This window comes from Culex quinquefasciatus, chromosome 3, assembly GCF_015732765.1.
Source record: "Culex quinquefasciatus strain JHB chromosome 3, VPISU_Cqui_1.0_pri_paternal, whole genome shotgun sequence".
Lineage (NCBI taxonomy): Eukaryota > Metazoa > Arthropoda > Insecta > Diptera > Culicidae > Culex > Culex quinquefasciatus.
In genome coordinates, this window is record NC_051863.1 from 109,589,431 (window position 1) to 109,652,267 (window position 62,837).

Consider the following 62,837-nt stretch of genomic DNA (forward strand, 5'->3'; position numbering starts at 1 on the left):
AATTACAATACTTCCCATCGATTGAACACCAACTGAAATTTCTTCTGTTCGATTGGTACCTCCGTTTGACAGTTCTCGTGCTTCGATTGGTACTTTTGTTTTGAAATGGCCGTTCTCTCATAAGCTCCAGGCTCTCTGGTTCTGACTCCCAGATCCTGATTCTCGATTGTCGCTATTTTATCGATGAATTTGCTATTGAAACTTTTTTTTTTAAATTGACCCATCGTTGGTTAGGTAATCAAAAAACCTTTACACTGAGTCCAGAAGATTGAAGATCTTGCAACCCTGTCTCAAGTTATGACCAGATAAGTGATATTTATGTACTTTTGTTAAGCCGGATCTCACTTATTTATATCTAAATAATGTTGATTAGGTTATCGGAAGACCTTTCCAATGAGTTCAGAACATTGAAGATCTGGCAACCCTGTCTCAAGTTATGACCACTTAAGTAATATTTATGTACTTTTTTAGTGTCGGATCTCACTTATCTGAATGAAAACAATGTCCGAATCAGTCATCCGACCTATCGTTGGGTAGGTTATCAAAAGGCCTTTGAGCAACTCTCTACGAAATCGGCCGATTTCGACCATTTTTATTTTTTGTGTTTTTTCATTTGACTCAAACTTTGTGGGGGCTTTCCCTGTGACCAAATAAGCTTTTTTGCGTCATTGGTTCACCCATACAAGTCTCCATAGAATTTTGGCAGCTGTCCATACAAAAATGGTATGTAAATATTCAAACAGCTGTAACTTTTGAGTGAATTTTCTGATCAATTTGGTGTCTTCGGCAAAGTTGTAGGTATTGTTGAGGACTTTTGAGAAAAAAATAGGTACACGGAGAAAAAAAATTTGCAGATTTTTTAATCAACTTTTTTTTCACTAAAACTCAATTTCCCAAAATACGTATTTTTTTGATTTTTGATATGTTTTAGGGGACAAAAATCCGCAACTTTTGAGCTATAGAGAAACATGGTCAAAAAATCTGCCGCCGAGTTATGAATTTTTGAAAAAATAGTGATTTTTGGAAAAAATCGAAATTTCATGCAAAAACAAGTTTGACATTATTTTTTAATGCAAAATTGAATTTGCAATCGAAAAGTACTTTACAGATTTTTTGATAAAGGGCTCCGTTTTCAAGATATAGCCACCGAAAGTTTGATTTTAGCGAAATATTTGCAGTTTTTCGATTTTTAAAAATAGTGACCATGAGTGACCATTTCCAAAAATATTTTTTTTGAAAAGTTCAGAAAATTTGCTATAAAATAGTCTAAGAGACATCGAAGATTGGACATCGGGTTGCTGAGATATAGCCGCTTTAAGAAAAAGAAACACGAAAATTGAAGTTTTCTGAATCTCACCTAAACAACCCACCATTTTCTAATGACGATATCTCAGCAACTAATGATCCGATTTTAAATGTTAAAATATGAAACATTCGTGAAATTTTTCGATCTTTTCGAAAAAAAATATTTTGTAAATTTTTAAATCAAGACTAACATGTTAAAAGGGCCAAACATTAACATTATAAAATACAAATAAAATCCATTTCCGGTTTAGGTAGAGAATTGCTCCTTTGCAAACAAGCCCAAAAAATTGAGGATCTGCCATCTTTGTCTCAAGTTACCAAAAATCATGTTTGATGCTAGATGTAATTTTTTCATGATATTTTGTGTGACACATTATTGTTAAAGAGTGAGGAAGGCAACAACCACATAAATGGCCACCATGGATTAAGTAAGTTTTTTAAACAATATATATATCAGCAGTTCCATATGAAAGTTAAAGAAAAAAATAAAAGTGCTTCGATTTGGCTCAAAATTTGTCTGGGGTTCCTTGGCCAAAATAATTAGACCCGTATTTTTTTGTTTGGACATTAGGGTGGCCTACGTCGTGTTAGGGTGGTCCGAAAAATGGCCATTTTCGTCGATTTTCACAAAAACCACTTTTTTCAAAAAATCATAACTTCGCTCCATTCCAACCGATTTTAGCTGTCTAGGGCGCAAATGAAAGATGATAAGTTGGACTTCCAAGAAAAAATAATGTGGAGTTTCAAAAATCTAGCCTAACATTTGAAAAAGTCTAATGAAAACATCAAATGCCGCTTTGACGGTGTCTGGACCAAAGAGCCTATATCTGAAAATATTTTTAACGGATTCCTCGGACAATTTTACATAACATATCAAAAATTGGGCGAGGTTCATTAACAGGATTCAGAGATATGATTTTTTGAAAATAAAATCCGGGTTTTTCGACGCGCCGCGCGCGAAAACGGGAGATTGACGAAATCGGCAAAAAATCAACTTTTTTCACTAAAACTGCGATAACTCGAAAATTTCAGCGATGACCTATAAATGTTAGGGTACCAAAAGTTGCGTATTTCAATTACGAAAATTTTGGTACCCTAAATCGGTTGAAATGGAGCGAAGTTATGATTTTTGAAAAAGTGGTTTTGTGAAAATCGACGAAAATGGCCATTTTTCGGACCACCCTAACACGGCGTAGGCCACCCTAATGGCCACACAAAAAAATACGGGTCTAATTATTTTGGCCAAGGAACCCCCAAAAAAATTTTGAGCCAAATCGAAGCACTTTTATTTTTTTTCTTTAACTTTCATATGGAACTGCTGTATTACAGTTTTTGTCATGCTTCTCTTCTTTGAGTGCACTCTTCTCCGCTTCAAGTTTCTGCTCATAGCTCGCTCATTCTCTCAAACAAAAACATCGCATGCTGCGATGATTTTCCCCTCCTTTGGTAAAATTTTACGTAGGAGTGGTAAAATTTTACGTACAACAACCAATCAAAACTGCTCGAATAAAACGTGACAAATTCGAGCACCCTTTTTTCACGCTTTTCGCTTTGGCGATTGAAACAGGTCTCCTGCGATACGATACGGGAAGAATGCATGCGCAACGCGTGGCCAAAACCATGTGGTGTTCGTCTCTTGTTCTTCTGTGCAGCATCTGCTGTCGCTCTCCCCTGTCGGTCCTTCAGTTTCCCTTCCATGGAGCTTGAGGGGGGTCAAATTTTGCTGAATTTCCCCTTTCTTTCACTCTGGACAACGTTAGTTAAGGACTTGGCCTTTCTTGGAACGCTCCAGTATTCATGGCTGGAGAGTAAAGTCAAACGATGAAGAAGAAGTAGCGGGAAAAAAAACTACGCCCAGCTCTTCCCGTGCCGTGCCAAAATCTGTCATCTTTCATCGGTGGTCCAGGACGGAGTGTGTCCTCGCTGGCGGAAATGGTATCTCGGTAGCCGTCGCCGTCTGGTCGTCGTCCGTTGAGTCGTTCCGTCGTTTTGTTGAATGGCCTTGCTAATGGTGAGCCATCTTCGGTCCGCATTTGGAGATTTATTGGTGTTATCTGTCCGGAAACCGTAACGCGCGTCGCAGATCGTCATCCGTAGACGTGTGGACGGACCCCCCGTGGCAAGTGTGGTGAAGTGTGAGTTCAAGGCCTGATACGGATTAGCGGAAGGCCATACGTGAGTGGTGGCCGCGATTTGAGTCAAGACGTGAAACGATGAATGCTTGATAATAAATTTTGTCGGAGTTTGATCAATTTGAAGAGAGGACCAAACTTGAATAAAAGCTCGACGGTAAATAATTGTCCATTCGAACGACATGATTGATCAACAGCAGCAGCAGCATGGATTCTGTGAGTAGAGTTTCAGCGCCATTTTTTTAGATTAAATTTCCATTTATATGTATGCTCCAGATTACAATACGGTGATATGCATTAGTGGCTTCAGCAGATTATAACGATCTTCATGAAAATGGCACCATGTTTTGATTATGTATATGATTTTGAGAATCATTTTAAAACAAAGTCTTTTTGTCCAAAGTGAATTGAAATCAACTTAAATACCATATAAATCAGTATTGATTCTGACGTGCCGTCGGGACTTGCGGATGATTACTTTGAAATCTTAAAAAAATATATAAGAATACAACATGTCAAATCGCATGCTTTGGTGATATACTTTAATTTAAATTCTTTCTAGCATGATGTTGCCTTGCCTCGGAGCTCCCTTGGATTTTTCTTGAATTCAGGTCCATATAGGCCAATACATTTTATTTATTTGAATACATTTTAAAACGTTTATTTATCAGTTTTTTTAAATTTTTCATATTAAAAAAATGGGACCACTGATCGTAAAGTTACATAAAACTTAAGCATGGATAATCGAGTGTGAGGAAAGCCATACAGTTCAGACCCGATTATCCGAAGTCTCGATTATCCGAATTTACGATTATCCGAAGTTTGATTATCCGAAGGTTTCTATAGGACTTCGGATAATCGAATCACGAACAAAACATTTTTTTCGATTTTTTCTTGTTTTGAACATCAAATTCGAGTTCTGCGATCTTATTTTAGTCAAATTTGAAAAGTTGATTGCCTAATAAATAATAAAAAGCATTTTTTCAATATTTTGACACCGCCATATTGGCCGCCATCTTGGTTTTGAAATTTTTAAATCACTTCAGCGTAGTTTAGGGGTCATACTTAAGTTCGACAATCAAAAATAAGATAATGATTTTTTTTTCGTGATTCGATTTTCCGAAGTTTCGATTATCCGATGTGAAATTTTTCCGAGGCCTTCGGATAATCGAGTCTAAAATGTACATTTAGAGGAAACATTTGCATTGTACTACTTAACTGAAACAAATTTACTTGTTATCAATTTTTCTTTAAGGTAAAATTTCAACTGTCCTTTGTGCACCTGCCAAAATCTCTCTGATTATAGAATTTTCAAAACATGCATATTCATGGGATTATTTTTCCCAAGAATACGCATGTTTTGAAAATTCTATTGTCAGTATTGTTTACAAATTTTACTTTCTTTGTTGAAAAATCCGACATCGTTTTGCATAGAACGGTTTCCAATCGACTTTGAACACACAGTTTTCAATTTGTTCAATATTTTCTTGGCTGATTGTTTGCCTGTATAAGCAACTTAATCGGGACAAACATTTAAGGGGTTACTTTCATGTAGAAAACAATATTTCATAATACAGAAATTTATAAAATCCACTAAAAAGATGATTTTCAACCACCCCTGAAAGTTTTATGAAGACACTTCATGATTAAACTGAGTAAGAAACGGTTTAAGCCTCGATTTAAGCTCAAAATTTTGCCATGCGCAAAGCGAACTGTCAAACTTTCTGTTCGTTTTTCTTTAAAAGCCGATTTGATTTACGGGTGCCACGATATCTCAAGATGGGATGGACCAAGACTCTCAAGACATATCCCGTGTCAAGCATGCCAGATTTGCAGATTTTTAGCACAGGCTCAATGCTCACACGTATTGTTTAACTATGTTAATCGTTGATTTCTTATGAAATGATTGGCTCACAAAAAAGATAAACGTTGTACAGTTCTTCTGCTAAAAAAAGTTTTTTGAAATATTGATTTTTAATCAAGTTAAATTCATTTGCATGCCTGTCCCGTGTACATGACGAAACCCAATTTTTAAATTTTGCTTTTTGAAAAAATACAAAAATCTAAAACCTAGTCTAAAACTTACGATTTTGTATATGAAAAACAAAAATATTTTTATTTTTTTGCCTTTCTTACAAAAGAAAGGTTTAAGGTTTGCTTTTGAAAAAACGCATTTCTCAGAAATATTTTTAAAAAATTGTGCACGCCGGGGAATCACCCCAGAAAAAAAACTGTGTTACTAATTTGAAGGTTTTGATGCGCTCTCTCGATTGAATTTTGGCCCGAAACCCGGCAATCAAAGCCTAATTTTTGAGAGCTCTTTTTCTGAAATACTTGTGCGGATTTCTGTATCCACACTTAAAAATTTGTGTCTTCCATCATTGTAAAACCGGTCGTAAAACCCACTCGGAGACGAGCATTCTATTTTTCGATTCACAATTTTGGACCAGTAAATGTGGTCAAAGCCATTTTTAGTGGTATTTTCTGGACTTTTTTACAGATACCACTATCAAATTAAAAGAATTAAATTTCAAACAAAAAGTCATTCGAAAGCATGCGCTGTTTGTGCAAAAATTTGAAGCTTTTCCAAAATGTATGTACTTCTAGAGATATAGCCATATTAGTGTTTTACGTCTTATTTTTACCCTATTTTTTCCTATAATAACATCAAATTCATGTCATTTAAATTCAGTTCCGGCTCATTTTCACTCGACAAGTCGTCAAGTCGAAGCATAAAACGCCAGCACATTTTCGCTTGCGCGTGAAAGTGTTCTTTCTGGCTTCTCATAGTAGATCAATAAAGTGCAATATCGATACATATTTTTTTAAGTTAATCATAGACTAACATTGATGACTACGTACCCTTTTTTCTAATAATGAGAATCCAATATGTTTTTCTTAATTGAATATAATTATCTTGCGACCCATAATGTACCCCTGAAATTTTGAAAAATGGCATTTGAAATTTAGCCTAAAGAGATTCGAAGCTTTAGGTCAAATTCTCACTTGGAGCTAAAATTAATTGCACAAATATTTTTGTCGGAGTTACATCATTTTGTAAGAGAGGCTCTATTTCACCTCTTGGTGATATTAAATCGTTTTTAAATAAACTTTTGAAAATCCTTGGTCATGCATACAGGAATGGTTTGACGAGTCTTCACAACAATTTTGAGCTGATTTCGTCAAGAAAGTTTTGAGATATCGTGGCACCCGTTTTTTTAAACTGATTACTTCAATTAGCTATATCTCGGCAATGATACAACCAAATGACTCCAAATTTGTTTTGTTAATAGATGAAAATGTAAATTTCAATGCCCTGAAAACAGATTTTAAATAAAATTAAGTGTGTGCTCATACCAACCTTTGACTTTTTTCCGATTTACATGTATGTAACCCCTTAAAAACCTAATTTCAAAGCTTAGGGATCGTGCATAAACCACGTGGCCTTTTTTTGGAGAATTTTTGACCCCCCCTCCCCCCTCATGGTTTTTCGTGGTTTCACGCCAACCCCCACCCCCCCCCTATATGACCACGTGGCATTTTCCTCCCAGGTGAAAAATCTTTGAAAAAAAAAAAACAAAATAAGTATAGATTTCAAAAAAGTTTATCCACAAATGATGTACTGTCAGTGGTGGTGACTTTTGGTCAAAAAACGATATTACTGTTGTTATTTTAACACAATAAAAACATTTCAAATTATATCGAAATAAATATTGTTGGGGAATGCTCCTGGATTTACCAACATTTTCCCAGAATATGGCTAGTATAATCACACCTTTCATAAATGCCAATCGTTTTAAAATTAACTCAAACTCACCCTTTAGAGGAGGTGACATTGGGTCAAACAGAAAACATTTTAATTTGTGTAGGTGCTGTAACACCATTAAAACCAATATAATAATGTATAAAAAAACAGAAATTCACTTAAAAGTGTAAAAAAGTATGATATCACACAGTTTAAGGTAAATAATAACAGTACAACAATTTATTGAAATGGTGCAGAAAGTAAAAAATACTCTCAACAAAACAAGCAACTTAGTAAAACATATGTATTCAAAATTATGGAATTGCAGTGCAATTAATTGCATCCAGAATAAATATGCTTTAAGAATTAAAGCTACCTTGATATATAGACTGCATTCATGATTTAATTTAAATTCGCTTTAAAATATTTTCTTAAAATCGAAATTAATTAAATGGAAAATTTTTGTTTCAGGAAAAAAAATTTTCATTTTATTTTAAGGAAAATATCTAGTTATGAAAGCTCCTAGTTAATATTTATTTTATTCCAAACATTCATAAAAATCCAAACTAAAGCAACTTTTCTTTTTAATTAAGCGTGAATCATTGGAATCGATTCAGTGTGTCCAAAAAAGTCGAGCTGTTTAATTTTTTTCTCCATACAAGAATCAGAGACAGGGACAAACATTCAATATTACGACCTTTTGAAATGTTAGTCTTAATTTTTGTGAAAATATTGATTTCAAAAGATTGACAAATTTCACGAATGTTTTATTTACAAACATTGAAAATCGCACCATTAGTTGCTGAGATATCGACATACGAAAATTATGGGTTGTTTGGGTAGTAAACATCAATTTTTCTGTTTTAAAATCTTTGCATGGCAATATCTTAGAAACAAAGCAACAAAGAATTTTCTCAGCATTTCAAAAATATTTTTTTTCAGAATTAGGCAAACTTGGGCACTAATTTTTTTAAATTAATAACTGCAACTAATTAAAAAAAAAAATTACCTAAAAATAGCAACTTTATGAAAATTTCACTAATGTACTTTTAGATTGCAAATTTGATTTTACATCGATAAATAAAATTGAAACTAAGTTGCGGTCAATATTTCGATTTTTTTAATCAGTATTGATTCAAAAATTCATAACTCAAACAACGATTATTTGCCCGTTCTGAAAATTTCTGAAAAGTTGGCAAAATTGAAAAAAACTCTAAATTGATTTTGCTATCGACTACGTGTTTTGATAAATTTAAAAAAGATTGAGCTAAAATTTGGAATTTATTTTACATTTTTTTTTCAATTGTTTAAATAGGCAATTATCTACGATTTAAGATTTTTGATCCAACTTTTGGTTGGAGATATTACCTCAAAATAAATACAAAAAAAAATTAAATAAGTTAATTTTTCAATCTTTTCAATATCTTTGAAATTATTAACACTGGGACGCCCAACGCATGTCCAATAAACACGGATGCCAAAGCCTCCCTAAAACGTTGGAACGGTAACTTCAACTCACAGGTTTTCGGGCTTGTCTCCGCGGATTTTCGGGCGATTTTTACCAGAGCAAACAAAAGTTGGAATGACGTTTTTGATCGCATAAATTACAGATTTGATCATATCGAGTTCTGCAAAGTTTAAGGATCATCTAGACATCCTTATAATTCACTCAAAAAAATGTCCCGGTTGGTTGAGTTATGCCCGAGAACCAGCGAGTTGAATGTACCGTTCCATCTTTTTTAATGAATTTTATTTATGTTGATCTTGACGGCATTGAATTGAAATTTATTTCACAAATTGATATCGCCATTTGAAAATTAAGTGACTCTTTAAAACATAAAATATTTTAATGTGTCTATATATTTGAGTGGTTTTATCTCAAATATGAAGTATATTTTCTCAAATTAAAGAAAAACTAATATTTTCAGGAAAGGGCACCTTTGGCCCCTATTTTTTAATCTTCAAATTAATTGAGAAACAAAAACAATGTTTGCTTGAAGCTCGTTTTTTTTCTCTAAAAATCTAAAATGTTTGCCCATGTTTCTCTTTGGCTCAAGAGATGGTCCCTATTAACATAAAAAAAACTAAAAAATATACCTACAACTTAGACGATGGATGGTAATCGTGTATTTTATGAAATGTTATGTTATATAACAATCCGAATTGTGTAACCCATGAAATAAAGAATATATTTTAGACCAAAATGTTCATCAAATTTTTTGGTGAATCTTAAAGTATGTATCGTTCGTTTTTTCGTTACTGGTTATTTTTTAATGTTAGACGTTTCACTTGCAAATGAGGTAGTGAAACTGAAATTTTGCGCGATAATCCTAAATTGGGGTTTTTAGTTTCTTTGTACTTAAAAGAATATTGCATGAGAGAGGAGATACAAGATATCTTGAGTTTGTTTTAAGTGTCAAAAGGAAATCTTTCGATTAAGATTCTTCGATCACTTATAGGACCAGCTACGGTAATTAGCTAAGATCTGAGAAAATTGTCAGCAATATTTATTTTTAAGTTGTTCCAAAATAGAACTATCGAAGACTACATCTACTTTCAATGCAAATTTGCAAGCACATTTTTAGCTACTTGATACCATCAACAAAAAAATTAATTTGTGTTTGCATTTTGGTACGCATTTTTAGGGTATATTAACTTTGGATACTGTCACTTTATTTTTTAACAGCTTTTAAACTTTTGCAAAACGTAGTTACATGAGTATTAAAAGTGTACATTCAATTACAGGTTCAAAGTATTGATATGAATCTGCCGAAATATATAATTCAATATTGAATTGGAAAATATTATGACATTGAAATATAAGTAATAATTTTAAACACAATAATTATATGGTTTTGAAGTGTAACAAAAAATGTATGCATATAAGTAAATTTAAAGCGCGTATTATTTTGTTTTTTTAAGAAAAGATTTTTTAAAAGGCCACGTGGTCAGCCGTCGACCCCCTCCCCCATGACTTTTCATGGTTTTTTTTCGGTCGGATCTCGGACCCCCTCCCCCCCTAAGGAGACCACGTGGTTTATGCACGACCCCTTATCCTTAGCTCAATGGAGCTCTTCCATTCGAGCAGTTTTTGCTTTTTTCTACAATGTATTTCTACGTGCGTATGTATTGCGTGTAAGTACACGAAAAAAGTGAGGTTAAATTTTGTCCGACCAGCAAAATCAAATGGTGCGCTAGTGTGCGTACGCGAAACGTCATAAAGCTCTATGGAGCGAACTGTCAAAAACTGCTCGACTTCGGGTGCTCCATTTTGAAACACAAAATTCTTCATACACTGCTACTATAGTTATGCTGCTGTAAAAAAAATGCAAAATGGTAGTGAATTTATGAAAACATTTATTATTATTGTGGTTAACCCTCTACAACCCGACCCCGCCTCTAGACGGACTTCGATCTAAAAAAATCGCCAAAATCAAATTTTCAACCAATTTTTGAAAAGCACTGGAAAGAAGAACTCTCAAATTTTTAAGGATGGAAGTTTGACTTCCGGTGTTTTGCCTTCCTCACCTTACTGAGGAAAGGCTATAAAATCACTCGAAAAATGAACTAATTAATTTGACTTCGTAGACCCACCTTCACGTATACATATCGACTCAGAATCATGTTCTGAGCAAATGTCTGTGTGGATGTGTGTAGGTGGGTGGACAAAGAAAATGTCACTCGATTACCTCCGGACTGGTCTCATTCGATCCGTCTTGGGGTCCCATAGGTCTCTATTTAAAATCAGCAAGTTTAGTTAAGTACTTCAAAAGTTATGCAAAAAAAAAGATTTTGGCGTAAGTCCGGAAGATTGTAAAAAGGGTGGTTTTTGCAGAAAAACCTATCATATTATACATTTTCAGAAAGGTATTAAAAAGACCTTTCCAATGAGCTCATAACATCGAAGATCCGACAACCCTATCAAAAGTTATTAGCACTTAAGTGTTTTTTATACACTTTTTGGAGGCTGGATCTCAGATATTTCAATGAAAATGATGTCCGGGTCCATCATGCGACCTGTCGTTAGTTAGATAATCGAAAGACCTTCTTAATGAGCCTAGAACATCAATGATCTGACAACCCTATCAAAAGTTATTAGTACTTTACTGCCCATGATCGCATAAATGTCCCATATGCATTTTCATCACTTTTGAGTTATTAATGCAGTTTGGTTCAAAATCGTGTACTTTTTCTAAAGAGCCTATAACATCCAGTACTTTGTTCTAGAAATCAGGAGGAAATCCAGTTTTTTCGTCAAAACTTAACACGTAGCCTTATGTGTGAGACAAACTTACCTTGCGTTTTCTCAGGTTTCTGTTTTTGCATATGGGACATTTATGCGATCATGGGCAGTTTAGTAATATTAATACACTTTTTGGAGCCCGGATCTCAGATATTTCAATGAAAATAGTGTCCGGGTCCCTCATGCAACCCATCGTTAGTTAGATAATTGAAATACCTTTCAAATGAGTTTAAAACATCGAAGATTTGACAACCCTATCAAAAGTTATTAGCACTTTAGTGTTATTTATACACTTTTTGGACACCGGATCTCAGATATTTCAATGAAAATGATGTCCGGGTCTCTGATGCTACCCATCGTTAGTTAGATAATTGAAATACCTTTCAAATGAGTTTAAAACATCGAAGATCTGACCACCCTATCAAAAGTTATCAGCACTTAAGTGTGATTCATACACTTTTCGGAGGCTGGATCTCAGATATTTCAATAAAAATGATTTCCGGGTTCATCATACGACCCATCGTTTGTTAGAAAATAAAAAGAGCTTTCAAATGAGCCAAAAACATCGAAGTTCTGACTACCTTATCAAAAGTTATTAACACTTAAGTGTTATTTTTATGCGTTTTGGAGGCCGGATTTCAGATATTGTGATAGAAATATTGTCTGAATATTCCATGCGAACTATCGTTGAATAGGTTTTTTATCAGACCTTGCGATGAGTCAGAAATATTGAAGGTCTGCGAACCCTATCAAAAGAAATGAGTAATAAAGTTGATTTGTTAAACATGTTAAGGGGGAATGTTGCTATTTTTACTGAATGTATTGACTTTATGAATGTGAGGAAGGCACCAACCACATAAGGGTGGATTAAGTAACGTTTTTTTTTGAAAAGGTCCAATAAACCAAATTGTCAGTTTTTGCTTTTTGGGTGTTTTTGAAACCGCCTTGAGTCAGGGCTATTAAAAACACCCAAAAAGCAAAAACTGACAATTTGGTTTATTGGACCTTTTCAAAAAAAAAGAAACTCTATACTTGTTTTAGGGTATTTTAACCATTAGTGGACCCCCTAGTAGAGCCGAAGCACATTTTTTACAAATTTTCAATATTTTAAGCACTTTTTCATAACCCTTTGAAGAAAATAATGGAATCTGGAGTGTATTGAACAATTTTGCGTATTTGTTTCATCAGTTTTTTGTTTATGAGCAGAAAAATAGCCATTTGAAAAAAAGTTTTGTTTTGCCTGTTATGGACCCCCTTTTCCTATAGTGGACCCGGGTCCATAATCCGATTGTGGACCCGGGTCCACTATAGGCAAACTGTTATTTTTATACCTAATTTAACCGATATTTGATGTTTTGATGCATTGTGTAGGTCTAATGATAGATATAATGAATAAAAGATGGATTTTGCTCACTTTTAATCATGAACAAATATGTTTTGTTAACAAATTTGGCTTTAAACAACAAAAAACCTAACAGACATTTAAACACATTTATTTCCGAAAAAGATCAGAGAAAACGTTTCAAAAACCACTGTAAACATACAAATAATTTAAAAAAGTGATTTTGATGCATTTTTTTTTCCATATTAATTACATAAATGATTGACCAAAACTAACAATAGATTTGTTTACAGTTGCTGATAAAACTACGCATGTTTATTTAAAAAAAATGTTTTGTGATTGATTTATTATTATAAAATATCATTTCAAACTGCAACTATGATGCTTCAGTTAAGTACCATTAACTAATGTTTTGATTAATTATAAATTCTTTCGGCTTCAGCATATTTGGTACTTTTAACATTAAAACAGCTATATTTATACTCATAATTGAAAAAAATATGCGTTTAGGTTGATTACAACAAGCATTTAATGTATATTTAAGAGAAACTTTTGCTTAAATACACAGTTTTCTTTATTTTTGTAAGTTAAATCAACAGGGGTCCACTTTTGGAAAAGTTTAGATTTTCGTTGTCCTATATTGGACCCCCATAATTTTTGCTCGAAAATGAGCAGTTTTTCGCTTTATTTCAGTAAAGTTTCTTAAACTTACATTATTTCGACCTGCTGAAGTTAAATAATCAGTCAAAAAATGATTGGATAGTTAATTCAATCATTAAATATAAATGCAGTTTTGTTGTGAAAATACTAGTGGCCATGGCTGATTTCAGATGTCGAACTCAAAACACTTCTTTTGGCTGAAAGGACACGTCAATGTCAGCCAACATTGTTTTAAATTATGCTGAACATACCAAATAAAAGATTTGTAGACAAAAACACGCTTGAAATTGTGATTTTATTGATTTTTTCATCAAAAACACTTCAGAGGGTCCACTATAGGAAAGGGGTCCACTATAGGAAAGGGGTCCACTAATGGATAACGTACCCTATGTGACTTTGCCAATGTTTTTAATAATGACATTTTTCCATTTTCTATATTTTAAGTAAAAGAAGTATGCAGTAATTTTTGTAGTGTACCAGACTATGCCGCTAGGCATTTTTTGACAATTAAAATAATAATAAGGTCATTCTATAGCAGAAGATGTGAAAAACAAGCAAAAAATTTAAAAAGTGGCTATGAAAACATGAAAAAAAAATAGAAAAGCAAAATGTAGAGGTGGTAGAATAGGCCAAACACTAAAAAAACTAAGATAAATTAAAATAAAATAAATGCAAATTAAAATACTAAAAATAAAACAAGAAAAACATAAAACAAGATAAGTAAAGTTTTTCGTAGAACAAAAGTTAAATACCCGAAGAAAAATTGGTCAGTACAGAGTTAAATCAACGTTTTACATAATAAAATGTTTTACACTTCTAAACATCTGTTCGACAAACTGTTAATGCTGCCATGAATGATCTATGTCTGTGCGTAACATTTCCTTCGCTCTTTAATCTATTCCATTCACCGGTGCTGGAAAAGTTTCTCGCAACTCTTTCGCCTTTCGATACAAACCCCAGCAGACGATTCTTCGTCACGCGAGTCCGTAAAGTGACGACAGACTTAAAAGTGTTACACAATGTCTCAGACACGACAGGGCTCGGGAATGGTTATTTAAGTATTTATACATAAGACAACATCATTTCCCGACTTTCAACATCTCCGCCGACACTTCCGAAACAATGACTGGAATTAGGATTAAATTTCATGCGTTTCTAAACGACGACAAAGAGTTGAAGGCGACTTCGTGCCACGTGGAGAAAGGGAGAACACGAGCCAACCCAGACGCCTCAGAAGTTTTCCTTGGAGTGCAAAAAGGCCAGAAAGGGTTTAACAAGGGCGAGGCTGAGGAGCCGATATTTATGTTTATGTTACCTAATTATTTCAGGGCCGCCGAAAACGAAAACAAAACAAAAGGCGATAAATTACGCCGGTGAAGAAATGAACGAAGACGACGCGCGTCGACGCATGTGGCACCATGCTGAAGGATGGGCTACTGATTGACAAAGGCAGCAGAGACCGACCGACGGCGCACAATCCAACTGGCCAACTTGTTCCGGTGCTACCGGCTGGCTGGGAAAGTTTTCTTCCGTCGTCGTTGGTGTGGGTTGTGTGATAGGCATTGGAAGTAATTTTACACCCGATGACTGCTAAATGATCTGTGAATGGGTTTTGGTTGTCGGTGAATGGGTTAAAAACAAGATTGTTTTGGTGGAAGTTGGCATTCCTATTTAGGGTCTCTAATTCATTCCGCTAAAACGCTCAACCGAACCACAAGTGTAACTATGTGTAAAATAAAAATATATTATTTAAAATTTTATTCTTTTTCAGCCTCGGATAAAAACTTGAAAAACAAATAACATTTTTAAACACTTTAGAGCCCATAAAAATGTTTTTTTTCCTCATTTTTCAAATTACAGTTCCAGGTTCCATCAAGTTCATGCTTAGAATTAAAGCAGAAAAAAACCCAACAGCACAAATTGTGTGCCACCTGTTCAATTTCACTTGATGTCTGTTTACAAACAGTAGCAAATTAATCCTTTCTGATCAACACTTTTCACGCGCCCAAATCTGTTACAGTCAAACTGTATCCGATTACTGTCTCAGTCATTTTTTTCACCGACACTTTACCACCTCTCACTCACTGGTGAGGCCTAACTAATCAATCATAATCTGGCTTTCCTCTTTCGCTGGTATAGTTCATTCTTTGATCACCCACTGGTTAAGCTACAAAGGACTCCCTCAATTTTCATTCACTGGCGGAAAACTGTGAGGAGAGAAGGGAAAACGCACGATTATGCATGCACATATTGATTAAATCGTGTTATTTTTACGGTAATCGCATTACCTCTCGTGACAAAAAGGGCGCGAACCACGTGGTACCTATGGCATTGTCGTCAAATGCTATGAGTTTTAGATAAAAAAAAAAGGAATTCTAATTCCAAATGTTCAGGTATCTAGTCCTACAACGTGACAAATGTTAAATTTTTAATGAATTTTTTTATCTCTCCCAATTCTCTTAGTTCCCATGGATATGAAGTGCTCGTTGGTGACCGGTCCGCCGTCGTCGGTTCATGGTGACGGTGGTGGCCACCCGGGGATGCCGCCAGCAAATGAAAATAACAACAATTTAAACAACGTCATCAATAACAATGCCGGCACCAATAACAATAGTTGTAGTGGCGCTAGTAAAACATCCTCTCTACAACAGGCATCAACAACAACCTGTTCACCGGTGCAATCAACCACAGCCGGAACGACCAACCCGGAAGCGTCCACGCCGGGCACGGGTGCGGCGTCAAATACGATGTCCATGGCCACCACCCTCTGCGGTCAGTGCTGCAGCCCCATCTGCGATCGATACATAATGAAAGTGGTGGACATCTCTTACCACGAGAACTGTTTGCAGTGCACATCCTGCGCCATCCGGCTGATGCATTCCTGTTTCATGCGGGACGGCAAGCTGTACTGCCGGTTCGACTATGAGAGGTGAGTCCGGTGGTTGTTGGTCAGGGCCTACTAGCATGCAGTTTGCTTTGTAGTGTGGTTCAATTGAACTTGTCATTGTCAGCCGGGAATGGGGTGTGAGCGTTACATTGTTCCACGGATATCATCAGGGGGGGTTCCGAGCAGAATAGTGCTTTTCCGGTCTGGTCTATACTCCATGAAAACAAAAGTCACTAGCATAACAGTTTAAAATCCGTAATACATCCGTAATGTACCAATTTCAGCCACCATGCGTCTCCACAATGTTAAATTCCAAGTTAATTTTTTTTGCGAAACCTAATGAAGCTGTCTAATTTTGTTCATCAAGTTTTGCAAATTAAAATAAATATGTCCTGTTACATTTTAGTTCGTACAATATGGGTAAATAATTAAAAAAACAAATTTCGGAATCCTGTAAGTGGACATTAAGCATTTTTAGATAGGCGACGTTAAAAATCATGCTTATCACCTTTCTTATGCAACGCGGCAAAAATGTAGTTTAAGAGAAAATCGTCGAAACCGCAATTTTTCGACCACCCTTGCTAGGCTAGGACCACCTTTATCGCAAAAAAAAAACAAAAAACAGAAAAGAAAAGATCTGATTAAAACAACCTAATTATGTTGACTAAAAGACTCTCAAGCCAAAATTTGAGCCAAGCACACTGACCTTGAATTTTGAAGGTTTGCAAATCATTTTTTTTATCTTACCAATAAATTTCGTGCATAGGTATTGATGTGAATTGGTTGCATCCTCACATTTCATATTTGAATTTAGTTTTACATGGATATTTGTATGAGATGCCTCCCTTTTTGATTTTTATTTTTAAAAATCCCCTTAATTTTGCAAACCAACACAGAACTGTTGAACTAAAACAAATCTCTGAAGTTTATTGAAGAAAGTAGTTGAAAATGAGACCGTAATAATCTGCCGTTCTACGCATAATTGTCCCATGTTCAAAAAAGGGCAACTGAGAAAAACGCGAATGAAATTTTTCAAATGTTTTCTGTGTTTCTACGCATAATTGTCCTGTGGGTCTCTATCCGCCCTATATGTCCCTAATCACCCTGGTTAACATTTTATCATCCTTATTTGTAATTCTCTTGAAGGTAAACAGGTAAACAAAATAAAATGCTTCGTAAAACTTGATAGAAAATACTTGGTGGGACAATTATGCGTAGAAGTTCAACGATGGGACAAACAGACTTGGTGTTGTTTTCAATGATTTTCTGAACAAAGTACTAGATTTTAAGTGTTTTTCTGAAAGTATACGTAAAACTAAACTTAAAAATGATAAATAGTCAGAATCGTCCAAAAATGACATGGGACAATTATGCGTAGAACGGCAGTAAACCTCGAAGACAGTATCAACGTTCTCGTGATCCTGCACTGAAGCGAATTCAAAAAGATTTGCAAAAGGTTATTGACCACAGATTCACTCTCCTGCGAAATGAAAAGTTCGCAAGAGATGTCGAACAAATTAAACCTTATTCCAAACCTTTTTGGAAACTTTCAAAGGTTCTTAAGAAACTTCAAAAACCCATCCCTTCTTTAAAAGATGGTGATAATATTCTATTAACTAATGGGGAAAAAGCTCAAAAACTTGCTCAGCAGTTTGAGAGTGCTCATAATTTCAACTTGAATGTTTTGAGTCCTATTGAAAATCAAATTTCAATAGAATTTCAGAATATTGTTGAACAAGAATTTTCATCAGATGAAGTTTTTAATACGGATCTGAATGAAATAAAATCTATTATCAAAAAATTTAAAAATATGAAAGCCCCTGGTGAGGATGGCATTTTTACATTTTAATTAAAAATTACCAGAAGCAACTTTAAGTTGCTTGGTCAAAATTTTCAACAAATGTTTTGATTTGGCATATTTTCCCAGTAGTTGGAAAAATGCCAAAGTAATTCCGATTTTGAAACCGGATAAAAATCCTGCTGAAGCCTCAAGCTATCGGCCCATTAGTTTGCTTTCATCTATTAGTAAATTATTCGAAAGAATAATTCGTTTTAAAAGCAACGATATTAAAGTATTACAACAACTGCTAATAATGTTTCAGAGATGGCGAAAAGATTCCACTTGGTGCAGGTGGGATTTGAACCCACAACTGATCAACTGATTGTGCTGTACACCAATAGACAACAAATTTGTCACCGGTCGCAGTAGCATAATTGGTAACGCGGATCAGTACCGTTGATCAGTTGTGGGTTCAAATCCCACCTGCACCAAGTGGAATCTTTTTCGCCATCTCTGAAACATTATTAGCAGTTGTTGTAATACTTTAATATCGTTGCTTTTAAAACAAATAATATACATTGGCGCTTACACAGCCAAATAAAAACGGTACAGAAAGAATAATTCTTAATAGAATGATGACGCACATTAATGAAAATTCAATTTTCGCTGATGAGCAGTTTGGATTTCGCCTTGGGCATTCAACTACTCATCAGTTGTTGAGAGTTTCAAATTTAATTCGAAGCAACAAATCTGAGGGCTATTCTACTGGCGCTGCTCTTCTAGACATAGAAAAAGCATTTGACAGTGTTTGGCATAAAGGTTTGATTGCGAAATTGAAAAGGTTTAATTTTCCGATTTATATCGTGAAAATTATTCAAAATTATTTGACGGATCGTACTCTGCAGGTATGTTATCAGAATAGCAAATCTGATCAACTACCTGTACGTGCTGGCGTCCCTCAAGGAAGCATTTTGGGTCCAATTTTATACAATATTTTTACTTCTGACTTGCCTGATTTGCCCCCAGGATGTCAGAAATCACTTTTTGCTGATGATACAAGCATCTCCGCCAAAGGCAGAAGCCTTCGTGTCATCACAAGAAGATTACAAAAAGCTTGGATATTTTCAATTCTTATTTGAAAGAATGGAAAATTACTCCAAATGCTGCAAAACTCAACTTATTATTTTCCCTCACAAACCAAGGGCTGATTTTCTTAAACCAAAAAGTCATCACATTATTAGGATGAATGAGGTAAATTTAAAGTGGGAGGATCAAGTGAAATATCTTGGACTTGGTTTTGACAAAAACCTTACTTACAAGGATCACATTGAAAGTATCCAGGTTAAATGTAACAAATATATTAAATGTTTGTATCCACTTATAAACAGGAATTCTAGACTTTGTTTCAAGAATAAACTGTTAATTTATAAACAAATTTTCAGACCTGCCATGCTTTATGCTGTGCCGATCTGGACAAGCTGTTGCTTAACCAGGAAGAAAAACTTCAGAGGATTCAGAACAAAATTCTGAAAATGATTCTGAAACTTCCTCCCTGGTTCAGCACCAGTGAACTTCATCAATTAGCCGAAGTTGACACTTTGGATGTTATGTCCAATAAGATAATTGATGCATTTCGACAAAAATCATTGCAGTCTTCAGCTGCATTGATCCGCTCTTTTATAGTTTATAAGTTAGTTTTAAGGTATCCCTTTTCCCTTTTGTACATGTAGGACCTCCTACATTTGAAATCACTGAATAGCGAAAGCTACAATATTTCATGAATAAATGAAAGTTGCTAGTATTTAAAATTGAGGTGAAAAGTCATCGTTTGTGATTGGACACTCAATAATATTTTAACTGAATGAATGTACATGGAAAAGAAATTTGAATAAATATAAATTAAAAAAAAAAAAAAAACGGCAGTAAACCTAGTAATAAATTATTTGAAAAGTACTTCTAGTTTAACATCGAAAACATAAGCTATGTTGATTCTTAGCATTTTTTGCACCTTTTTTATTTTGTGTGTGAAAAAAGATTAGAATTAACATCACATCGGTTAACTATTCATTGTGTTAGAAGAATATTCCTAAACACAATTTCATTTTCTATCGATTTAACATAAGTCTGACCCAATCGCCCATTTCTGCCAAAAGTAGGTAAAACAATCATTTTCCTAACGACAGCAACGAATGTTGTCACGACATTTTTGCGTTCCCTCAACGAGACCTCAACTCATAAAATTGTTTCGAAATGATCCATGAATGATGTGTCCGCATATTGGGGCTGCCTGGCCAACCAGAAGAAGTGAAAAAAAAATAAACCCCAAATGCCATAAGAAGGCAAAGACATGACTTCGAGCTGTGGCACCAACAACCGGACCCAACCAACGATCCCAAAGACAAATAGCCGCCATCCGTTTTATGACCGTTTCTGGTTCGGACCGAAGGACTTTTCTAGGGAAGGGTGTCCGGTGCGGCCATCGAAGAGCCGTTTCGGCAAATAGAAATAAAAATTGCACTAGATGGCTTGGCCTTTTTTTTCGGTCTACGGAATGTTACGTCGCCTTGGGTCGTGAACCACTTGCCCGACGGATCCTAACGAGGGTGAAAATCTCCTCGCCCCGAGAGTTCGGGAACTTCGGGGCCATCAGTTTTATCTTACGACCTATTTCATTTCCACAGCCCCGGTCGTTAAGATGACATAAACAGATTTGCCCCTGCCGTAAAGATGTACTTTCATTCAAAATTTCGCCCGAGCTCCGGAACAAGTGTTCGTTCAAAAGTTGTGAAAAGAACGTGAGCATTGAATTAATCGCCGAATTTTGCTCAACGTCAAACACCAAACGGAATTAGAAAGGGGTACTGCATCTCCCTCCTTTAAACAGCTTCGGCTTCAAATCAGCATAAATTTGATCGATTCTCCCTTCACAGCAGCCTCAGCAAAAGAAGGGTGGTGGTGGTACAATATGTTTCATCCTTTTGACCACCGTACGATGTATGACTTCAACCCCTAACGCCAATGCCAGCTTCAAGGTGACTTGTGCGGCACGTTGCATTGTTTGAGCAGATGATAAATTGAAATTTAATGACATTCTGAATGTGCGGTGTAAAATAAATCGTGTACAATTTGTCATTTTTATGTTGCACGTGTGTTGATGGAAACACGGCGCGGCGTCTAAGGGAGGTTTAAAACTAACCTCAATAATATTACAGATTTTTTTTAAAGTGAACTTTTTTTTTATGTACTACATAAACTTGGAATCATGAATGGAATAATAGCTTACAAATCTTTTTCTCTTGCGAACTTTCTTCACCCGCGAAAGAGAGAGGAAGCGAAACATGCCAAAGAAAAACGCTCCCGAACTTCTCGAAGAAAATCAATCAGTTGAAGATTTTTTTGTGAATTTCCTTGTCCTTTGCCTTGTAACATTGCCATCAACAAAAAGTGACAGGTCATTTTTCGACGTGTGACGTTGCACCTTCAAGTGTAGTGGTGAGACAATGTCACTGAGACATGTTCCCTTCCGACTTTTCTCTTGATGAGCGTCAAAAGATTTTCTTTTGAAGTTCCATCGGATTTCTATCGCTGCTTGCACCCAAAGTTAAAGAACGAGAGGATAGTCCTCACGAAAAGAAACGTGAGGAAAGTGCTATTTTGCGAGAGTATAGTCCTCTCGCGTGTTCATTCGTTCATTGGAACAGTTCATCCTATTGAGTGGCTTATATGGACACATGACCCCACTTTGACACCGAACCTCGGTGGCCCATACGGCAAAGGCACGGTTCAATATGTCGAAGGTCTTGGGTTCGAGTCTCGGTACCGGTACTTTTTTTTTTGATAGATGAACTTTTTTTGAAGATGAACCCATGAGTAAAGTACTCTCGGTAATTTCGGGAATTATCCTCTCAGTCCGCACACAGTACCATTTTACTACCGAATCGTGCTCTTTATTCTTTCGTATGCCGATGCTCAGTTCTGGGTGTGGAATTTATCGTCACGAAATATGATTTATACGTAAAAGTGGTGTTTTACCCTCCTGAATAAGAATATGTGTCGCCCAAAATGTTCTACCTGTGAAAATTGCGGTTTTCCCAAAAACAAAAACAAACGTCTGGAGACGTCTGGTAAAAAGTAATAAATATTTATTTATTTGTCAACACCTCCATCAATATGATGCACAGGCTACTTTCTTAAAAAACTATGAACTTATTCTAGATTTGAACACATTTTTAGACACAATAAAATCAAAACATGAATGAACGTCATTAAACTTTCTCAAACAAACATCTAATGGGTTGTGATGGCCATAAACCGTTCGGTGCCGCGGGACACTAAGCAGTGCTGGGTTGTTCCTGAGTCCTTGACGTGCTGGAACGTTGAAATGGACCAGTTCACGGATGCTGCTACAGTCAATGTTGTCCCTAAGAACGTCGAAGACCAGTAGACGCTGGATAAAAACACGGCGGCGGGCGAGCGTAGGCAGGTTGAACAGCGCACAACGTTGCTCATACGGTGGCAACCGCAGTGGATCGTTCCAGCGAAGTTTCCGGAAGGCGTACCGTACGAAAGCCCGCTGTACTCTTTCGATTCTGGTGACTTGAGTTTCGTGTAACGGGGCCCATACAACGACTGCGTACTCCAAAACACTTCTTACTAACGAGCAAAACAGCGATTTTAGCGAGTAAGGATCGTCGAAGTGCTTAGTAATCCTTTTCAGGAAGCCCAACATGGCAAAAGCTTTGACGGTCGTTAGGGCAATGTGCTGGTTGAACCTCAACTTACTGTCAACAACTACTCCCAGGTCCTTGAAGGAGTCCACAAGTTGTTGTCCGTTCATGCTGTAGTCCGAGATTATTGGGTTCCTCGAACGGCTGAATGACAGGACCTTACACTTTTTTTGCGTGCGCAGTCATCCCGTTCCGGTCGCACCAGCGCAGCAAGGTGTCCACATCTGCTTGTAGAGCGAGGCAGTTGATATAAATTAAAAAAACGTTACTTAATCCACCCTTAGGTGATTGGTGCCTTCCTCACATTTAGAGGGTAAAATCTGCTGCAACTTTCCATCGGATGAGGAAGTAAAATGTCGGTCCCGGCCTTGGTTGTTAGGCCGTTAAGTCATTCCAGGTGTAGGAGTCGTCTCCATGCCATAAGTACAAACAACACACCAAACCAAGCCTACTCCGGTGGAATCGCTGGAGGCGGTTGGACTCACAATCCAAAGGTCGTCAGTTCAAACACTGGGGTGGAAGGTTCCTTGGAGTAAAAGAGGTTTGGGTGCTCTCCCCATTCAAGTCTTCGGACTCCTAGGTTCGAGCAGAAACTTGCAATAGAGACCACAAAAGACCCGGGGGTCGTTAATGTGGATGGTTTGATTTTTTGATCCAAAATAGATACAAAATGGCGGACCTTTCAGTGTTCTATCAACTTGATTTATTATTCATACCATCAAATTGGGTAGTCAGATCTTCATAATTCAGTGCACTAATGTGCTTATAACTTTTGATAGGGTTGTCAGATACGCAATCTATTGAACTCATTGGAAAGGTCTTTCGATTACCTATCCAACGACAAGTCGCATTATAGATCCGGACAACGTTTTGATCGAAATATATGAGATCCGGCCTCTAAAAAGTTCATAAATAACACTTAAGTGCTTATAACTTTTGATAGGGTCGTCAGATCTTCAACCTTTTGAACTCGTTGGAAAGGTCTTTTCAATACCTTTTGAAAAATGTATAATATTACAGGGTTACTAACAAAAACCACCCTTTTTACAATCTTCCGGACTTTTGATATTTTTTTTTTAGCATAACTTTTGAAGTACTTAAGAGCGAGTTTTTCACCGATGTGAAACAGGTCGTATCGAGGTGCTCCGATTTGGATGAAATTTTCAGGGTTTGTTTGTCTATACATGAGATGAACTCATGCCAAATATGAGCCCTCTACGACAAAGGGAAGTGGGGTAAAACGGGCATTGAAGTTTGAGGTCAAAAAAACATGAAAAATCTTAAAATTGCTCGCATTTCCTTAAAACTTCATCGATTCCAGTTCTCTTAGATGCATTCGAATGGTCTTTTGAAGCCCTTTAAAATGTGCTATAGACATCCAGGATTGGTTTGACTTTTTCTCATAGCTTTTGCAAATTACTGTTAAAAATGGATTTTTTTAAAACCCTAATAACTTTTTGCAACAGCCTCCAACACACATACTCCCATAGGTCAAAAGTTAGGGAATTACATGGACTATAAGCCAACGGTATTAACTTTTTGGCCAATCGCAGTTTTTCTCATAGTTTTGCGATTTTTCTAGAACAAACATTTTACAACGGTAATTTTTGCCCTGTAGGCCTCCATATTGGCACTTTTTGGTCTCAATTTTGACATATTCAGAATCCTCAGAAAATTTACGTTAGATTGAGGTGTTGGAATTTTGAATTTGATTGAAAAAAATGCCATTTAGAAATAATTTAAATATTATTTAGCATTTTGTCGGATTAGGGGTAAAACAAGTTTTCGCCTACTTGATACAGCATTTGACGTATTGATCATAGGGTAAATAAGATCTATTTCTTTTTTCAAAAATGTTTTATTTAATTATTTTTTAAATCAAAATTATAACTCCAATACTTATAACTTACGTGAAATTGTCCGAGGATTCCGAATATGACAAAATTGAAACCAAAAAGTGCCGTCTTCTTGGCCTACAGTGCAAAAACTAACGTTGTAAAATGTTTGTTCTAGAAAAATCGCAAAACTATGAGAAAAACTGCCATTGGCCAAAAAGTTAATACCGTAGGCTTATAGTCCATGAAAATCCCTAACTTTTGACCTATGGGAGTATGGGTGTTGGAGGCTGTTGGCAAAAGTTATTAAGGTTTTAAAAAAATCCATTTTTAACAGTAATTTGCAAAAGCTATGAGAAAAAGTCAAACCAATCCTGGATGTCTATAGCACATTTTGAAGGGCTTCAAAAGACCATTCGAATGCATCTAAGAGAGTAGGAATTGATGAAGTTTTACGGAAATGCGAGAAATTTTAAGTTTTTTCATGTGTTTTAGACCTCAAACTTCAATGCCCGTTTTACCCCACTTCCCTTTGTCGTAGAGGGCTCATATTTGGCATGAGTTCATCTAATGTATAGACAAACAAACCCTGAAAGTTTCATCCAAATCGGAGCACCTCGATACGACCTCTAGAACAAACCGAGCAGAATTTACAAATACTGCCTCTTAACTAAACTTTATAATTTTCAATAGCGACTGATGGGACCCTAAGACGGATCGAATGAGACCAAAACGGTCCAAATCGGTTCAGCCAGTGCCGAGATAATCCAGTGCAATTTTTTTATCAACATCCCACCACACACACAGACATTTGCTCAAAATTTGATTCTGCGTCGATATGTTTACATGAAGGTGGGTCAAGGAGGTCAAGTTAAGAATTTCGTTTTTCGAGTGATTTTATAGCCTTTCCTCAGTAAGGTGGGAAGGCAAAAAGTTTTGTAAAGTTTACAGTAATTTTAGGTACCGTAAACCGGGGTGACTTTGATAGGATTTCAATTTATTTTTAGAATATTTTACAACAGGTAAGGTTTTTCTCAAGATTATTATTTTTAAAACATGTACTGGGATAGACCACACAAAGTCCATGCACTATTTCGGATTTTTTTTTCAGTAATGTTTAGGAAAATAGTTACGTTAAAAATTCTTAGTTTTAATTCCGGGGTGACTTTGATAGTCATAGTTTTTCTTGTTAAAATCATATTTATGATGTTCAAACTTTATTTGTACGCTAAATGTACCATCACTAAAGTAGCTGATAGAGTTTTTAAGAAAAAAAAAATGTTTATATTTACTTAACTAAGTTTATAAGCTTTTGTTAAAAAGTTGGAATTTTGCCTGAAATTTGTGAAAACTAGTTTTGTTTATAAAATTATCGATTTATATTGCATTTTATACTAAATTCGAAGCACGAAGCACAAGTTTTCACATTTTACATGAAGTTTGTTCAACTGAAATTGCCTATAAATTTGGAGATTTTTTTTTAATTGTGTATCAAAAACACATATTATTTATTATATCCAAACTTTTTCAACCTTCTCTTAGTGGAAAAATGTCCAAAAAATCCGAAAATGCATTCCGTTTTCCGATTAAAAATCATGTTTATTGAGAAAATCATGACACTTTGAGAAGTTTAAAATAATGACTTTCATGAACATTTTCTTAACTATAGTTAACTAACTTTCTAAACTTGTCAAAATTTTATGAAAAGTTCTTGTTGAGATACTTTGAACACTTCTCTACCACGGTCAGTATGTTTCTAAACCATTCCTTACGTATTTTAATTGTACTCTTCATTTTGAGGAAAAATCGCAAACCTATCAAAGTCACCCCGGCTATCAAAGTCACCCCGTTTTACGGTAAAAGAAATGTAAAACATTTTGAAATGAGGCATATAGTAAGCTACAAACAATGGTGCTTTATAACTCAACCCCGGTGGTTGGTCAAAAAAATCTAAAAATATGATGTCTTCGAAAAAATTGTTCAAATTTAATGAAAATCTTAGTTCCGAGAACTGGTAAGAATTGGATAGTTATTGCGCCTTTCACCGGTAAAAAAACTGAAACAGTTCCTTTTCTCCATACATTTTGACGATTATTCCCAAACAAACTTCAAGGGCTTAGAAGCAGGGGTTCCCGTGGTCAGAATGAGTTCTAATTTGGAATTTAGCCTAGTGATGTGTTGATCTTTGATTGGCCCAATTTGGACCACCCTAATGGTTACTTTTCAACAAAAGCGGCTTATTTGGAATTTTTCACATATACTGCTATTCTTCGCATAATTTTTCCATGTAATTTTTCGCCGATTTTGACTTTTCAACATTTTTATGTTTAGTTTGACCTATACTTTTAGAAAAACACATAAAATCTAGTACATTGTTCGGCAACTCATTGCAAACCATACCAAGTCTGTTTGTTCCATCGTTACACATCTACGCATACTGTTGTGTAGCAAGAGGATTACAAAAAAGTGCTTATCTGGGCGATTAGAGGCACATGGGGCTAATAGGGAACCCCGGGACAGTAATGCGCGGAAACACCGAAATCGGTCGAAAAATTGTAAACTCGTTTTTCTCAGTTGCACTTGCAGTGTAACGATATGTTGTAACTATTAATTCTATAAGCAAAGCAAAACGCGTAAACGTGAACAAAGTTTAAGCCGTCGGGACACAGGCAGAAACCTGTTCAACTTTCATGGCGGAAAATTCAATGAATCATAATAAAATGTGAACAGTTCCTTTCTGATTCCCGATGGCAAGAACCTTGTTCACGTTTGGGGGAACTCGTTATTTGCATGTTGTCATACTGCACTGCGATTAAGTTAGTAAAAATGTCCTGATTTTGAGTATCGGGCTTTTTTTTTTAAATTGAAATGTGCCATGTTCAAGGAAGTGAGGCCAATGATGAATAATTTCAAAGTTTGTGTTAGTTTTGGGACTATCTAAAACTCATGAGTTTCAATCAAAACTTTGGTTAAATAAAAACAATTTTACACGAGATGCCAAAGAGGGATGTTTTGCAAAAAACTTTGGCAGCTTAAATTTTCCAAACTTTTTTTTTCGCTTCACATTCATTACGAAGAATATAGACAAATATAATCGGAAAAATGAATTTCAATTCAATAAATTAAATTTATGTAAAAGCATTTATTATAATTTTGCGCTTGCTTCCACCTCCACAGGTTGTACGGCCGCAATCGATGTCTCGGCTGTGGCGAGAAAATTGGCGCCGATGAGCTGGTAATGCGCGCCCTCGACAACGTGTTCCATCTAAAGTGCTTCATCTGCGTCGTCTGCGGAATCCGGCTCCAGAAGGGCGATCAGTACGTCATCAAGCAGAGCCAGCTGTTCTGCCGGCCGGACTACGAGAAGGAGGTGGAAATGTTCCAGGGGTACAATTACGGTAAGGACAAATGCGTTTCAAAGCTTGTGTTTGTGCGTCATAACGAGCGTGATGGCCATTCCTCCGCAGATGATTACTGTTGTGATGATATATTCCAAACGCGGATCGACGGCCGACGGGGACCAAAACGGCCGCGAACCATCCTCACAACGCAGCAGCGCCGGGCCTTCAAGGCATCGTTCGAGGTGTCACCCAAGCCGTGCCGGAAGATACGCGAGGGCCTGGCCAAGGACACCGGGCTGAGCATTCGGATAGTACAGGTGAGGGTTAAACAGTAGCTAAGTTTGGGTTTAGGTCATGCTTTAACAAAATCAATGCACTTTATTTGGACAGGTTTGGTTCCAAAATCAGCGTGCCAAGATGAAAAAGATCCAGAAAAAGCAGCTGAAGGAGGGCAACAAGGGCAACCACAACAGCAACAGCAGCAGCAAAGGCAACGAGTCCCAGGACGAACTTTCCGAAAACGAAACCAAACTTTCGGTAAAGATTAAGGACGAAAACTCAAGTGAGTAAAACAGGTCAGAAAACAACCTTTAATGTACTAACCGTGGGAGGTGCAAAAGTTTTTGCAAAACAGTCTCGGTGTAACCGCAAAGAATGAGTTTGGTAAATAAAATACCAACCATTCTGGCAGCTTCCGCTCGGATACTAGCACCTCTACACATGCCCCGGAAGGAACAGCTTTTACGCCCTCGGTTTCCCCCACTTAACCCAGAGTCAGTCAGTCAGTCAGATGAACTTCCTCGACAACCGAAAAATCGACACCAGGACGACACGCACGGTGTCAAAAAGGTGTAAAGGAACTTTTCATTTACATTTCGGCATACTTTTGGCTCCGGGTGGAAATGTATTTTGACACTCTTCTCCGGGTGCCATTACTCTTTGTCAGGCTTTTTAGCCCAGAAGTGTGTTTGTGTACGAGTGTGTGTGTGTGGAAATAGCTACTTTCCAACCTTCCACATCCTCATTCCTTCTGTAATACCGGTAGGCACATACCTGACGCCTTGAAGTTGTTAGAAAGTCATTTGGAGTGGGGTGCACAAGTGTGGGAGATCAGGTGAAAGGTCGCTTTCACCGGGGCAGACGGTAATAACAAAATCCATGCCATTTCAATAACAAATACTGTTAAAATAACAAAAATTGTTATGGAATCTTCTTGAAAAATCATTTTTTGCATAAGGGTTTAATAACAGTTTATGTTATCATAACAAAATTTGTTATTGGTTTGATATTAGTTGAAAGCCAAAACAACTTTGGAATAACATTTTTTGTTATGGAAGAATACCGCCAACTGTTATTGGGATGATCGGATTAGTTGTTAAAATAACAAAAAATAATAACAAAGTTTTGTTCGAAGAATAACTTAAAATTTTATTGGTCCGTTATTTCAATAACAATCCAATAACAAAAAAATCATAACGACGAATAACAAATCCTGTTATAAATAACAAAAAATGTTATTGGCCTAGTATTTTCAAATATCAAAAAATGTTATTCCCAGGTTATTTCCGTCTGCTCGGGCACTCTGTTTTTTGAAGATGAGCAGTTCTCTAGGATTTCGGTCATTCGATTTTTAGTTGCTGAGATATTGACGATAGAAAATGGTGGGTTGTTTGGGTGAGACTTAGAAAACATCAATTTTCCTGTTTTTAAACATTTGCATGGCAATATCTCAGCAACTAAAGGTCGTATCCACAAAGTCCGAAGAAGCAAAATATAGAGAAGTTTCTCAGCTTTTCAAAAATATTTTTTCCTAAAGTGTGCAAACATGTGCACTAATTTAAAAAATTAAAAACTGCGACTATTTTCAAAAAAGTAACCTAAATATGGATTTAACTTGAAAACGGTGCACTTTATCAAAATTTTACTAAAGTACTTTTTGATTGCAAATTTGATTTTACATCGAAAAATGAAGTTGAAAAAATGTTGCGACCAATATTTCGATTTTTTGAAAAAATAAGTATTGATTAAAAAATTCATAACTCGGTCAATGATTTTTTGCACAACCTGGAAATTTCTGAAAAGTTGGCATTTTATGTCACCTAAAACATATCAAAAAATAAAAAAAAATAAAAATAGTGTTTTTTTTGCAAATCAAGTTTTAGTGATAAAAAGTTTAATAAAAAAATCACCAAATTTTTTTTTACCGTGTATCATTTTTTTCCAGTGTAGTCCGTATCCATACCTACAACTTTGCCGAAGATACCAAATCGATCAAAAAATTCCTTCAAAAGATACAGATTTTTGAATTTTCAGACATCATTTTTGTATGGACAGCTGCGAAATTTGTATGGAAAATTATATGGACAAACTAATGATGCAAAATGGCTTCTTTGGGCATACCGAAGGCACCAAAAAAGTTTCAGTCTGATTAAAAAAATACAAAAATTAAAATTGAAGAAAAAAGACCGATTTCGTAGAGAATTGCTCAGATGTAATAAATAAGATGACGAAGCTGTTTTAATGTTGTATTTTTTTTCTCAATTCATTTGTTGGTTTAGAAATTTGGCCCAAAATAAAAAGTTTAAAATCTAAATGCAAAAAATTGAGTTTGTTTATACAAAATTAAAATGAAATGCGCAAGGTGTGGACGCAACCAATCGGTTCCAACTTTTAGGGGGTTGTTTTGATGGCACAAAGGCACCGAAAAAGCTTTTTTTATTTACGTTATTTAATCTTCAACACAAAAAGTGTTATTCAATGTTTTGTATGATTTAAAATTCCTTGAAAAAACCATGGAAAAAATAGTGTTTAGCTAAAACAAATGTAAATTGTGTGTATTTTGTTGCGAAATTACGTTTGATTTCCTACAAGTTTGCCTTTGATCATTTTTTGATACGATGAAATGGCTTCGATTATTTAAATAACGAAAAAAAATCAACTCTGCATGATTTTTTAATTTTCATTTTTACTTAGGCCAATGTAAAATTTATTTGAAATGTTTGTAAATTATCACAAAAAATCAGGAGACAAAAGTATTTAACATTTATGACGCTTCCACCACTGATTTAAAACAAAGCCACTGTATCTCCTTGTGGAGAATGGATTTAGGACAATGATCAATATGGAGACTTTATGTGAAATTGTCTGGAAAATCGATTCCCGCGATTGGCGTTTGAAAATTTTCACGTTTAGACCAAATTTAACCAAACCCAGTTTAATGAATGATTTTTGTATTTTCAGGAGAGACTTATCATCTGGCATTTTTTGCGAGGCTTTTTGCATCATCTTAGGCTTTTTCCAAATAAACCAAATTTCTTTTAACTTAAACATCAAAAAATCTTATAAAAGCGGCGTGTTTTTTTCGAAACGCTCTATTTTCTACTCCAAAATGAGAATAATGTTGTAAACAATGGTTTTTCGACGGGTTTTGTTTGAAAATGTTTAGGTATGTTTAAATTTTTAATGTTCAATGCTTTAAAATGTTTGGTAGGTATTCTTCTGACTTAAAAAAAAAATGTTGTAAAAATCTTAGTAAAAATAGTTGTTTGAAATGTTTCGTAAAATGTTATAAAAAAGTAACCATAAAAAGTCAATTTTACTGAATTTTTATATAAAGTTACTAAACAAAGTTTTCACAATTTTAAATTTTTTTGGAACATCAATGTCAGGGTTGAAATGAGGACATTCTCCCGGAATAACATTTTTTGTTATGGAAGAATAACTCCAACTGTTATTAGGATGATAGGATTAGTTGTTAAAATAACAAAACATAATTACAAATGAGCAATTCTCTACCAAAACCGGAAATGGATTTTATTTATATTTTTTTATTTGGCTCAAACTTTGTGGGGACCTTCCCTATGACCAAATAAGCTATTTTGTGTCATTGGTTCACCCATACAAGTCTCCATACAATTTTGACTGCTGTCCATACAAAAATGGTATGTAAATATTCAAACAGCTGTAACTTTTGAGTGAATTTTCTGATCATATTGGTGTCTTTGACAAAGTTGTAGGTATTGTTGAAGACTATTGAGAAAAAATAGGTAGACGGAAAATAAATGCAGATTTTTTAATCAACTTTTTTTTTCACTAAAACTCAATTTCCCAAAATACGTATTTTTTTATTTTCGAGATTTTTTGATATGTTTTAGGGGAATTGAATTTGCAATCGAAAAGTACATTACAGATTTTTTGATAAAGGGCTCCGTTTTCAAGATATAGCCACCGAAAGTTTGATTTTAGCGAAATATTTGCAGTTTTTCGATTTTTAAAAATAGTGACCATAAGTGACCATTTCTAATTTTTTTTAAGTTTAGAAAATTTACTTGTCTAAGAGAAATTGAAGATTGGACCACGGGTTGCTGAGATAGAACCGCTTTAAGAAAAAGAAACATGGAAATTTCGTGAAATTTTCCGATCTTTTCGAAAAAACGTATTTTGAAAATTTTGAAATCAAGACTAGCATTTTATATGGGCGTAATATTCAATGTTTGGCCCTTTTAAAATGTTATTGATTTAAAAAAATTCAAAATATTTTTTTCGAAAAGATCGGAATATCACGAATGTTTCATACATTAACATTGAAAATCGGACCATTAGTTGCTGAGATATCGACATTAGAAAATGGTGGGTTGTTTTGGTGAGATTTAGAAAACTTAAATTTTCGTGTTTCTTTTTCTTAAAGTGGCTCTATCTGAGCAACCTGAGGTCCAATCTTCAATGTCTCTTAGACAATTTTATAGCAAATTTTCTGAACTTAAAAAAAATTAGAGATGGTCACTTATTGTCACTATTTTTAAAAATTGAAAAACTGCAAATATTTCGCTAAAATCAAACTTTCGGTGGTTATATCTTGAAAACGGAGCACTTTATCAAAAAATCTGAAAAGTACTTTTTGATTGCAAATTCAATTTGCATAAAAAAATAATGTCAGACTTGTTTTTGCATAAAACTTCGATTTTTTCCAAAAGTCACTATTTTTTCAAAAATTCAAAACTCGGCGGCAGATTTTTTGACCATGTTTCTCTATGGCTCAAAGTTGCGGATTTTTGTCCCCAAAAACATATCAAAAAATCTCGAAAATCAAAAAATACGTAAAATGCAATTTTTTTCCGTGTACCTATTTTTTCTCAATGGTCCTCAACAATACCTACAACTGCCGATGACATCAATATGATCAGAAAATTCAGTCAAAAGTTACAGCTGTTTGAATATTTACATACCATTTTTGTATGGACAGCAATCAAAATTGTATGGAGACTTGTATGGGTGAACCAATGACACAAAATAGCTTATTTGGTCATAGGAAAGGCCCCCACAAAGTTTGAGTCAAATAAAAAAATACAAAAAAATGGTCGAAATCGGCCTATATATGGATTTAACTTGAAAACGGTGCACTTTATCAAAATTTTACTGAAGTACTTTTTGATTGAAAATTTGATTTTACATCGAAAAATCTAGTTGAAAAATTTTTGCGACCAATATTTCGATTTTTTGAAAAAATCTGTATTGAATAAAAAAATCATAACTCGGTCAATCCTGTTATAAAATGTTAGGTATTGGCCTAGTATTTTCAAATATCAAAAAATGTTATTCCCAAGTTATTTCCGTCTGTTCGTGGTAAGTTTACTAAAATTTTAGCTATTGTAACAGCGAATAATGTTTCCCTACAGGGCTGTACGGGCAATTTTTTGATACACTGTATACATATTTGACAGTTGCCTCACCTTGTCACCTTATCTCTTAGACAAAAATATAACTCATCGACTAAAAGCATACGGAAACCACCCTCACAAAACACTTCTCCCGTCGAATGCCGTGAGTGGTTCATAAAGTTTCATAAAAGTCAAAAACTCGTGAAATATGCTGAAACAATGACCGATTGTGTCATCACCGTTAAGGGTTCGCGAAATGGCGCGCTCTGTGAAAAACACCCTTGCAAAAAAGAAAAGGACTCATTTCACGCGGGGGACTTATTGAAATGGAAATTTTCATGCTGAGTGAAGGGGGGAGGAAAATGGCTAGACAGCATTCGAGAATAGAGTCGTTCACACATATTCGTATTTCCCCGCTTGGTTCACTGCTCAGTGCACACACATACTGTGGCATTATTTTCCTATTAGGAAGCTGAAGGGTGGATTTTCACTTGTCGTCGAGTTGTTCGCATTGGCCTGCGGAAAATCTTTCAACCGTCGGAAAAGTCGGCAAAACTTTGGCCACACAATAATGGCTGACTGGCGGGAAGAAAAGTGGGGCGCGTGCGTCGTATGTGTGGCCACAATCGATGCGAAAAGTTTTGCCATTCGGAGAAGGGGATTTCCGTCTTTTCTTGTTCTTACTTTTTTGGAGTCGCCATTATCGATTGGACATGATCTTGAAGATGATGGCGGCAAATTAATTGGCTGATCCGTGACGCGTTTTCTTTGGCTTTTTCTTTTGAATTTGTTTCCAGGATCAAATAATTATCTCCATGACAGCTGCAGTGACACCGAGGGAGGCATCAACGATAACGATTCGTTTGGGTCCCGGATCAGTTCGGGTGCGGAGGCATTCAAGCCGGTCAAGGAGGAGCTGGAAATGGACGAGGAATACTTTCGACTGATGAATGCGGCGACGAGATTTGGCGGGAAGGCGTTTGATGGTAGGTTTACAGTGATATTATTTGTTTTTTTAAATATAACTTTCCAAGTAGCATCTCGCAACAACAATTTTACTAAGTACGATTCTTGTTGTGATGCAATATTTAGCGCTTTTGACATGTTTAATCTTGATTTTAATGTTTTCAAATATTTTTTTTCGAGGAGATCAGAACATTTCAATTTTTAATATTGAAAACTTGACCTTTAGTTGTTAAGATATTGGTACTGGAAATGGGGGCTTATTGGGTGAGACTTAAAAACTTCAATCCGCTGTATCAGTAAACAGATGTTCTATCTATAAAAACTCTTAGATTTTATATGGACACTATTTTTAAACATCGTAATTTTATTTTATTTTGAGTCTAACTTTAAACATCTAATGAATATTTCTGTAAAATACTTTTCAATTGCAAATTTGACTATTAATTGAAAACTGAAGCCTAAAAAATTTTAAGCAATCATTTATATTAAAATTAACAAAGCTCTACGGCAAAATTTTGGTCCGTACTTTTCTATGGCATAAATGTAACGTAAACTGGGGTGACTTAGATAGGTTTCAGATTTTTCCGAAATATGAAGAGTTCAAATTAAATATATACAGGGTCAGTATGATTCCATACCATTCCGTCTGATTTATTTTGCACGCTGCACCAAACCGAAGTGCGCATCACTTCAGTTGCGCGAAAAAATCTATTAAGCCGATAAAAAATGTTGTGGTTTGTCATTAGTGTCTACAGCCTATGGCGCAAAAACCGTGACAGGTTGCGCTCGTATTTTGATTTTTGTCTGCTTTCACAATAATTTGAACTTTTAATTTTGCGCAAAAATCTAAAACCTATCAAAGTTTCCCTGGTTATCAATGTCACTCCGGTTTACGGTAGCGTGTTTTTGTCCCCTAAAACATATTTTAAAAGTTAAAAAAAAAAAAACAAACAAAAAATACGCGGTTCTTGGATTAGAGTACTCATTTTTGCCTTCCTCACCTCAATGAAGAAAGGCTATAAAATCACTCGAAAAATGAACTTCTTAATTTGGCAACCCAGACCCACCTTCACACATCGACTCAGGGCCAAAATCTGAGCAAACTTATGTGTGTGTTGTGGGATGTTGATCAAAAGATTGTCACTCGATTATCTCAGCACTGGCTGAGCTGTTTTGGACCGAATTGGTCTCATTTGATTTATCTTGGGGTTCCATAAGTGTGTCCACTTAAGTGTTATTTTAACACTTTTTCAGGCTGGATCTCAGATATTTTGATGAAAATTTTGTCCGGATCTATCATGCGACCTATCGTTGGATGGGTATTCAAAAAACATTTCCAAAGAGTCAAAAAGAATGAAGATCTGACAACCCCATCAATAGTTATGATTAATCAATTGTTAGTCAAACAAATTTGGAGGCGGATCTCAAATATTTTGATGAAAATGATAAAAATGGAAACGAAAACGTGCAAACTATCGTTGGATGCACAATAGATTGAAAATCTCTGGAGCAACATTTGAAAGGGGCGGTACGACAAAAACGGAATTACACGTGGAATTACGGAACGGAATTACGGTGGAATTTCATCACACGTGTTTAAATGGGACGAAATGCCGTAAGAGCAATGTCGTACCGCCCCTTTCAAATGTTGCTCCAGATCTGACAACCATTTCAAAATTAGGATTAGGAAGGCACCAACCACCTTAAAGTGGATTAAGTAACGTTTTTTTAAATATCTACAACTTTGTCGAAGACACTAAATTGATCAGAAAATTCCATGTGCCCCCTTTCGACAGATATTTGCTCTTTTTTTGGGGGTCATTCACAAATACCGTAATCCAACATTTTCTCATGCGATAGTACCACCAGTGATCGACCGCCTGTCCATTTAAAAGCCTTTTTTAAACATTGAAGTACCGTAAAAGGGGGGGACTTTGATAGGTTTGAAATTTTTCCGCAAACTGAAGAGTACAAATTAAATACGTACGGAATGGTATGGAATCATTCTGACCGTGGCAGAGAAGTGTTCAAAGTACTTCTAGAAGTAGTTTTCATAAAATTTTGAAAAGTTTAAAAAGTTAGTTGACTATAATTAAGAAAACGTTGATAAATAGCATTATTTTAATATTCTCAAAGTGTCATGATTTGCTCAATAAATCTGATTTCGAATCAAAAATAGAAAGCATTTTCGGATTCTTTGAAGGTAAAATACGCTTTTGGAAATAATTGATATTAACTTAAAACTTTCCCATTTTCTTAGCATTTTCAGTAGAACAAATTTCATATAATATGGGAAAACTTGTGATTCTGGCTTCGATTTCAGTTTAATATTCAGTTCGGTTTCAGTTCAGTGCAATATGATTCGATAATTTTATAAACCAAACTAGTTCTAACGAATTTTATGCAATTTTTTACTTTTTAACAATTTTAGCTGAAATTTATTTGTATTTTGTTAAAAAGCTTATAAACTTAGTAAACTAATTTTACACATTGCTTTTTTTTCTTAAATACTGTATTAGGAACCTTAGTAGTGGTACATTTGACTTAAAAATAGAATTTTTATGCATTAAATTAGATTTTTACACGAATATTTATGATTTTAGTCACCCCGGAATTCAATTTTAGAATTTTCAAAGCAACTATTTTTTTAAACACTACACGGAAAGGGGATCCATCGCCAAATCGCGATAAAGTTCGCTAAAACTAGCGAAAAATGTCGCTAATTTCTCAGCATGCACAAAAATTACCTGGAATCGCTAATTTTTTTCGCTGGTTTGGAAACCGATGAAATTTTACCAAACCAGTGAAAAAAAAAACACTAGTTTGGTGAAAAATGTCGCTGTTTGGGGGATCAGTTTTGCTAGAATCAGAAAATTTTCTCGCTGGTTTGGAAAAAGCGGCAGGGCACCAAAATCAATCAGGAGATTATTGTACTGGTTTTGGGAAACAATTCGCTGGTCCAGCGGATTTCTTCACTGGACCAGTGTTCTTTTACGCTGGATCAGCGTTTTCTATCGCTGACGTCCGGGTTTTTTTCCGGCGGCAGCAGCTCGTACCAAAATCAACCAGTAGATTATTGTGCTGGTTTTGGGAAACAATTCGCTGGTCCAGCGGATTTCTTCACTGGACCAGTGTTCTTTTACGCTGGATCAGCGTTTTCTATCGCTGACGTCCGGGTTTTTTTCCGGCGGCAGCAGCTCGTACCAAAATCAACCAGGAGATTATTCTACTGGTTTCGGCGAAAAATCCGCTGGTTCAGCGAATGTTTCCACTGGACCAGTGTTTTTTTGCACTGGATCAGCGTTTTTATCACCGACGTTTGTTTTTTTGTTTTGGCGGCAGAAGCCTATGCCAAAATAAACCAGAGGATTTGAGAACCAGAGATTAATTGGGAATCGTGTAAAGATTTCGCAGTAACGGAAGCAGAATTAAAAGAAAGTCCAGCCAGGTTGTACTTACTTGCCACAGCACAAACTGTTCCGCGGCCATGGTCAAGTTCCTCGCCTACGATTCTTGCTGCCACCTGCGACAATTTGTGCACTCATCTATGCAGCAGTACAAATACATCTCCAGCTTCACTGCACCGTATTTTTCTGCTGCGAGAACTTTATGGAAACGTGCTTCTTTTCATTAAAAAGAACCATCACCTGTTGAGTATGTATTTTAATGCTGAACACTTGATGCAGAACTTTATCATGCTTTTTTTGTTTTGAAAAAAACCCCTAAAGCAATTCGATTGCCACAAATCGCTTCCAAACGTGAACAATAACAAACATTTATGACGGCTGTCGGAAGGATGTGTATCAAACCAGCGAAAACTTTCGCTGGAAAAGAAACCGTTTCGGAAATAACAAACCAGCGAAACCAAGTTGCTGAATTTGATTTCGCGCAGCCACCTTTTTTCAGCGAAAAATTTCGCTGGTTTAGAGAAAAATTTCGCTGATATCAGCAAAACCAACCCAGCAAAATTCGGTCGCTGGTTTGGCGATCGATCCCCTTTCCGTGTATTGAAAAAACTTTTTATCAAAAATAGTGCATGCACCTTGTGTGGTTTACCCCAGTAGGGTAGGGTAGTCATCAATGAGACACTTTTGGTTTTAACAATCAATGATATTTGTGTTTTTTTTCACCAACATGTTTCAATGAGCTTTTTGTTGCATTTTCTTTCTTCGAATGTGTTCTAACATTGCCCAAAATATGAGGTCGATATGACGTCTACAGCCAGAGTTATTCAACTGTCTCATTGTAGACGCACTTGGCAGGAACAATGAGACAGCTGCACGGAGAAAAAAGAGTTCGCAAAATCGTGTAACTGTTGCAAAACTAGGCCAAAGACTAGCTCAGGTTAAGGGCATGAGACACTTAAGGGTTAATCTAAGGGTCGGCTGCGCTACGGTGGTCAACAGAGGAGATCGCGGACAAGGACTTAAACGTTCACTTTTCTTTGTAGGTCGGGTTCAATAATTTAATAAATAGTAATTCGTTTTAAAGTGTTTTATTGTAAGTGTATGTGTGTGTATGTGAAGGGAGGGGGTTTAGACACTGCCGGTACGTACCGCTGCTACCTTGACGACAACGACTTCTGGGCCGAATCCGTTCGGCCGGCGAGCGCTCGCGTACTGGTGGACACCGGTTCTCCGGAACAGTGTCGACGGTGGTGGTGGTGGTGGTGTAGAGCACGGCTGGAATCTCAGGCCTTCCCTCTTTGACGCAATCGGGCGACCTGGGACCTGCCCAATCCGGCCAACCCGAGAGGGAAAACGCTCCTTGGGAATTAGGACCTTCCGGTCCGAGCGTGCTCCTTGGTGTTGATGGCCACCCTGGCCAGAGCAAAACGACGATCCTTGACGGGTTAGACGTAGCAGCTGGCTCCTCCGCTCTTACTACTGCTAGGCCGAGAGTGTGCGATCGGGGTGACGGACCAGCTTCCTACTGACCGACAAAATGGCCGTTAAACGGCAACACAAAAGGTCCTGTGGACGGGGAGTAGTGAGTGGATTTCTAGCTGTACTCTTTAGCGTAAGTCAGCTAGTCACATCGTCCTTGTTGCAGAGCCGTACTGCAGGGCGTAAACGTACCTGGCGATGTAGGGTGCTTCGCGCACAATTTCCACCTTGCACTCACTACTAATTTTAGCTCTACGAATTAACGTCTTGATCGCACACTTGCCTGAGGGGAATAGACCGATGGCGGCCTTCCCTAGATTCCTTTAAGCCTCCGATGCCAGTGACACGGCATGACGTCACAGAGGGAGGTCACACCACCCTCTGGAGTCGTTCCATTTTCCACCCACCGGAGTTGGATTCTGTAGTTTGTTATTCTTGTTGATATTGGTCCCACCTTGTTGTTGTGTTGTATCAGTGTGTTAACAAATTGTGTTTTTCAATCGTTTTGTACCAAATCCCTACTAGCTGATTTATAATTTCATTTATTTCCTTTTCCCTACTAACCATAACCTCAAAGATCGTGAACGTTCGTATTTATTTATTTATAAGTAAAGGAAACCTGTAACAACGGTTACACTATCCCCACTTCGGTTAATAATTGAACTGGTTAAGTTCAATTATTATAACCAACGGAAAACTATCACTCAACTTTGAAAGCTATAAAATGGTTAAGTAGAACTTGTTTTACCGCGTAGTAGTTGAAAATCGATCAAAATAATAACAATCACAAAATAAATAACGAATTAAAATGAATAAATTAACTGAGCATGCAAACAAACAAATTTAAAATAATAATAAAAATTATCCCGAAAATTGGGTAGACAACTCTATATTATGCTGCGCAGCAAAACTACAATCATGCAATATCTACGATTTATTTACATTTTAGATCACTTTCGATCCATAAGGGGTGATTCAAATCAAAATAATCTAAACCCCTGCTGCACACTGTCCTGCAGTTGACAGAGTGCAAAACGTCAACGTCACTGTCATCTCACCGAACTGTCACCAGCATAACTGTTTGTAAACAAAGCAGTTAGCTGTAGTTCGGTTCGATATGTGACCGCAAACATTTTTATCGGTGGTTTATGGCCAATAGCCACCGATTTGACGAACGGTATGTTCTGGTAAGTACGTACTTTCATAGATTCACACGAAGAACCTCTTCGTTAAAAACGTTTTCTTCACATTTCAGCTCAATTAATGAGTGAAAGTGGCGGGTGTTTTGCTGCCAGATCTGGTTCTTCCCGAGGAAGAACAGACTGCAGAAACCCCAATAATCCCGGGATTACCGTGATGGCTATCTTGCCAAGCAAGAAGCACAACAGGTAAGTGTTTACACATTAAAAAGTTGCAACTAAAATTTGATCAATTAAGATCGTAAAAATGGTGATTTAATGATCGTAACCATTTCAATTTTGACCATGCAGGTCGTTAGGCACTTCACTCGCGACAGCTCCACAGTCGACACTCAGACAAAGGGCGAACATGACAATCCCTTAGCCTTCTGTCGATCTGCCAGTGCAACTATGAAGTCCCAACATAAACATAGTTGGCACGCTCTCTTTGTTTACAGCGGTACCACTACTAAACTGATTGACTCATTTATCACGACTAGGGTGTTCAATACCCGCCAGTCTTATGAGTAAAAGTTCACAAAATGTTTTCAAACAAACAAATATAAAAATCTTTCAGACAAACAAATAAATTAACGAATATTTCAATAAATTAACACAAATGCAACATTTATAGTACGGTGTAATGAATTTTTGCTTTTTCTATCTTTCAGATGCAATCCGGTAATCACTCCTGGAACTGGCCGGTCGGTGAACGATCGAGGACTATGACGAGTTCCGAGGGAAACAATTTAACCCCTCGCCAACTACTAACGCCCTGTCTCGCCAACCTATGGCCAACCCAGAGGATCACTGCGGATGCTCCTAGATTTAATTGAGAAAATTTAATAAAGTTTTTGAATAAATTTGGCGGAGAACCTTTCCAGTTCTTCCGCAATCGGGTAATCGGGATCAACGACGAGCAACTCCGAAATCATTGCCCTAATCTTGGCGTAATCCGGGTCCTCATCTTCAGTTCCGTTCAACAGATTGTTGACGAATTCTTTGGCTTGTTCCTTGATTTCGTTAGTAGGTTCCTTCTTTTTCTTGGTTTTGCGGTGTTTGGATTCGTTCGTGGGGTTTGGTCGGTTCATCGGGGAATGTACACCCGAATCAGACGACCTTTCCTTTTCATTCTTAGTTTTCTTTTTCTTTCCTTGTTGTTTCTTAAGTTCCGGTCGCTTCTTCGGGGACATTCCCGCCGATTCCGACGACTTAATCTTCTTCTTCTTGGCCTTCCTGGCCGGCGATCTCTCCAGGGAAGACGACTTGCCTGGATCAGACGATCGTCCCTCGCCGGTATCCGACCGACGGTTCCTACCTTGGGCCTGGCACACGAATCGTACCGCCCGTGCGTCCCGATCCCCAGAATCGGAACCTGAGGTCAATGAAGGACCTCGCTGTTCCGTGGGTGGATCATCGGACGAAGCCGACACCGATGTCGGCGGCTGTCTTGAGGTGACGGCCTCAAGAGCTAAGTTCAGCTCGCGCCGGAACATGGTAACCAACCGGGTAATCTTGGCGACGTCCACCGGCTTCACGGTTCCTTCCGCGCGTAGTTGCTGGAGAAACTCCAGACTGAATTCCACATCTTGTACTGCCCTGTGAAGAGGGTAATTCTTGTGGCCTGGGTCGACAGGACAGGCCATCTCGGACGAACCTTCCACGTCCGAGCAGTCCGCGTCGTACTCCTGGTCTTGCCACTCCATCTTTCCGTATTCTGTTTTGTTCTTCTCTTTCATCGTTCGTACTCGCGTGAGTAGGACTAGTGTGCACAATAAACAATATCAATTACCGACGGCCGATCGGCGGCTAAACGATCGGTGCTCGTCGCGAAGTGCAACGCAAGATTTTGTTGTTATTTTGTTTGCTCTTCGTGTGCTGATTTAACAGTATGTATCGCTCAGGACCTTTTTGTTAATGAAATGCTATTCAATTTTAATTTGTTATTCTAGGGATGTTCATCAAATCAATTTTAAACTTCTAAATAAATATTTTCGTATTCAAATACCACCACTTTAACACAAACAAAATTAAATAATATATTTTCTAGGCAACCTAAGTAGAAGTTAAAGACGGATCCTACTCATCAAATGAAGTGTGATGAGTATTCTCCTCCCGCTCGAGTTGAAAATTTGATTAAAAATTTTGAATCGATCCTCTGCTGATTTTCGCGATTTTGTGTTGGGTGCCAATTGTAACTATTGCAATAACTAGGCCAAAGACTAGCTCAGGTTAAGGGCATGAGACACTTAAGGGTTAATCTAAGGGTCGGCTGCGCTACGGTGGTCAACAGAGGAGATCGCGGACAAGGACTTAAACGTTCACTTTTCTTTGTAGGTCGGGTTCAATAATTTAATAAATAGTAATTCGTTTTAAAGTGTTTTATTGTAAGTGTATGTGTGTGTATGTGAAGGGAGGGGGTTTAGACACTGCCGGTACGTACCGCTGCTACCTTGACGACAACGACTTCTGGGCCGAATCCGTTCGGCCGGCGAGCGCTCGCGTACTGGTGGACACCGGTTCTCCGGAACAGTGTCGACGGTGGTGGTGGTGGTGGTGTAGAGCACGGCTGGAATCTCAGGCCTTCCCTCTTTGACGCAATCGGGCGACCTGGGACCTGCCCAATCCGGCCAACCCGAGAGGGGAAAACGCTCCTTGGGAATTAGGACCTTCCGGTCCGAGCGTGCTCCTTGGTGTTGATGGCCACCCTGGCCAGAGCAAAACGACGATCCTTGACGGGTTAGACGTAGCAGCTGGCTCCTCCGCTCTTACTACTGCTAGGCCGAGAGTGTGCGATCGGGGTGACGGACCAGCTTCCTACTGACCGACAAAATGGCCGTTAAACGGCAACACAAAAGGTCCTGTGGACGGGGAGTAGTGAGTGGATTTCTAGCTGTACTCTTTAGCGTAAGTCAGCTAGTCACATCGTCCTTGTTGCAGAGCCGTACTGCAGGGCGTAAACGTACCTGGCGATGTAGGGTGCTTCGCGCACAATTTCCACCTTGCACTCACTACTAATTTTAGCTCTACGAATTAACGTCTTGATCGCACACTTGCCTGAGGGGAATAGTTTTGGGAGATTAGCCAGAGACCGAACTACTTCAGTTGAGTGTTTGCAATAGAATGAATTTTATTTTAGACTGTCGTCCCATTACACCTCCGACTCCCCTATTCGTAGTCTACTGTGATCTGATCTTCGTCGTCTTCCATTACTCCTCCTCGACGTGATCCGGTAGTAGACCGATTTCTTCACGCAGCATCTTGATCCGCAGGTTCTGCAACGGCTTCGTAAGAATATCTGCCAACATCTTCTCAGTCGGGCAGTACTGCAGATCGATCATCTTCTTCTCTTTCAGGTCGCGAACGTAGAAGTATCGGGTTTCGATGTGCTTCGTCCGCTTCTCGATCTTGTTGCCGTCCACGAGCTTGATGCAGCTTTGATTGTCCTCGTAGACCGGCACAGCTCGGTTGATCTTGATCCCGAACTCGCCCAGCAGCATCTGTATCCAGATCAGCTCCTTGCATCCTTCAGTCAGCGCCACCAGTTCAGCTTCTGTTGATGACAGCGCTACACAGCTCTGCTTCCGGGAGCCCCAGCTGACGAGTCCGCCGCCAAAACGCACCAGATAACCAGAGTTAGATTTCCGGTCTCGGTGGTCGCCTGCCCAGTCCGCATCCACGTACATCTCCAGTCCTGCACCGGTAGATCCCAAGTGTAGTTTGTGATCGCTCGTACCCATCAGGTAGCGTAGCACTCGCTTTGCCTCTTGCCAATCCAGCTGCGTCGGATGACTCGACTTCTGAGCAAGAATCGATGTGCTAATAGCAATGTCCGGTCGGGTGTGAACAGCTACGTACAGCAGACCTCCGATCAAGCTCAAATAATCGGTGTTGTTGGGTAGCTGATCGTTCTCCTCCTTTTGCTGTAGGTAGGCTGGATCCAAGGGAATCTTCGATTTCTTGGCATCCTCCAGACCGAATCGACTCGCCATCTTGGTGATGTACTTCTGCTGGTTCAACTTGAATCCATCGGCCACTCGCTCAACTTCCATTCCCAGGAAATGCTTCAGATCTCCGAGGTTCGTGACGGTGAAGTGCTGTTGCAGGCCGTTGAATATAGCTTTAAACTCCTCCTCAGTCTCGGCAGCGATCACCATGTCGTCCACGTAGATGATGATGTACGCTGTCGACCTTCCGGTCGTCCGAACGTAGAGGCACGGATCAGCCTTCGCCTGGCCGAATCCCAGTTGCTTGAAAACTGCGTCGATCTTGTGGTTCCACACTCGAGCGGATTGTTTGAGCCCGTACAGACTCTTCTTCAATCGACACACAGTATTGACGTCTCCGGTTGTGTATCCTGCAGGCTGCTTCATGTAGATGGTCTCCTCCAACTTGCCATGAAGGTACGCTGTCTTGACGTCCACGTGCTTTGCCACCATCTTCCGACGGCTAGCGATTGTCAGCAGGATCCGGAACGTTTCTTGTCTGGCCACAGGTGCGAAAACTTCGTCGAAGTCCACGCCAAACTTCTGGGTGAAGCCCTGCGCCACGAGCCTGGCCTTGTGCCGCACGATGTTGCCCTTCTCGTCCTCCTTGGTCTTGAACAGCCATTTACATCCGATCGCCTTGCGATCCGGGGGCAGCTGGACCAGCTCCCACGTGCCGTTCTCCATGAGTGATCGGTACTCATCGTCCATCGCGTCCTTCCACAGCTTCGCATCGCCACGTTTCATCGCCTCTGCCGGTGTAACGGGATCTCGACCCTTCGTGGGCTGACGTCTGGCTGCAAATCCAACTAGTGTATCGTCCGAGTTCTCGTCTCCACTTGTTTCCGAGTCCGAAACGATCTCGTCATATCCAGAGTTGGCTGTGAATGATGGAAGGGACAGGCCTTTGCTCGACAGAATAAAATCTTTGAACTTGCCTGGAAGACTGCGCTCCCGACCGCTGCGCAACAACGCCGGTGACCCAGGCGGATGTAATGGTCGCGAGGGGAGCGCAATAGATGTCACGTCACAGCTGGGACCTGCCGCGGGCTCGGCGTCCTCTACTTCAACTTCAACTTCAGCGTTGTCGTTTTCGAGTTCTGCTGTGACTTCAGGCTCTTGTGGGACATCATCAACGACTGGTTCAGCTTCTTCCAGCTGCACCGGAGGCTCGTCTTCTTCCTGCACACACGGGATGGGTTCTTCAAAATCCAGACGAATCACCATCGGTTGCTTTGCAGAGACAGGAGTGCTTGCCGGGACTCCTCCTTCACGGAGAAAAGTTACGTCTCGTCGCTTGATCAACTTCTTCGCTATCGGATCCCACAGGCGGTAGGCCTTGATATCCTCCTCGAAACCTGTCAGAATACACTCGTGGGCTTTGGCGTCCCACTTCTTCCGCTTCTGTTTCGGGATGTGCACCATGACTGGAGTTCCGAACACACGGATGTGTGCCAGATTTTGTTTACGTCCAGTCCACACCTCTTCCGGTGTCTTGTCGTGGCCTTTGGTTGGAGATCGATTCGCCAGGTACACCGCTGTGCCCGTTGCCTCCGCCCAGAAGGTCTTTGGTAGGTTGGCGTCAAACAGCATGCACCGTGCACGCTCGACAATGGTCCGGTTCCCGCGTTCAGCAAGTCCGTTCTGCTCCGGCGTGTAGTCCACCGTCGTTTGATGGCGTATTCCCAAGCGGCTGAGCAGGACCTGCAACTTCTTGTTGGTGAACTCCTTACCGTTGTCCGTGCGAAGAATCTTCAACTTCCGACCAGTCTGCCTCTCCGCCTTCCAGCGGAAATCCTCGAACGCGTCGTAGACTTCGTCCGCCGACTTTTGCTTCAGAAAGTACACAGCGATCCGCCGCGACTTGTCGTCGATGAAGCTCAGGTAGTACCGCCTACCCCCGAGGGATTGAACCTCCATTGGTCCACAGATGTCGGAGTGAACCAACTCCAACAGGTCGCTTGCGCGCGATCCAGCCTTGCTGAACGGAAGACGTGTCTGCTTACCCATAGCGCAAACCTTGCACTTTTCGACAGCAGACTCGTTGTAGTGGACTCCGGAAACTAGACCATTCTTCAAACGTCTCACGCCGTCAAAGTTGAGATGGCCCATCCGCTTGTGCCACAGTTCCAGCGATTCCGCAGCAGTCACCGCGAGCGCTTGAGGCTTCGGTGTGGCCTGGTTCAGCCTGAAGATGTCCTTGACCATACTTCCGGTGGCAACGGTGGCCCCGGCTGCGTTGATCACCTTCACTCCACCCTTATCAAACGTAACCGTGCTCCCTCTCTTGACGATTTGGCTTACCGAGAGTAGGTTCGTCGATAGGTCCGGAATTACCTGCACGTCGTTGACTTCAATCGGCTTCTCGTCGGGTGAAACCGTGGTCCACAGCTTCATGCTTCCCTTCGCGACGACCTTCATGGCACCTCTGTTCGCAGCAACGACTGTACCACTGTAGTTCTCCAGGTTGTCCAACGTTTCCTTCGACTTCGCAAAGTGGTTGGAAGCCCCTGAATCGAAGTACCAGTGATCGTCCTCGTTGACGGTTGACAGTACGGTACACCAAGCGTCACCGTCCCTCCGATTTGAGTCCTTTGAGCGGCAATCCTTAGCAATGTGTCCGAACTTCTCGCAGCGCCTGCACTTCGGACCCTTGCTGTCGCCGGTTGGTCGTGGTGGCCGTTTCTGCTCGGGTCTGCGTTCCTGTTTCCTGCTTGAGTAGGCCGCGCCCGTCGATGTCACCGGGAGTTCCTGCAGCAACTTCGTTTTTATCGAATCTCCAGAAATCACCGTTCCAGAATTCTCCAGAGCCATGATCATCGGGCGGTACGATTCCGGCAGTCCCGCCAGCAGCAGTCCACCGACCAATTCCTCCGGAATAACCATTCCGATACCACGCAGCTGGTGCGCGGTTGACATCACCGTGTTCACGAATTCCTCCATGGACGAACAGTCCTCCAAGTGCGTCGAACCGAACTTCCTGATCAGGCCGGTCCGTCGGGTCAGCCCCGCGTCCTCGAAAGCGGCTTCGAGCGCTTCCCACGCTTCCTTGGCGGTCTTCGTGTCCTTGCGATCCTTGACGGCATCTACAGCTTCGTAAGTTCCGTCCGCCTTCTTTGCCGGCTTCACAGCGGTCCAAAATTCTTCGACTTCAAGATACGTCTGCATCGCAAACTTCCAGTCGGCCCAATTTTCGCGACCAGCAAGCCGTTCCAAGGCTGGGAAACTTCCGGCTTGACTCATCTTGCTCCAGAACTTTTCGTAAACTTCTTGAAAAAATAACTGCTTCTCAAAATTCTTCTAAGTGTTCAGTTTTGAAATCTTCCTGGGCCCATAACCTTTTGGGAGATTAGCCAGAGACTGAACTACTTCAGTTGAGTGTTTGCAATAGAATGAATTTTATTTTAGACTGTCGTCCCATTACACCTCCGACTCCCCTATTCGTAGTCTACTGTGATCTGATCTTCGTCGTCTTCCATTAAATAGACCGATGGCGGCCTTCCCTAGATTCCTTTAAGCCTCCGATGCCAGTGACACGGCATGACGTCACAGAGGGAGGTCACACCACCCTCTGGAGTCGTTCCATTTTCCACCCACCGGAGTTGGATTCTGTAGTTTGTTATTCTTGTTGATATTGGTCCCACCTTGTTGTTGTGTTGTATCAGTGTGTTAACAAATTGTGTTTTTCAATCGTTTTGTACCAAATCCCTACTAGCTGATTTATAATTTCATTTATTTCCCTTTTCCCTACTAACCATAACCTCAAAGATCGTGAACGTTCGTATTTATTTATTTATAAGTAAAGGAAACCTGTAACAACGGTTACAATCGTGAACAAGCGTTCATGAAAATGGGAACCACGAACAAAGTGTTCAAATGCCATGGTACGTTTTTCAAAATCCAGGTGTACATATTTACAAAATATAAAAAAAAGTGTTCAAAATTCGCTCTGAAACCAATAAAACTGAAGCTTGTGAATAAAACTGAAGTTAATTAGGCTTCCCCTCACAATTTCTCTGAAAAAGCAGAGGGACAAAAAATACTAAAATTGTCATTTTCATTTTAAAAATAAATTGTGAAATAGATGGAAAATTCGAGGCGGACCCAGGGAGACGACTACTACACCTGGACTGAGCTAACGACCTAACCTCGAGGTTAGACCGGGCAAACAATTACTTCCCCATCCGACGGAAGGCTGATCTTTAAAGAAGGGAAAACTCTCTTGACAGCTGATACAAGTAGAATTTTCCCTTCTTTAAAGAAGGGAAAACTGTTTGACTGCTGATATAGGTGAATATTTTTAAAGAAGGGATAACTCCCCCAGCTTTTTTAGGTTGGATCCAAAGCTGAAGACGATGAATTAATATGTTCCTACGTATATGACAAAGTGGAATGCTTTACATTTCAAATAAAAATCTCACTTTTATATTCGAATGGAAGTAGCGCTACTTGCTGATCAAATCGTAGAAAAACTAGTTTCCAAAACTATTATTGTTTAAATTTTCCCAATTAATATACACCCTGTAATATGAATGAGTATATGTTGGTAGGATGTAACAAAATGAGTGAATTTTGCGTACATTTCAGGGCATGATCCCCTGCATAATAAGCCCGAATCCCAAATATTAGCTTGATTGGTTGTGACAGGACCTGCCGCTTTGACTTTGAAATTTAAGGCCAGTATGGAAATCGGAAGGAAAGGGGTCAAGAAACGAACTTTACGAACAGCAGACTAAAGGAGAGCTGCCCGCCCATTTGAAATTTTTCTTGACCGATTCCTTCCGAAGTGCATACACCGCTTTAAATTGGATTTAGATCCGTATAATCGGTGCGTTTTGGTTTTGAGTTCCTTAATGATTTTGAATTTTTCATCAACCTCACGAGCTCATAGTTCGTGTTCCAGGAACAACTTTGCCGAAGAGTGCGAAAGGATTCGTCAAATATTAAGAATGTTACAGAATTTATAACACCACCGCTGAAACTTCAACTTTTTCTTTAAGCTCTTCTGGCAGCACTGGCTGCTACTGCAGAAAAGATTGAGGCAGGCGTCGTGACTCTCATGTAACCACCCACTGAGAATTTTATTTGAGTCTCAACTCGATTCAGGCTCGATCTCGAACCAGGTTGATTCGAGGCTTGAGCCAAAACTCTCAGTGGGCAAGCAGCTGCCAAAAGAGCTTAAAGAAAAAGCTGAAGTTTCGAGTGGTTGTGTTATAAATTCTGTAACATTCAAAAAAGTGCATCGTTTCCTAAATGTCAAGCTTTAAAGTGTACTTAAAACGGCATTATGCCAAATGAGATACACCCTGGAAAATTATCTCGGAATGCATTACACAATGCTTATTTATTTATTTTTAATCAAATCCAGACTTTTGGGTCCACAGAGGAAAATGGGTGTGAAAAAAATATTTTCATAAATTTAAAGTTTAACATTTTTTGAAAGTAGCATAACGTGATACTTTACGCTAAAAAAATGAAAATCAGGCTTATAATCAATTTTGTTTTCGCCCAAAACAAATCACAGTTTAGCAGGTTTTCGAAAACATGTGTGGCTTTGAAAAAAAAAAAACTTATGTAGGTAAACTCGTTGAAAAATATAAAAATATATCTTCCTCGGAAATGCTGAGAGATTGATTCAAGGGAAATAAAACGTCAAAAATGTTTGGTGAAATCGAGATTCATAGAAAACGAATTATTTCTCGCTTAGACTACGCTGAATATGCCTTGAAAAATGAATGAAATTCCTTGTTAATACCTTCCACAAATATCGTCTGTCAGCTCTCTTATACGGTTTCCAATGGTGAAATCTGTGTATCCAAGAATCCCCTCCCCCTTCAAGAAACCATTGCACAGAAGAGGACAGGACACCGAAACGTTTCAACACCATCTAAATCTTCCACAACCGTTCTGGATGCTAATACTTATTTTTTTTTTCTCCTTAATACCGCCTGTGTGTGTGTTGCGAGAATATGCAAAAGTATTTTCCAAAAAATAAGCATTCACAGCATGCCTTCTTCCACCCTCTGGAATAAGACGACCAAGGAGCAAGCAAAATTCTTTATTGATTTTCGCAGTTTTATTCCTGGCACATCTTTGAACGTAACCGAGGCATGATAGCTGGGAATGATTTGTAAATGTATATTTCCTCACAAAGTTAAAAAAAATAACTATTGTAAAATACTCTTTAACTGTAATAACAATTAGGCCAATTATGCGTTTAGTTTTTTAATCAATTTTATAATCATTCATAATCGTTGTTAATTACCTTTTGCTCTAAGGTCTAAAAACCCATCCATGCTTTACATTTTAAAAAGTTTCCTACAAAACTTTAAGACTATCGAATTCCTCAGAAAACCACCGTCTATAAAGAAGTAAAAAATATTTGCGGCCTTATGACGGGACCACCCACTCCTCAATGCATTATCGCCATAAAAGCAGCATCGATTAACTTTAACTTCTTGCTGTTGTGACCCTTAAAGTTTGGGAACGTAGTGAATTTAAAGGTGAACTTTTGAAGGAAATTTGATTATTTTGATCATACGTGTAGTCTGATTGTCGCTTAAGTTTTGTTTAATTTTTTTTTCTTCAAAGAAATCAACTTTTGGTTTAAACTGTACCTATTAAAAAATTGATATCAAAATTTAAAAAAATATCGCAAAATATCAAAACATTCCTCCAACAACCTAGCTTCATAAAAAGAGAAGAAAAATCACCAACCAAACATAAATCTGTGCGGCATCAGCAGATTATGGAGTCGTGTAATGGATTAGCCACCTGTACGTGCAAACATATATCCCGCAACGCATGTGGCCGGAACAAGTTTGTCACCACAACCCGCGCCTCATGACGGTCGGTGGCGACGGCTGCAAACTTTTTTGCTCGCGCGTGAGCGGAAAACTCTCCGGTGGAGCATGGAGCATATATGCGTTGCAAGAATGTGTTTGCCATAAACATAAATATTTATGAGCGATTTGTCACAACAAAAACAAAACAACACAAGGGGACAAACAATGGACACCCTCCCCGAAGGGTGGAGGGGCATGGGACGTTTTGTGAAGGTGTTTGCTTTATTGGGATATTGTTTTTTGTGTGTTTTTATCATGTGTTGCCCTATGCCCATGAGTTTGTAGAGCACTTTTTTTAGCCCTCAATAGAGAAAGTTTCTCCGTGACAAATTGTATGGCTTTGTACGCTGTGCCAGGTCGCCGATTGGTGGAAATGCATTTTTTTTAAATAAAAACGTTTGGTTTGGCCTTGATTGAATTGGTTATCGACTTTGACGCAAATTAAATCTTAATTTACTAATTTTCAAATTTTAGATGGTCAAATATTACGATCGAAAAAATAGTCTGAACGTGGAGTCGCCCCATCAGCAAACACAAAAACACAAAATACAAAAACTTTAAATAAAATTTGTACCAGCCTTAGCTGCCTAAACATTGCCGTTGAATCACTTTTCCGCAATTCAGCAATTCCGCATCAAAGTCAAAATAGGAAGTGCCGTAAATTGTGATATTTTTTTTCTTTAAATAATAAATTTAAGATTTGTTTTGTTATTTTGCTAGAATTTACGACAGTTAAATTTTTTTATCAAGAGTTTTTTTTTACTTTCCAAAAATGTGTTTACGTGATTTATGGATGGTCCCAATCACTGGCGGTACCAGGCTCTGATAGAACGGGGGGCATACGCATGAGATTTTTTTTTATTACGGTGTGTATGAATGACCCCGGGTAAATTCAAAACAAATTTCTGTTGAAGAGTTCCCCTACGTGCCCCCCAAGCCCCCCTTAGTACCGTGATAGGAACTGAACAGCATAACCGAAGTTTTATGAAAAGACATAAGAATACAACATTTTAATAAAGGTAGTTTGATAATGGGGTAATTCTCCGCCAACTCACACAACAGTTGCCCCGACCCCTTTTCGATTTGCGTGAAACTTTGCCCTATGGGGTAACTTTTGTCCCTGATCATGACTCCGAGGTCCGTTTTTTGATATCTCGTGACGGAGGGGCGGTACGACCCCTTCCATTTTTGAACATGCGAAAAACGAGGTGTTTTTCAATAATTTGCAGCCTGAAACGGTGATGAGATAGAAATTTGGTGTCAAAGGGACTTTTATGTAAAATTAGACGCCCGATTTGATGGCGTACTCAGAATTCCAAAAAAACGTATTTTTCATCGAAAAAAACACTAAAAAAGTTTTAAAAAATCTCCCATTTTCCGTTACTCGACTATACAAAATTTTGGAACATGTTATTTTATGGGAAATTTAATGAACTTTTCGAATCTACATTGACCCAGAAGGGTCATTTTTTCATTTAGAACAAAATTTTTCATTTTAAAATTTCGTGTTTTTTTCTAACTTTGCAGGGTTATTTTTTAGAGTGTAACAATGTTCTACAAAGTTGTAGAGCAGACAATTACAAAAAAAGTTGGTCGTCATCGATCATGGCCGTTCATAGTCACCTGCGACAGACACGGACGACGAAACGAAGAAAAACGCAAAAAGTAACTTTTTCAAAACTTTTTTTTCGTAAAATCGCGATAACTCGTGATGTTTATAAGCAAACCCCTTATGTCTATATATCAATTTTTGTTTTTTAATCTTTTTGCAACAGCCTCCAACACCCATACTCCCATAGGTCAAAAGATAGGTAATTTCATGGACTATAAGCCTACACAGAAAAAAAAAATCTGGTAAATTTACATCATTTATGATGTACCAAAAGTGCACGTCATTAATGATGCGAATTTACATCAAATTCATTTTAAATTTACATGCCATCCGATGTAAACGTGCCGAACAAACAGCGCATCGAAAAGTGTAAATTTCCGATGAAATCTACGTAAATTTACCCAAGTCGAAATTTTTTTACTCCGTTGAATCTCGAATCCGATGTAATTTTCATACGCTTTAAATGTATTTTCAAGATTTAAAAGCGCTCGAAAGTTTCATCTGATTCAGATTCAACGGAGTGTTACAAAAGCGCTAGCGAAACAAAGCAATGTATATTGGAGCAACTTTTGAAAAGTGCCCAAAAGCGTTTTGACATCTGGGACTATTTTGTATTCTAACTCTTTTCAAAGGCTTTGATTGTTTTTTTGGTTTGGTTTTGGCGTCTAAATATATATATATATATATATATATATATATATATATATATATATATATATATATATATATATATATATATATATATATATCTATATGATGCTATTACCTATTGATTCCCTGTTGAAAATATAAAATCATTCTAAAAACTTATGAAAGGATTCTTGTAGAAATACTTTCAATGAAACAAAGTTGTTGACTTCTACTTCTTAACTTAACATTTAAAAAACTTGCTTGGTTTTCAATTGATACATTTCTGTTGTCATCAGACGATCTCAGATAACATCAAAACTTGAACAGAAAGCTCAGTCTGCTACTGATGGTTTCATCCAGTCAGGGTGATTAGCGGTTGTTGATCCTACAAAGAGTTCAAAAGTTATCGTTTTAAAATAAGCAAAGCAGTTCAAATTCTCAAAATGCTTATCCGACATTTTCTCGTGTTGCTCCAGACTTATGCGTAGATCAAAACTTTTGCTCTACTTTGTAGGTCAACATAAACTATCTGGAGCAACACTTGACAGGGGCGGTACACCGTTGCTCTTACGGCCTTTCATTACACGCGTTTAAATGGGACGAGAGGCCATAAGAGCAATGCCGTACCGCCCTCTCAGATGTTGCTCCAGATAGTTTATGTTGACCTCCAAAGTAGAGCAAAAAGTTTTGATCTACACATAAGTCTGGAGCAACACGAGAAAATGAATCTGGAATTGATCCGAAAGAAGCGCTGTACTTTCAAAGCATAGACGTTACAGGTTCCCTCAAGCAACGTCCACATTATGACGCAACGATTCCGCAACAACACTCTTCCAGATGGCTGGTTTTGCTGTCCTGTCCTGTCCTGTCCGAGACCGGTGGCCCGTTGGGAAATGATGGTAGAGCAGATTATGGCCGTTGGACAAGCAGCTAAAAAAAATAATTTGAAATCAGTTTTTTTTACACATTTTTTCAAAATTCCGCTTTTATTGCTGCCCCTGTGGTTGAAATTGTCTTGGACAATGAAGGCCACCAGTTCCAATTTCTTCCTCTCGTCAACTTACCATACAACACAATCCTGGCCATCGGCCACTGCCAATCTTCACGTAGCCGATTCTTCTCGTCCACGTCGGTCATCCCTGACACAAACCACTACCAGTCGATTTGTTCCGAGGGCACATTTCCATCGACAAGGCACACAAGTCGCGGACCGACGAAAAACACTTGACCGATTTAAGGAACGGGCACTTTTTTATAAAATTAAACTACCGAATACCGAATGCTACGGAATGAAAGAGAACTAAGCGCAAATCGAAGAAGGCTTAGCGATATTTTTTTCAGCCGAACCGCAGCTGCACTCGCGAGTCGCGTAATCAAGAACCAAAACAAAACAGAAAACGGAGAAAACGTCAATCCAGTTACACGTTGCGATAGAATCCGGCAGATTTGTACACGGTTATGAAAATATAGTCATTTGACAATGAGTAAAACATCGAAAAACACCGGTTTTCTCAGAAACGTGTACAGCTGTGTTACACATTAAAATTTACAAATTACAAATTTTGTTTGTATTGGTGTGACACGTGTGGCGGTTTTCTCTGGCTGCTAGTTGAGTTTTTTTCGTTTGTCCGCCGCGGTGTGTTCGTTCGTTTTGTCACGGTTTTACCGTTCATCGAACCGGATGGACAATTTTCCCCTGCAAGCTTCAGCAAGAAACCATCGTTAGGTTACATTCCGGATCCGGTGTAATCTGATAAATACTTACGCGGAGGATGGGTAATAGTTCGAGAATTTCTTCGAAGCAGAGCTGGTAGACGAACGTGATACGTTGTGTTGTGGTTCGGGAGAAGAAGCAGGAACATACTGTGCCGGTGCTCAGGAGGATGAAATGGACGCATCCAGGTTAACTTTCCGGTGGGACTATCAAAGCAGCACGGTTACATAGGCGACGTGAAGAGCAAGAACCGTAAGAGCTGGTCATCTTGGATTCGAGACGGCTGAACGTGCGAACGTCCGATTTCGGCCTGTTCCAGGTTCCAGCTGATTCTGGAGGAGTTGCCACGACCTAGAGGAGTGAGTACCTTTACACTGCCGACTTTCTCCCGCGGTCTCGAACCGAACTCTACCAGATAATGTGCCCAGTACAAAGTGCCCAAAGCTTGTCGGAGACCACGGCAACGAGCAGCAGCAGCAGCACTGGAGACAGAATCAGACCCGGACATCTTCGAGTGCTGCTTTTGTAGCAACCGGCACGTTCCTCCCGATCCATGGCATCAAATCACCGTTGCTTGTCACAGTCCATTGCGGGTTGAGTATGCGCGGTGAGTTTGTTGTTTGTTTATCGGTTTGTTCTAATTTAACCTTCTCATTTCTACAGCAGCTTCTACGCCACGGCTGTAAACCGCTCGGTAGTGGCAGCTCCTGCCACCGCAAGTGATGCTGCCCGTTTGTTGGCGCGAGTGACATCGATCAACGGCCTTGGTCGTGACACTGCTGTCGCCATTTGAACAAGCGAAGCTGCACTTTCCAGCGCTGAACGATTGTGGGCAAATGAATCCTGGCCCATCGGTAGTACCAGCCGTCAGCAACTCCCGACACCGGCGGCACCCCTGCTGCAGAGTACCTGAAAAACATCTTCCCCAAGTAAAATCGTTTTAGGTGAGGAAATCATGGCCAAACTTACCAACTGATCAAGAAGCACACAAAGAGGATGAGGACATGCCAGGTAGAAAATCTGTATAAAATGAAGTGGACATATTGTGAAATTTGTCGCATCTCATAATCCCTTTTCCAAACAAACAGTTTAATAACATCACATTATTCAAACAGCAGTTTCTCAAACATTTACCGATCTACGCAACAAGTAATCACACATAAGTAACAATCAGCACTCACTTTTAGTTGTTTGAACTTAAACTTTCAACAAAAACAATTAAATTGAGCGATTGACTCTTGCCAGGCTGGCCAACAAATGCGAATAAGCAAATTTCATTGTTTTGTTTTCAGCTGTCATCCACCACAACAGATTTACCAAATTGAAACTTACACGATTTTCCACAGCTGAAGCTAAATTACGTTAGATTTGAATTTTACGTGCTCTTTATGAATTAAAGTTTTCTCGAAATCGGCAAACGAATGTGCATTTACATAAGATTCAACCATTAAGTTGAATTTAATTTTACATTATGGCTCTTTAAATGATATTCGGCTGTTTACATTATATTTCAATTTTACATTGTGCGAGTTTACGTAGGAATCATGGTTTACGTGTCGGGTAAATTTACACTTTTTTTTCTGTGTACGGTATTAATTTTTTGGCCGATCGCAGTTTTTCGATTTTTCTACAACAAACATTTTACAACGTTAGTTTTTGCCCTGTAGGCCTCCATAGCGGCACTTTTTGGTCTCAATTTTTTCATATTCGGAATCCTCGAAAAATTTCACGTTAGTTAGAAGTATTGGAGTGGTAAATTTGATTGGAAAAATTGCCATTTAGAATGAATTAAAATATTATTTAGCATTTTGTCGGATTAAGGGTAAAACAAGTTTTCGCCTACTTGATACAGCATTTGACGTCTTGATCACAGGGTAAATAAGATCTATTTCTTTTTTTCAAAAATGTTTTATTTAATTATTTTTTAAATCAAATTTACCACTCCAATACTTCTAATTAACGTGAAATTTACCGAGGTATCCGGATATGATAAAATTGAGACAAAAAAGTGCCGCTATGGAGGCCTGCAAGGCAAAAACTAACGTTGTAAAATGTTTGTTGTAGAAAAATCGAAAAACTATGAGAAAAACTGCGATTGGCCAAAAAGTTAATACCGTAGGCAGCCGAGAGCATCTATGGCTTGTGGCCATGCAGATTAATATCCCTGTGGTTCCGGCCCCGCTTTAATCATCGTAACCAGAAATCTAAGAAGGTGCTTCTGGTCAACTGGCTGAAACGTCGTCGCTGCAGATTCTATGAGATGATGATCGTGACATCTTCAAATCAAGTCGTACGTATTCAGCTCATCTGTTTGAAGATCTGAAGATTTGAAAAATTCTTGAAGATTGAGATTTAAGGATACCAGATTTGGTGAACCCGTTTCTTTATTAATACAAATATTCTTTCACTTACTCTAGCCTACACACACGCCACTAAAGTCAAACCACGCCAATATAACTAAATACGCGGTAGGGTACTACCCTGGTCGTTCGCTGTGAGTGTTCGATTGCCGGCACTCTGTTGAAGGTTCGGCTATGGGTAGTATGCTTATTAATTTTGCGACATCTCATACCCTTAATGTCGTAACGGTTAAACAAGGGCGTCTGTGTGATGTGTCCCTACACCCGTTACAAATTTCCGTTGCTTTGGGGATGGGATGGGAAAATTCTTTTGATTTTAGCACTGGTATTTGGGTCATTCCATCTGAAGTGGAACAGCATTTGAAAATTACCCTCTCCGATCCTGCTTAAATTTGGCAGAGCTGTTGATACTATCAAAACATGCAAAAATCCCAAATTTCATCCAAATCGGACCACCCCCTCAATTTTTGTACCTCCCCAAAAAATCGACTTTTTGGCGATTTTTGACCAAACCTCCTAGTTTCAAACGGCGATAGCTCAGGAACCACAAATCTTAGAAGGTCGGTCTTAGACTCAATTTTGAAGGAAATTGGACGTAGAATCCATTTCCGTGATCAAAATTTTGATTAATTTATTTTGTCTACCTGTATTGCGCAATTGAAAACTTTAAACGGCCGTATCTCAAAACACCCCAACTTATTTTTTTTATTTGACCTCACCATCGTGTTCCCTGGCCAATTTTACATAAGAATCACTTATCGACAGAAATGAATATGTTTCGTTCCAGAGATATCGAATTTTAAAGTTGTGTGTTTTCGAGATTGCCTACATGAGCTTCATTCGCTGCATCTGCTGGAAGCACACAGGCGGGCCGATCAATAACTGCTACCTGGTCATTTATTGAAATAATATTTCATCATAAATAATCTTTACCAAATTGGGCAAAAATTAACTGTATAACACTGTCGGAAACTGAAGTTTAATCGCGAATAATCGCGAAATATCTGCTCAAAAAATTAATGAAATGAATTTCTGTGCCAACCCACAGGACAGAGCAATAACGACACACAGTAAAGGGCAGAATTGGATTCCGACGAAGCGAGCAGGAAAATGCAATTAATCTTGTTAGTAACACTGAACAATAAGTGCACGATACATTATTGAGTAAAAAATATGAATTAAAATGAATAAAATTTGTTGATACGTTGTACTCTAGTGAAGGACGATCACAAGGAGTAGGAAAAGGATTTCTGGAAAGTATAAAATTGAAAAATGTAAGCAAATCACAAAGTTTGATCTGCTTCAAAGCGGCTAATTCCCCAAATTTAGTTGCGATGATTTCAACACCGTCCGAACAACAGTGTTTTTTTTTCTTCTATCACGGCTGCTGTCCTCACGTATGAAGATTTTTCTAAATTAAATGTACCTTGACCAAAATCATCTTTCAATCAAATGGAGCTGGCTAACAATATAAAAATTGATTTAATATGTTCAATCTTTTAAACCATAAATCAGATTTGCCAAATTATGGTAAAGTGTCAATAATAAACTATAATAATAATAATAATAAAGCAGGTTTTGGGGTTTTTGCTGAATGGCACTATTTTGCTACCGCCCATGATAAAGGCCCTAGTCATGGCCTCGGAGGTACTCTGAAACGGTTAGCGACACGTAAAAAAACGGTGCATTCAAAATAACCCAATAAATATTCCTTTCACAAAAATAGATTGATCAAGGTAGGTATCAGCCATTTGAATAAATATTTGCGTATTTTTTTTTTTAAATTTAAATTAAATTATTCATCTCCCAGAACACCAGGTAGCAGTTATTGATAGGCCCACCTGTGTGCTTCTAGCAGATGCGGCGAATAAAGCTGATGTCGGTTATCTCGAAAACACAGAACTTTTAAATTCGATATCTCTGGAACGAAACATATTCATTTCTGTCGATAAGTGATTCTTATGTAAAATTGGCCGGGAACACGATGGTGAGGTCAAATAAAAAAATAAGTTGGGGTGTTTTGAGATACGGCCATTTAAAGTTTTCAATTGCGCAATACAGGTAGAATAAAATAAATTAATCGACATTTTGATCACGGAAATGGATTCTACGTCCAATTTCCTTCAAAATTGAGTCTAAGACCGACCCTCTAAGATTTGTGGTTCCTGAGTTATCGTCATTTGAAACTAGGAAGTTTGGTCAAAAATCGCCAAAAGTCGATTTTGGGGAGGTACAAAAATGGAGGGGGTGGTCCGATTTGGATGAAATTCGGGATTCTTGCATGTTTTGATAGTATCAACAGCCCTGCCAAATTTGAGCAGGATCGGAGAGGGTAATTTTCAAATTTGCACTTTTTCGTGCACAGTTGAGATGGAATGACCCATTTGTAACAATAAAATTCGTACAAAAAAATATATGTACGTGGGTGTACAGATTATTGAACATAAGATGACGAACTGTTTGATCAAGCGAACACCTGTGAACTGGACCAAGCTGCCGGCGGGTATGAGAATTATTCATTCATTCATTCATTCATTATTTGCAAAAGCTATGAGAAAAAGTCAAGCCGATCCTGGATGTCTATGGCCCATTTTGAAGTGCTTCAAAAGACCTTTCAAATTTATGCATTTATGCATCTACGAGAGTTGGAATTGATGAAGTTTTACGCAAATGCGAGCAATTTTAAGATTTTTTCGAGGGGTAGCTCACTTCGCGTTAGATCACAAAAACGCTCAACATCAAGCTCGAAATTTCAGAACGCTGCACAAAGCGACGATTTTTTTCACAACGCTACGAGAAGGCACCATAAGGCTAGCTAAGGCGCGTTAGCGCTCATAGGGCGGCTTGTTTCTGCTCGAATGTTGAGCTGCGAGAAATCGAACTTGCAACCTTGCCATGCTAGATCGAGCAGTTTTTCATAGGTTCTGGCAACTCGGTGTTTGTTTTGATTTGTTTTTCAAGCAGTCCGATCCGTGTACTGTCAAAAACATAAAAATACTCGTGAGTTTGTTTGGTTAGGCTTGGAGTTGATGAAGGAAAGTGTGCAATTTGATTTTACGATCGTAATTAGTTGATTAATTTAACAAAAACATGTAATTGCTCTCTGGAGTACTGCGAGAAGGGGCCTGGGTAAAAGTTCCGTCGATACAACAAAGCCGTGGATTCTTGGCGGTCAGCTTTAAATTGGAACTGGTTTGACTACTTGGAAAAGCAGCAGCACTCGTCCGGATTTGGCCGCATTGGACTGGATCGGATGAGCAAGGACAACTACGATCCTGAAATTATTCGGTAGGACACAGCCGGGGAATTGTCTAGACGACTTGGGCGCTGTCAGGGGTCGCTACCGGACGAGCTGGTGGAAATGAAACGGGATGCAGCGACCCGCCGGTGGTACGGATTGGACTGAAGACCCGCGTTGTGTCAGAGTCCAGCTGCTGCAACTTTGCCGGCAGCACGGAAACATCGTGAACGTTAACAAATCGATGGATGGCCCACGATGGCCAGGACAACCAAGTGTTCAATGCCAAGGCGGGCTTTGCGAAAAGAAACCGGGAATTTTGTATGGCCCCGCATCTAATGAGAGTAGGTCGTTAATTCGAGAGATGCTTCAGAGCCGTAGGAGGAAAGCTGCTAGCGGATGGTGCAGGGACACTTCAGTACATGATGCAGTTGGTGCACTCTGGTGCCGTTAACACCTCCCGTAGTAAGCGATAAGACTAACGGCGCAGAATAGCAGAAGGCAGTCGGACCGGTTGATGCTGATTTGAAATGGGAAAGACAGGAAGCAGCTTAAAATAAATAAAAACTATATTTAAATAAATGCTATTTACAGCAACGAACTCACGATCACAAATGTTGTTGACAAATTCAAACAGCAAGCTTCGTCAAATATTCTATAAGAGATTCTACTGATAACGGAATGCGCAAGGATGTGTCGCTGTTAGGATGTGTCTAAACCCTCTACAACCCAACCCCGCCTCTAGGTGGGCATCGATCCAACTAATTCGCCAAAATCAGTTTTTCAACCAATTTTTGATCTTTAAAAGCATTGGGAAAGCAAAGGAAAGGAGAACTACTTAAATTCTAGCATATTTAAGGGTTGGAAGTTTGACTTAATTTATGTGACTTTGCCAATATTTCAATCAATGTCATTTTTCTGGGGTCAACTTTGGCAGTGTTTTTCGCTAACATTTGTGTATGTTTTGTAATAATAAGTATGCAGTACTTTTTGTAATGTTCCAGACTATGCTTCTACTCATGTTTCTACAATTTAAATGACAATGGTATCGTTCTATAGCAGAAAAAGTGAAAACAAGCTAAAAATGAAAAAGTTGCTCCAAAAACATGAAAAACAAGAAAGGCACAAGGTAATGATAAAAGGTCTAAGAATAAGCCAAATACTATCAGAAACAAACAAAAACCTAACAACATAAATGCAAAATAAAATACTAAAAATGAAACAAGGAAAATATAAAACAAGAGGAGTCAAGTTTTTCCTAGAACAAAAGTCGCTCAAAATGTCCTTCTTAACACGAAAAAAAAACAAATCCTCAAGAAATGGGCATGTGAGGTTATAATTCAGTATGTAAAGATGTGAGGTGCGAGGTGTGGATTACGGTCATGTGGATAAATACAAAAATAAAATGTTTGATATGTTTTATTTCAACAAACTTAACTATAACAAATAATGCGTTTTCTAAACTTTCTTCAACGCTTCTTTTCTTAACCTTTCAGAAATCAATTCGATTCAGTCAGCAACTGTAGGATTGTTTCGTAGCTTAGAAATATAAATCAAATTCTCAGAAGAAAATGCCCATGCTGCACCATCGTGAGATGGACTTTTCACATGAGATACGTAAGATTGAATGTTCACATAGCCTTGCGTTATGCTTTTATCGGGTCGCAGATCATTTGATTCAGTCATGGTATAAAAGCTGCCAATTACACCAACGCCTTTTGAGTTGCTGCAGCTCGGTGGGTTAACGGGACACTCATCTAAGGTAAAT

The 62,837-nt window shown here is 38.4% G+C and overlaps 1 protein-coding gene across 2 annotated transcripts; it reads left to right on the plus strand.

The window, feature by feature from the left end:
• The first annotated feature begins 2,945 nt into the window (after positions 1 to 2,945).
• On the plus strand, positions 2,946 to 41,587 carry LOC6033487 (LIM/homeobox protein LMX-1.2). Of its 2 annotated transcripts, XM_038258711.1 has the most exons (7): positions 2,948 to 3,653; positions 15,891 to 16,356; positions 27,834 to 28,054; positions 28,124 to 28,314; positions 28,388 to 28,559; positions 34,452 to 34,640; positions 41,356 to 41,587. In XM_038258711.1, exons 1-7 carry the CDS (start codon positions 3,620 to 3,622, stop codon positions 41,367 to 41,369), a joined length of 1,287 nt encoding a protein of 428 aa, XP_038114639.1. In that variant the 5' UTR covers positions 2,948 to 3,619; the 3' UTR covers positions 41,370 to 41,587. The 2 variants fall into 2 exon arrangements, with proteins under 2 accessions (XP_038114640.1, XP_038114639.1); XM_038258712.1 differs by lacking the exon at positions 41,356 to 41,587 and having other exon boundaries at positions 2,946 to 3,653; positions 28,388 to 28,572; positions 34,452 to 34,587.
• The last annotated feature ends 21,250 nt before the right edge of the window (positions 41,588 to 62,837 follow it).

Excerpts from the sequence above, each read along its gene's own strand:
- LOC6033487 (XM_038258711.1), top strand. The coding sequence starts at position 3,620 with ATGATTGATCAACAGCAGCAGCAGCATGGATTCT. Across the intron at positions 28,055-28,123 it reads GTTCCAGGGGTACAATTACG|ATGATTACTGTTGTGATGAT; the intron begins GTAAGGACAAAT and ends ATTCCTCCGCAG. Across the intron at positions 28,315-28,387 it reads TGAGCATTCGGATAGTACAG|GTTTGGTTCCAAAATCAGCG; the intron begins GTGAGGGTTAAA and ends TTATTTGGACAG.